General features: G+C 44.2%; 2 protein-coding genes across 2 annotated transcripts in view; both read right to left on the bottom strand.

Annotated features, from left to right (window-relative positions):
• Positions 1-42,346: 42,346 nt before the first annotated feature.
• On the bottom strand, positions 42,347-47,213 carry LOC116056954 (NLR family CARD domain-containing protein 3-like). The gene is made up of 5 exons (XM_035996012.1): positions 47,167-47,213; positions 45,242-47,033; positions 44,978-45,151; positions 44,477-44,650; positions 42,347-42,529 (listed from the first exon to the last, which is right to left on the bottom strand). Exons 1-5 carry the CDS (start codon positions 47,201-47,203, stop codon positions 42,484-42,486), a joined length of 2,223 nt encoding a protein of 740 aa, XP_035851905.1. The 5' UTR covers positions 47,204-47,213; the 3' UTR covers positions 42,347-42,483.
• Positions 47,214-70,892: 23,679 nt separating this feature from the next.
• Positions 70,893-72,089, bottom strand: part of LOC116056953 (NLR family CARD domain-containing protein 3-like) — a 53,087-nt gene continuing 51,890 nt past the window's right edge. Inside the window, exon 12 of the mRNA XM_035996393.1 lies at positions 70,893-70,896. Coding sequence (XP_035852286.1) covers positions 70,893-70,896 — 4 coding nt within the window. The remainder of the gene's footprint in view (positions 70,897-72,089) is intronic.

The raw sequence follows: 72,089 nt of genomic DNA, 5'->3' as shown, positions 1-72,089 counted from the left end.
GCAAAAGTGTTCCCTATTGTCCTTCCCAAATGGCAAAAGTGTTCCCAATTGTCCTTCCCAAATGGAAGAAGTGTTCCCAAATGTCCTATCCTCCTGAGCAGCCATGCTAAGCGCTGGCCGACTGTGAAGCCTGCGAGTGGGCTCAGCTCCGGTCTGGCCTCTCCTCCTTTCCCTGGAAGTCAGTTAGTATATCAGGGGCACGAAAAAAAACCCAAAGTGATACAAGTGTTCAAAGCCCGACCCGGGACATTTGGCCTGATTTTAATAGGGCGGTTGAGTGTTCCCAAGTGTCCTTCCCAAATGGCAAAAGTGTTCCCAAATGTCCTCCCTAAAAATGCCAGAGTCCACACATCCATCAGGGGGTGTGCAAGCCGGGCAGGGTGTCCGACCGCGAGGCCTGATTGCAGGCTAAGCCCCGGTCTGGCCTCCCTTCCTCTCCCTGGAAGTCAGTTAGTATACCAGGGGCACAAAAAAAAAGGATTCAACGCCCGACCCAGGACTAATGGCCTGTTTTTAATAATAATAGGCTTCCCAAAGGGCAAAAGTGTACCCTTTTGTCCTTCCCAAGTTGCAAAAATGTTCCCAAATGTCCTAAATTCCTATCAGTTTCCCTAATTAATTAATTGATTCCCTTATGTTTACCAATTAACGACAGTTTGTCTAAAAATTGACTTAGTATCTACAAATAATGACATAGTTTCTCTAAATAATGACTTAGTTACCCTAAATAATGACTTAGTTACCCTAAATAATGAGTTAGTTTCCCTAAATAATGACTTAGTTTCTCTGAATAAAGTGTTGAAAGCCCAAATCAGGACATTTGGCCTGTTTTTAATAGGGTGGTTGAGTGATTGCAATTGTCCTTCCCAAATGGCAAAAGTGTTCCCTATTGTCCTTCCCAAATGGCAAAAGTGTTCCCAATTGTCCTTCCCGAATGGCAAAAGTGTTCCCAATTGTCCTTCCCGAATGGCAAAAGTGTTCCCAATTGTCCTTCCCAAATGGCAAAAGTGTTCCCTTTTGTCCTTCCCAAGTTGCAAAAATGTTCCCAAATGTCCTAAATTCCTATCAGTTTCCCTAATTAATTAATTGATTCCCTTATGTTTACCAATTAACGATAGTTTGTCTAAACATTAACTTAGTATCTACAAATAATGACTTAGTTTCTCTAAATAATGAGTTAGTTACCCTAAATAATGACTTATTTTCTCTAAATAAAGTGTTGAAAGCAGGACATTTGGCCTGTTTTTAATAGGATAGTTGAGTGTTTGCAATTGCCATTCCCAAATGGCAAAAGTGTTCCCAAATGGCAAAAGTGTTCCCAATTGTCCTTCCCAAATGGCAAAAGTGTTCCCAATTGTCCTTCCCAAATGGCAAAAATGTTCCCAATTGTCCTTCCCAAGTTGCAAAAGTGTTCCCAAATGTCCAACGACAGTGTGTCTAAAAATTGACTTAGTATCTACAAAAAATGACTTAGTTTCTCTAAATAATGACTTAGTTTCTGTAAATAATGAGTTAGTTACCCTAAATAATGACTTAGTTTCTCTAAATAAAGTGTTGAAAGCCCAAAGCAGGACATTTGGCCTGTTTTTAATAGGGCGGTTGAGTGATTGCAATTGCCATTCCCAAATGGCAAAAGTGTTCCCAATTGTTCTTCCCAAATGGCAAAAGTGTTCCCAGTTGTCCTTCCCAAATGGAAGATTTGTTCCCAAGTGTCCCAAATTAGAAATACCCAAAGGTCAGAGGACAATTGGGAACACTTTGTCCATTTGGTAAGGACACTTGGGAACAGTCAAGTCCCCTGTTGAAAACAGGCCAAATGTCCCAATGTTTAAGTAATGTAGGAGCAAGCCCTACCCAGGACATTTTGCATGTTTTTAATAGGGGGTTGACTGTTCCCAAGTGTCCTTCCCAAATGGACAAAGAGTTCCCAATTGTCCTTCCCAAATGGAAGATTTGTTCCCAAGTGTCCCAAATGAAAAAGACCCAAAGGTCAGAAGACATTTGGGAACATTTTTGCCATTTGGGAAGGACATTTGGGATCAGTCAAGTACCCTGTTGAAAACAGGCCAAATGTCCCAATGTGTAGGAGCGAGCCCTACCCAGGACATTTGGCATGTTTTTAATAGGGGGTTGACTGTTCCCAAGTGTCCTTCCCAAATGGACAAACTGTTCCCAGTTGTCCTTCCCAAATGGAAGATTTGTTCCCAAGTGTCCCAAATTTAAAAAGACCCAAAGGTCAGAGGACATTTGGGAACACCATTGTCATTCGGGCAGGGGACACATTGATTGGGAACAGTCAAGTCCACTGTTGAAAACAGGCCAAGTGTTCCCAAGCGGCGGAAAGACCTCCCGATGCTTCGCCGGCAGTCCAGGGGGCAGGGGTGAAGTCTCGCCGGGAAAGGAGACCTCGGCACCCCTGCCCTGTGGCTCCCTCCCTGGCGGGCGGCGCGATTTTGGGAACACTTTTGCCGTTTGGGACGTTTTTGGCCTCCCTCGGGGCCCTGCGGACATTTGGCACGCGACTCAATGGGGGTGACGGTCCTGGCGATTGTCCTTCCCAAATGGCAAAAGTGTTCCCTATTGTCCTTCCCAAATGGCAAAAGTGTTCCCAATTGTCCTTCCCAAATGGCAAAAGTGTTCCCGATTGTCCTTCCCGAATGGCCGAAAGTGTTGCCGATCGTCCTTCCCAAATGTCATAAGTGTTCCCGTTTGTCCTTCGGCACTTCTAAAAGTGTTCCCGTTCGTCCGAGGGACAATTGGGAACATTTCGGGACATTTCGGATGAGCCCGTGTTCCCTTTTGTCCAAAGTGTTCCCGATTGTCCCGCGGGGAGATAAAAAATGCGCCACCTGGTGGCCGAAGTCGGAACAGGTCCCGAAACGGGACAAACGGGAACGTTTTTAAAAAACGATAGGTTTGGCGCCGCCCGGCCGGAGGGGGGCCCGGGGCCGCGGGCCCGGTCCCGGATCGAGGGCCGGGCCGGCGTGGGGGGCCGGGCGCACACTTTCTCCTTTTCACCACACGGGTGTTCATCTCATTGCGGTTCATGCCAGTCTGATTCACTTACAGTGTGGCAAGACATTCTCCCAGACGGGATTGTTTTCTCTCGCACTGGTGCGCATCTTACAGTGTGCCCGGTCGAGGAGTGCTATGTGTGCTGTTTGTGCCGCACAACGTAGTGTCGTCTAAACACAACACTGAAATGAGAGACACAGACATGGTGTTTTTTTTTTTTTTTTTTTTTGTATCATGATTGGGTTTATTACAAGGAGTCATGAACAGGCAAACAGAGTCACACGTGTCACATATACAGTAATCATGGTTGAAGCTCAAAGGTGTGTGTGTGTGTGTGTGTGTGTGTGTGTGTGTGTGTGATGTAAGCGCAAGAGAGTCACAGCACAGCCGTGTGTCAGACCACACACGGGTGCTGCTGATTGTGTTCTTCACTCTTCACTTGGCCTCGCCTTGCTTGAAGCTGGCCAGGGTGCTTGGTCCACTTGCTGGGCATCTGCAAATTGTACGATTCTCGAGGGATAGTCATAAAAGCTTTTCACTTTCGGGTCAACGTAGAAACACAATAAGGCCAACAGGTCCCCGATACTGTGCTGGTGCGTACACTCAACGAAAAAGGGTCTGGTGAGGTGACTTTCTTGAGGTCCTATTAAATCGAATCCGGATATCGATGACACATTTCACATCGACAAGGGCCAAGTTGTTCTTCTCGTGCTCTGTCAGGGTCCTGTTGTTTAGGCGCTGACAGTCGTACCAGGCGGACATTGTGTCGGTTGCTGAGCTTTCTGTCTTGGTCGACCGGGGGACTTGTTCCTGACTTTTGGCACGGGTTGCCTTGCACATGTCCATAAATGTAAATACGTTACGGGTTGTGTAGCATTCGGAAACACGCGCTCTCAGTCCTATCTGTCATGCGGGTCCTAATGCGGTCCATGTGAGCCTTGTGTAAACACAGGCACGCATTAGATAATGCTCGATATTGAATTGTACGGGCTGTAGCTTCTGCAGTCTCGCACAGAGGCTGTCATGTCCGGGAACGCTCTCTGAACATCCTGGACGGGCTCCTGTCTCTCCTTCAGAACGGTCGAAGTCATGACCATGGTCACAACGTACATCACGTAGATTACGATGTTTAACACGGCGATGGCACACTCCATGTTATGCAGCCTCTGCCCGTCGCTAATCAGAGGTCGATACAGTAACTCCATGCATCCCGCTATCACGGCCATGAACAGCTCAATGTTCATCATGATGAGGCACGTCATCACGGTCCCGGTGCTCTTGGGACCCCTGTACGGATCCGACGCGTCATCCATTTTCAGTTTGCTCTTTGCGGCGAAGTAGCTGAGCACTATGCTCACAACCATGGCCACGCATCCCAGTGTGATCAAAGCTATCCCCGCGTGGATGTAAGCGTACTCAAATTGCGGTCTAGCCTGGGCCGAGCTAGGGTCGGCGGACGGGCGTACCGGGTCCCTGGTACCGTGGTCGTTGTCGATGAAGTACAGAACGTTGTTGGGGATGGTCAGGAACCCCACGATGAGAGAGGTGATGACAGCTATTGCAGCTCCCAGCTTACCCTTAAAGCGAACAGCTGCTCCGTTCAATAGGGCTGGCACTTTCTTGGTATTGGCTACCAGAGTCTCGAGACTCATCGCGTTCACTCTCCGTTGCATGTCGCACAGAGGATCCTTGACCCTCTTGTCTGTTCGGTGGTACTTACTCGCCAGCGGTTTCTCTCGCGGTGGCTACACCAGCGAGCCGACAGGCCTAGAACTTTTAATACAATGAAGCTCCGAGACCCCGCGATTGTGTTCCGGGGCTCATGGGGCACCCTGTGCGCAAAGTCTACCGCAGATCACCGTTGGTACAAGGTTCAGGGTATCACCAGAACTCTCGAGTCCATCAAGTTTTGCGGGAAGCGCCCGCAGAGGCACAACATGATAAGCATGGACATGTTCGTCAGGGTTGTCAAGGACCTGAACGCCAACCCGGATATGCGCCGGTGTCAAGGTCGCCGGCGTGCCCAGGCCCGACGCGGTTAGTGTACACGGAGCCTACACGTACCACAATGGCTGTACGCAGTGCACGTCCATACGCGACACTTGGGGTTTCTACACTGAAGTGGACCTGGTGGCCCACGACACCGTAAGGGACAACGTAGTGCTGCTCGAGCTCAAGACCAGGAACAACGACGTGCTGGACAAGGTCACCTTGTGGCGGTACAACACGCAACTGTGGCTGACGTGGCTGATGTTCTCGCTAACGTACCCGAGCATGGCGGAGCGGTCCGCTGTACTGTATCGTTGTTTACTCCATTCTAACCAACCCTCTGTGCTGAGACAGAGTGGAACTGCTGTTTGGCTGCTTATATACACACACGCACACAGGAGGGGTTGACACATCTGAGCTTGGTTTGTTCATCTGACTAAGGCCGGACACTCCCAATACGGATCCATGTCCGTGTAGTGCTCAGTGTCCGACTGGTGCTCTATGTTCAACGAAGGCTCTGTGAAATAAAGACTCTGTGTCTCGATGTGTAACTGTCCAGTGCCGGACACTCCCAATACGGATCCATGTCCGTGTAGCGCTCAGTGTCCGAGTGGTGCTCCGTGTCCGCCGAAGACTCAGTATCCGACTAGCGCCCCGCGGCCGAGTGGTGCTCCATGTCCGACGAAGGCTCAGTTTCCGACTAGCGCCCCGCGGCCGACTGGTGCTCCGTGTTTTTGCTGGCGACGGTACTCGCTTTCATCATTGTCACATGTACCAGTTCAGAAACAAGTCGCGCTTGGACCGACATCCGTTGGGCAGAGTGACACACCGCGCTCGGTGTGATATCCGTTGCTCGGGCGTTGGAAGCAGGACTAACAAATAGGGCTTAGGACAGCCCAGTGTACAAGGGAGTTCACACATTTATAGTTCTCCTCTGTAGTTGACAGTTAGACTGTGAGTCCTAACTGGTCTTTGGGTGGATAAACTGTTCCCAAGCCAAACCAATCTCAAGGCCATTTACTGTCACTGTCACTGTCTCTGTCTCTGACCCAGCGCGCCTATAGACCTCCTGCTCCACCGGTTTGGCCAATATGGGGTTGAGACACAAAGCTATCCATGCGATGCTGGCAAACCCTCACCTAGCGCCGTTCGAATTGATCAACAGCCCTTCTCAGCCACAGGATTGGACTCTGATAGACCATCTCATAGCAATCTACAAAGTCAAGGAGAGTGACTACGCTGAGGATGATCCACAGACGAGCATAGTGCGCATGGCCAGAACGCTGGCGTGTGGCTACATGTCGGAGAATGAGGGCACTCGGTGTGTAGTGCTTGTGAAGGATGGAGCTAAGGCTCAGAAGCCGGCCGTGAGGGCGCTCAGACTCAACTGCACCCCGAAACCTCACATACAGTTCTGTGAGCGCAATCTATGCGCCATAGAATACACAATGATGAAATTTCTGGCCGACATGGGTATGAAAAATAAAGTGTTTCTAGTGACCGGGGCCAAGGGAGAGGGTGAGGGAACCTGTCTGGAAAACCTTGTTTCGTATCACGAGAAGTACTTGGATTACCTGGAGCAGCAGGACGACTGCGGCTCGCTGAACACGATCGAGGAGCTGAAACCTCGCGTGCTCTGCGAGGTGGAGCCCAGCTACGCAGACGGAAAGATAGAAAGACCCGATGGTTTTGAGGGCGTGTTTGTGGCGAGCTTCGCGGACCCCGAAACTTTGCAAGTGTCTTTGTTGCGGAACGCGTGTCAGCGGTGTAGGAGCGTGGAGGCTGACACGCTGCTCGTGGAGTTGGCCAACTGTCTCGTGGGCAGTGTGACCGTGTGCACCGGAGACTCTGATGTGGTGGCCGTGCTTACGGCTAGTGGACGGGAAGGGATTACTATGAGGATGGACAACAAGAGCTACAGCGAGGGTCGAAACATGCACACGTCGAGCTTCGGCAGGCTGTTGTGTGCTATCCCTGACAAACAAGCGGCGGAACCGCTGTTAGAGACGCTCGCTTCAAGCGAGGATAGGTTCCGAGTCCTGTGCGATATCGCCGCCGGGGACGAACACCTGCTACCAGACACGCGACAGCAACACGAGACATTTGAAGCCATTCTGGAGAAGCGCGAGGAAGCTGAGGGGAGAGACGACCTAAAGCTAAACGTAGCTTAGTACCAGCAAGACCAGTCATTCAGTTTCATATTCGAAACACTGTGGCCCGCTTCTGGCCAGGCTCTGACATCAAGCTCCGAATCGGAAAAGCCCACATGTGCCGGTGAGAAGAGGAAGATCTCGTGCCTGCAGGAGCCCGACAAAGTCCCTGAGCTTGAGCTAGATGACGAAGTCTCTGAGCTCGAGCTAGACGACGATGGAGACGTGGCAGACCTGAGCAAGAAAGAGAAAACGGTCTTGTCAGGTCTCAAGTACTTGAGCAAGGCGTACATGAAAGGCCTGGTACCGATGGACAGCTACGGTCGTTTTTTGAGATTGTGCCGAGCAGGCAGGTACTTGTACATGCGCATTAAAGGAGACGTAATCAGAGATGATAAGGTGCGCACGGAAAAACTGGTGTTCATGGCACTGTGTGGGAGCGACTACAACAAGGTGCTACCGGGACTGGGGATCAAGAAATTGATGACCGCAGTGGTGACCAAGTACGGATTCTCTGAGCGTGACGGTGTTGTAGGCTTTAGCCGTGAGGACTCAACGCGGGGTTCCACACTGGACTCGAGGCTTACGGAAATGTAATGCGAGCACGGTCTCGATAATCGTGTGTGTGTGTGTGTACTGTGTGATCTGTATATGTTGTGTGGTGTACAATAAACTCTTGTTAACAATCCTTTACTGTCTCACAGAGTGTTTCTCTATGGTTCAATGATTTGTATTTTTTATGTTTGAACTGGATGGGTTTGTTTTTTTTGTTTTTTTGTTTTTTCTTAAAGCATGAGATACCATACCAGAGACCCAGTCGGGTCTTTACTTAGTGTAACAAATGTAGCTCGGAGTTTACAGTCACTATTGTAGTTCACAAGAACACAAGGAGTTTGTTCAACCGCGTGATTATGGGTGTTGTGTATTGCTTGTGTTCTCAAGCTAATAATAATAATAATAATAATAATAATAATAATAATCATGGTGAGTGTTGGATGTCCTGTTCAGGGTGCCAAGCTGCTAACACACCTAAAATCACATAAAATCTGCTGGTATCTCAAATGTACACAATAATGGCAGGCAGGCCCAAAGGGTACATGATCTTTAGGTATGGTAAGACCTACCAGTTTCTTCCTGAACCTGATGAGATTATATTGCGGGATCGAGCCGTTTGGCGCTTTCGATCTTGGCGCACGTACTTAGACGATGACTGTGAATACAAGAATTGCCTCAGTGAAACAGAAGTCACGAGATTTGAGCTGTTACCGGCATTCCTTGAGGCCAGGGCTATGGGTATCCTGAGCGGACCTAGTGAGGTCGAGACTATGCTGGACAAACAGCTAATCGCATTGCGTTACAACTCGCCCCCCATCGCACCGAGGAACATCGGGGTCGCGGCGGCTGGCGCTCTCTTGGAATTGACGAAAACCCTGCGAGTGAACAACATGCCCAAGGATGAACGTACGATTTTTCCTTGCCTATTTACCTCAAGGGTCGACTGTTTCGAGTGCAGCAACAAGCCCTTCACCAACTACTACCGGCACGGTGACGTTTCTCTCACAGATGAACTCGTGCAATGGTGTATGCACTCCTTCACGTTGTTGGGTACACGTAGGGGTACAGATCAGATTATTGGCATATTATCAAAGATGTTTATCAATATTAATAAAGTTATGAATATGGTTATTAATAACTTTATCAAATCAACAAACAATCAAAACGGGGCACCACCCTGAAACTTCAGGGGCCAATATTGAACTGTGGAATAGTCTCATTTGTCAGTGGAAGGGTGAAATCCGAGCACTGACCTGTGTTTAACCAGCAATTAATACAATAATACACAAATAATCACAAACAACTGCTAATTAAAGTATAGTAGAATTTATTAACTTCAAAATTATCAATGGCCAATCAATAATCCTTTGATTAATTAAAACCAATATACGTTTCTTCTAAGTACAACAAAACAAAGCAAAAACAAAACAGCATGTGGGGAGACCCTCTGTGTGTGTGTGTGTGTGTGTGTGTGGGTGTGAGAGAGTGAGTGTGAAAGAGTAGGGGGTGACGAGGTGTAGTCTAGCCAAAGACTACAAAAATGGCTACTCTTGTGAGCTGCACAAAACTGTTTCACCCCAAGAGGGCGGTATTGATAGGCTAGGCCTAAGATTAGCCGTTAGCTCATTCAGGCTAAGCTATGTGCTACCAACAATAGGCTAGCTGCTAAGCTAACGTGTCTGCACACGTGTGGTTGACAAGAGGGAGACACAGGAGCGCAGAACTGTGGAGCGGTCTGCAGTTTATGTGAATCGCTGGTTGGCCAGCTGTTCACCTTAGCGCGTGTGTGTAACTAGCTATGTGTTCATATATGTGTGTGTGAGAGAAAGGTTTGAGAAGTAGGAAAGAAAGATATATATATATACTTGGATCTAACAGTACCTAAAACTCCTCAGCAGTGGAAGAAGCAGAAAGTAGCATTTACAGCCTGAACAAGCTAGCTACATATTCAACACAACATATCAACAATGCACCGTGATCAGAATACATTCACAGAATAGATTTGACTCAGCGGTCACAATCCTAGATTAATACATTACATGCGCAGCAGTAGCGCTGTATTAATCAGATCACATTAATGGTAACACAAAGTAGCAGCAATAGCAAATTACTCATTAATAAAACACACTATGTATCTCTGCCCAGACGTAAGCCTTCTTACTGTGTGTTCAGTCCGTTTGTCCGTAGGTTTCCACGAAAGAAAGAAGCTCTCCTTCCAAAAAGAGCAGAAGGAAGAGAGCTAGAGTCGACTTGAGAAGAAAAACGTGTCCGATTTCCTTCTAGAGAACGTGTTGTTCTCTCTGCAGTTTTGAAACACGATGTGTGTTACAGGATCCAGTGGTGTTCTTCCAGAACACCGAGAGATAAATCCACTTTCTGGCGAAAGTGGAAGTTTTGGCACAAGCTTGCGTGCTTCCTGCAGCAACGGGGTTGCTATGAAAGACGAAGATTTTTGGTGTCTAAGCCAGTTTTATAGTCTCAGGCCCCATGCTGTGTTTGGGGTCCACTGGTCCAATGGGAATGCAGGACCTCCTGGTGTTTCGGCCATTTTGTGCAGTAACACCTAGGTGCGACTTTTAGGCTGCAAGGTCTGAATGCAGGCTGTTGTTAGAAAATGGGTGATGAACCATCTTTCCTGAGGAGACCTGGATCGGAATTTTAGTAGGCCTTCTTTGTCTCAGGCCCATTGTCTCTGAGCACATGTTGGCTGGACATCCTTTGTTTGACAAGATAATGTTTAACTCACTCCTGGACGGTCCCAACAACGTGGACCTTGATGTTGTCCACGACCAAGGCGGCGTGTCAAAATACGAAACCTCAACACTGACAAGTACATAAGCATATAGGCATACTGTCCAGTTGTGACCAATCTTTCGACAAAATGATTCGTGACATTCCTATAGAGTAACACAAAACACTGACACGAACCAATACACAGTAGGGAAACACAGTTTTTCTTGTACACATACATTGTAAACAGCAAATCACAATCTTTCAGTCACAGCAACAGAGCCCATCGTCTTCACTTTACATACTAGTGTATGTGTAAGCAGCGGACAATCTGGTAACAGCCAGTGTGTGTCTTTGTCTACACCGCGCGGTGTCTGCACGACTGCTTTCGAAACTCAGGTTCCTAGTATTGCCCCGGCGCAACATGGTCACGATGTACATAGTGGGACTTGTGATACAGTGCATGTTACCTATAGCTATGCAGACATTGAGCACTACATCCTTGACCTCATCGCACTGGCCATGTGATCTGTAATATATGGTGCTCACGATCCAGGGTATCCAGCAGCACACGAAGAACGTTACCGTGAGCACGGGTAACACCTGAGCCCTTTTCAGCTTACCCCCAAACACATTCTTGTTGACATGCTGTCTCACACTGTACACAATCATTCCGTTACAGTACATAAAAATGGCTATGGGTAACATGAAACAAATGCTCATTCTGATCCAGAATGTCAGGTGCCACAAATGAGGATGCATGCTGTTGGAACACCTCATCGTGTTCTCGGAAGTGGGTTTTACGGTGTAGTAGCATATATCCACGAGAGCAGAGAGTGTGGCAACACAGGCACACCCTAGAGTCACGATTCTCCTTCTGCTTGGTCTTGTGTGGCTCATGAGTGGTGGCCTCTTGTGTACCACTCTCATGTACCTCTCGAAGTTGATATAGACCATGAGAAGTATTCCGTACTGGAGACAGAACTGTAAGGGGGCAGATGGACAACATTGGTGACTTGCACACGTGTGTGTATCGAGAAGTGGACAACTTTGGTGAATTGCACACATTTGTGTATCGAGAACTCAAGAGTGGTACGTAGCGTTAACACGCCATTCATCAGTTTGCACACCAAATAGCCAAACACCCAGCCCCTCATGAGAATTGTCTGAGTAACCCACACTGGGAGAGTCAGCAAGGTGGCTATGTCGCAGACTCCCAGATGTGCAAAGTAAACATCGGTATCACGCAGGGTCTTTCTTTGCACAGCCCAGTCCTTTGAACAGGTGCGGTAGAGCGTGACGATCATGTACAGGTTGACAATCAAGCCCACGGCAATAACAAACGCGTGGAGTACGGGTATGTAGAAAGTGCGGCTGTCTTCGTATAGATGGTAACAATGCATTTGCAATGACTTTGAGTGGTTTGCTGTTACATTGAAGAGTGTAACATCAGGCAATGAGGCATTGTGTGGTGAATCCATTCTATAGCGATCTCTATGTAAGCAAGACAAATGTCAACTTTGGAAGCTCCCTCAAGCCTTTTAAAGTTAAGTTCACGGTGACAGGAACTGTTGAACCTAGGGTGCATATCCAAGCGCTGCAAAGTCATCAGACCGACGGATGTGGTGGTCTTGGGTGTGGAAGTGTTGAGAGTTTGTATCACCCCTCTCTCACACTATTCTCAGGAGCTGTTCACCCTAGCGCCTGTAACACGGCCAAGCAGAGACCAGCATCCAAGCAGTGGCTCGGAAGCCAAGCAGAGACCAGCGTCCAAGCAGGGGCTCGGAATCCAAGCACAGACCAGCGTCCAAGCAGTGGCTCGGAATCCAAGCAGAGACCAGCTTCCAAGCAGTGGCTCGGAATCCAAGCAGAGACCTGCGTCCAAGCAATGGCTCGGTATCCAAGCAGAGACCAGCGTCCAAGCAGTGGCTCCGTATCCAAGCAGTGGCTCGGTGGCCAAGCAGTGGCTCGGTGGCCAAGCAGAGACCAGCGTCCAAGCAGTGGCTCCGTATCCAAGCAGTGGCTTGGTGTCCAAGCAGGGGCTCGGCATCCAAGCATAGACCAGTGTCCAAGCATAGGCTCGGTATCCAAGCAGTGGCTTGGTGTCCAAGCAGTGGCTCGGATTCCAAGCAGAGACCAGCGTCCAAGCATTGGCTCAGTGTCTGAGCGCAGGCAGAGCAACTGGTAAAGCGTGCTATAGCAACCAATGTGGCATGATATTAACAAAGCTCAGCACAAACGGTACAATACATTCTCTCGTACATCCAAACCTAAAAGTGCCAGCATGGAGAACCTGGACCCAAATGTCCAGAAGTTCCTTGATGATAACGGCTATATGCATGAGAGTAACAAGTTTCTGGGGATGTCCTTCCTTGTATTTACTGCAGTACCAGCGAATGCTCTACGCGCCATGGGTCTCACTGATGGATTCATATATGACCGTAAACTACTGTCAGATAGTTTGACAGAAAAATTGAATGGTGTCGCACAAAGGCATAGAGCAGAGAGGTTGTCACAAGATAACCAACGTGTAGAGCACCAAGACAGCGTTGCTAATGTCGGGGTCAGAAGTCCAGACTATGCGTATCACACTCGAGCGGTACCCGCTGAGACGATATCTACCACATATCAACGCAAACTCCGGGAGACTCCCGGCGGTCACTCCATGAGAGTTAACTATGTGTGGGTCCGGAGTCACGAATCCCGGCGCGCTAGGAGGCCATGTCACCGCCAACGGGAGCAGGGCTCCGAGGGGACATGGGGAATGTTAGTTCGGAGCAATGTCAGTGCGGATAAGAGCCGGAGCGGGTCCGCAGCGGCCCACGAGAGTCAGAAGTGCAGTGTCTATGAGTATTAGAAAGCCACACTCGTTCATCCGAGCAGAGGTTTCTACTTGCCTCAATAGCTTATGTCTTCACCAAAGGGATCTGGAGTTAGATAAAAGGGAGTCACATCCTGACTGAAACTAGACCTGACTAAGACTTTGACTTTAGCACATCTCTGAGTTCAGCCCAGACTCCACTCGACGAACCTAGCCCCCTACAATCGTTTTAATACAACCAGAGGTACCACACCGCTCGCACTACATTCCGCAAAGTGCAGCAGGATGGAGCCAACTCAGTCAAGTTGCCCTCACACCAGAACTGCAACCACTGGGATCACTACAACTTGTACATATTCATGTGCCCGAGGAGGTGCCGTGCTACTCAGAAGAATGTCATTGTACAGGACAGACCTCGGCGTTTTAAAGGAAAACGACGAGTTGTACAATGAAGACGCTGACGATCGAGACACGGACACTGAGGACCCTGTGTCTTCTTCAGTCGGAGACGCAGACGAGTCTTCTTCCGAGGGAGACAGGGACGGTCCTTGTTGGTCAGACCAAGATTACGATCCCGCTCTTCATTATTACAATGAAGATGAAGTTGCATATCGGCGGAGCAATGGCCTAGAATTCCAAGCAGAATTCGATGGAGGTTTTTGGTATAGACCGGGTGGTGGATGGTTCGTCGGCTGCGATCAACGACCCAACGGAGTCGTGTTTGAAGATGATGTGTGCAATGATTGAATTTGTGAACCTTTTGCTTCTTGTGTATGATGTGTGGCTTATGTGACTCAATGTGTTTTTTTTTTGTTTGTTTTTTTACTTTGTCAACCCTGTGCTTACACATGACCCATATGCTTATGAAACCCTGAATGTGTACTAGCTACGTGATGTGTGTCTGTAACACAGTTATTCAATAAAAAAAAACAAAAAACAGACACTCTCTATGGTGTACCTTCTTTATTGTGAGATCAAGTCACACACACACACATTCAAAAAATACCCTGCTTTCTGGTCTACAGCAGGTGACATCAACATCATCAACGGCAAACCATGGCTCAAATGAGTTGTGTTTTGTAGAGGACGTGTGCCATGATGGTTTTGACTTTGTCAACCCTGTGCTTATACATGAGCCATTATTATTGTTATATATTGCTTATGAAGCCCCAAATGTGTACCTACGTGATGTGTGTCTGTAACACTCAATAAAACAACCAAAAGCAGAGACTCACTCATGATGTACCTTCTTTTTATTATTATATCAAGTCACACAAGAACACACATGCTGCTACATGTTACAATAAACCTCACCACCGATTCTGATAGACCTTTCCCGGCCGTGTATCTCGTCTCTCGTGTGACATAGAAGCAAGAATGCAGAGAGCATGTCGTCTCTGGTGTACTCTCCGTTTACAGACTTCTTGCCCCCTGTGGTCACCGTACTACCTTTAGCAGACTCTGTGATAGTGACCATTGACAGTTCTTCTCTCAATTTCCCGAGTAGAACTTTTCCTTGCTGCACGTGGGTCTCATCGGCGAGCCTAGCCTCAGGTAACGATATCACATCGCGTGTCTCCAATACGCTCGCAGTGATATCTGTGGCCAAATTGACTCCCCTTTGCGAGCGCCTGTACATGAACACTTCCTTGTTGGAGCCCATCTTGTTACTTGAGCCCTGCACCCTGTGAGGTTCCCATGCTCGATTCAAGTATGCGAGTTGTCTTCATGGCCTCGGATAGCACAGCCCACCCCAGGGACATAACCGAGTCACAGTAATACAGTGTTTCTCTATTGATGGCCGAGACCGTACTGAGAACCATAGCGACTTTGGTCCTGGCGCCTACGTGCTTCCCTAGCATGTACTTGTTGTTGATATGCGACCACTTGCTGTAGAACTGGACCTTGAACCCGGAGCGTGCTAGCGAGTGATCGATTAGATTTTTTACATCGACCAGGGCATTGACGTAGGTGTTTTGTTCAAATACGATGACCACAGGGACTTCTTTCCACATGACTCTGGGCATGAGAAGCTTCAGCAGTCTGACATGAGCACTTAGCAGCGCAGCGTAAACTCGACTAACGTGATCCAAATCGCGTATCTCCAGCTCCTCCAGGGCCATAACCTGTGGTAAGCGGGTTGTGGGGTAGGGAGGTGTCAAAGAAAGACAGAAAGAAAGACAGAAAGAAAGAAAGACAGAAAGAAAGAAAGAAAGAAAGAAAGAAAGAAAGATGTAAAATTAGACTGTTAGCCAGGAGGATTTGAATACACAAGAAGTCACCATCGCCGACCATGTTCTGTCCCAGTTGTCAGGCAGCTCGAGAGGAAGTTGACACGTTGATGAGAATACCATGGGAGTACCTCATATCACAGTACGAGTTCATGATAGTGTTCACTATGTTCCATCGTAACATACTCTTCTACTCTAACATGGATCACGGCCAGCTCAGAAGTCTTTACAGCCAGCTCGTGTCCTTCTCGCCCGTTAGGATACTCATGATCGACACCTTAGTGGCCGTTTACAACAAACGAGGACCTGGTAAAAATGCGTGTGATTCACTCCACGTTCCCATCGAGTTGTCCAGGGTTATAACACTTGCTATTGGAAACTGCGTCCCAGAGCAATTCGTGCGCAGCTGCATATCACGCTGCCAGTGGAAGGGGTACGGCGATATGGTGCTAGCAGCGTTCGCCTCAGCCGAGACCATTCGCAGCGGAGCCCTAAAGTACATGGCCGTCATCAAGGAGAGCGTGCGGACAAGAGGATCTATTCACACCATAATTTCGCTAGCGGTAACAGGCTGGATGGTGAAACTATCGAACTCAGAGTGCATGTGCGGCATCTGGACCCAGGCCCTGGACCTGATCTCGTGCTTCGTATCCGACGCGGAGACCACGTTGACGATACAGGACGAGGCTCGGATAAGCGCATACATTTGCACCCTGTTAGATCTAAGAGCGCTCATCGACGGACCGCAGCGTAGCGAAAACTACAGACCTTTAAATTACGGATACACGTTTGGTGACCTTCTGATCTCGGGCTTAGATTCGCCCGACAACGGGACAACTCACCACTAGATTGCCACCAGCCAGCTCCACGGCACAGCACACTCCGGCGCAGGACCTAGAGCCTCCTCCGAACGTGGGATCGAGACACAGGTAGGCTCTGACCACGGACGCACGTCTCATGTGGTCCAAGGTGAAGCTGTTGTTCGACAGGAACTTGTTTATGACCGAGGACTCGAAGGGAGTGGTGATGTCGGTCTTGGTGTCGCTGGACGACGTGCTGCTGCTCCCTGTGACTTCATTCTCGAATCCCTTTGGGGTGACCATGTTCATCAGCTCCTTCAGATGGTTGTCTACGGATATGTGTTGAGGACAGTACACTCCGAGACACGCGCACGACAGTACCGGTTCCCTCTCATGATGCCTACACTTGAAGCTCTGTGAGACTACGTGGTAAGCCGGCTCCCCGTTTTCTCCGCAGATGTCGGCAACTTTGTTCAGCCACCGGGTGTTGTTGACGTGACTCGTGATGTGCACTTGCTTTCGCCCTCTGAACGCAATGTTCGGCAGCACGGCCAGTAGCACCTTTTTCACGAAGCCCACTTCGTCCACGAGGATGAGGTCGGCGCTCTGTCCTCTGCTAGCCTGTGAAGACACGAGATGTGGACATGGGGAGGGGTTAGGATCTCACTCATATTGACACTGGTTATTGCAAAGGTTCACATTTGAAATGAGAAGAAAATGGATCGAGACATGAAAGAGAAGAGGAAAATAAAAACGACGGCGGAGCAAGGACAGCAACCGGGGCCGAGTCTCAGCGGGCCCAGCATGTATCATTCCCACGCAGAGTTAATAGAGGAGCCGCAATGGGTGAGCTTCTGCGTCGAAGCGGAATGTTCTTTCATAGACCACAACCGGGGCTACGTGTGCCCAACACACTGCAGCAGGCATGTGTGCGCGGCTTCCAGTTGCTCTCTGATACAAACCATGGCCACGCGGACCCGGTACCAAGCGCACTCATCCGAGTCGTCGTGCCCCGTCGCAGCGCTGCTCGTATTTCAGAGGCATCATTTGTAGTTCACAGGAACCTACTACATGCCGGCTAAAGGGGACCCCATCGAAATGGGCTACGGTGCGATGGAATACGGACCGGGTACTCATGTCTGCAACACGGCATTGACCGCAAACCACATCATACTGAAAGCCTGCTTGCCTGTTATGATCGCACTGTTCTCCACGGTGCTAACTGACGAATTCACTGAACAATACAAGACGGTCGACAAGAGTCGCGTGTTGAGCAACTCGTCGAACGGTCCACCTCTCTCCTGGCCGGGCAAGATATTCGAGCTGGCCGAGGAGATACAGTTCGCCGGCAAGCACAGGCTGCGTTGCTCCAGAGACATGTCCTCCGTCGTGAAGGATGCTGTGTTGAAGAGCGTCGTGGCCACATCGACGTTGTTCAACTCGCGTAATGACAAGCTCACCCGGTTCATGAGGAAAGTGACGTGCAAGTACAACGATAGACACAGCAGGAGAGCTGACTTCTACACCATGGTGGTCATGCTGACACTGTGTCTCTTCCCATATTTAAAACATCGTGTACTCTGTGACCTATTTAACAACAGGACTTTAGTGATCATGTGCTTTGACAAGACTCGTACCAGGCACAACCAGTGGTCTACGCTCTCAACGCATGTCCACCTGCACGTGAACCAGCCCGAGTTTGTGAAGGGGGTGCTATCCAACAGCGATCTCGGAAGCTCCTTGCCCATTTTGGTCACAGTCACCTTGGACAAATACATTGCGGACGCCAGCTACTCTGAGAACATGCTTTGGGCCGTGCCTCCCAGTCAGATGCCCCGAGACCAGAGCGAGCAACCAAAGGAACCTCGGGAGGTCCGAAGACAGCCCGCGTGTCAACCGGGGTCATGGTTTCACCGAACAAAGACGAGCGTGCCACTCACGGGCAAGAGGAAGACGCCTTGCTACGTGGGGTACTACGAAACAGAAGAGCCGAGACTCCAGGGGAAAGTGATGCGTCTCGAGCACTCGTAGCCTGGACCAGGACCGCACGCGCTTTGCGTCCATTGACTATGATGTGTCGTTTTCAATTGTCATACATACATTATTGTGGCTATTGTGGCTTATTGTGTGTTCTGTGTGACTGTACAATAAAATATCACTCTCATGACACAAATGTTCTCTGGTTGATTAATTCGTATGAGCACACAAAAAAAGAAAGAAAGAGAAGAAAGGGACTGATTCATGTTTGGTCAAAGTACGTTATTCAGACACTTGTACTGTGCGTACATACATATCAGAACACGATGAATTATGAATGATGAATAACAAGCAGGAACCATGATGATCAGTTCGCGGGGGGTACAGGTGATCCTGACGGTTGTTGTCCTGGTCGCCTGGGTGTTTTGTCAGAGCTTTTGGTCTTCTGCTTTTGCATGCAAAGACCTGTCTTGGGAAAGACAGGTCTTGCAGACAGGTCTTTCCCACTTGATCGCGCCCTTAGATTTACGCCGCTGCTTCTGCTGCTGCTGCTGCTGCTGTGGCTTAGAACACTTAGAGCTCGCTGTATTCCAATTCCGCCTCCTCGCCACGTACTCGCTGAGTATTTTCTCGAACCTGATAGCAGAGTTCTTCGATTGCTCAGAGCGGTGTTTTTCCATAGCCTCGCATTTCCACTGTAGATTGACCATGCCCGTTATAGGAGCGTTGCCATGTCCACGGGCGAGTCTCCCATCCGTACATAGCCATGATTCAGCTGTCGAAGCGTGCAATATGCCGTGATGTGCGAGAATAACCATATGAGGGAAGCTATCTTTCTGTTATAGGCGGTAGGTTGAACGGTCTTTTTCAGCTGTAGCTCAACCCCCTCGGCCAGAGGCAAAGCGATCTGGGAATCCCTTATGCTCTTCACTAGACTCGACGCGATCTCTATAGGAAAGCCCGAAGCTATCAGGTGCTTGAATAAAACGATTCTCTCGGCCGTCAAGTTGTACCTAGGCTTGTATCTTCGCACGGGACCTATCATTGCCATGCACACGTACGAGAGCAGCTTGTCGTTGGTACCCGTCGACGCTGTGGACCTCAGGTTCATTCGCAGTTTTTCGAGTTTGAGCTGAGCACGGAGCCTGTCGCGGGTAAACTCGGGGTACTGTTCCGATAGGACTTGGGCTCTCTCGCGGCTCCTGTTCAGAGAGCCGTACAATTGATGAAGGTACCGCAACGGGTAGGCACTCAGATACCTGGGGGCCTCTAGCTCCCCGAGCGTGTGCCTATGCGAGTTGAGTTCGTGGAATATTTCTTTACCCAACGTTTTCTGTTTGGTTATCTCATCCCGACTCTTGAGTGACTCCAACTGCTCGAGAAACCTCATGGGTTTCAGACAGTTACCCGCGTTGCCACTGTCCTCGGCCTCGTCGGCGATGAACACGCTACCGCAGGGTCTGGCTCTCACCATTTCCCCGTGGTCATCCATGTGGAGATTGCCTGTCTTGTCCGAAGCCGGACCGTTGTCTTTCTGCGCGCACATAAACTCTTCGTGCCTCAGCGTGAAATGGTAGCACAACATCCTCCGCCTCACGTCTTTCCATGTGTCTGCGGTTATCTCTGCTTCGAATAAACACTCGGGACACTCCTTGGTGTCCATAGCCAGCTTTGACAGGTCGATCACTCTCGGTCTGTGGCCTCGGAAAGACTCGCTCTCAGAGCCTCTAGCGCTCCCGGGACTGCAGCGTCTGCGATTTCCCTCTGCCCTTGCCACTCTGCTAGACACACCATGAGTCCTATCCATCTGGGGTCCTGTGAGCACGTCGGGTGTTTCACGTCACTTCTCTTGCAAACAGAGGGCCACAGTCTCGTTAGTTGCGCAAATGCAGATATGCCACTGCAGCGTCCGAGGATCCGCGCACAAACACCGGTCTCAGTCCACAGCCATAGACGTTGTGCGGCTTGTAGTACTTGACGAGCCTGCCGGAGTCCTCCAATGTCGCTCTGGTCCTGTACTCCGGGTTGTGCAAGGGTTCAAAGAACACATGTCCTTCGCACCTAGGGAGACTGGGGACTAGTTCAATCTCGAGACGAGAATTGAGTAAGATGAAACTTGAACGCTCCCTCTCACGCCACTCGCAGTTCACAGTGGTGTGTTCCCCGGGCTGCGCTACACTGCTTCCTTGACTGTGTTGTGCGCGGTCATCTTTGCCACCTTCTCCGTCTCCGGCTTCTTCGTCTTCATCTTCTCTGTCGTAGTCTTCCCCTTCCGAGTACTCATCGAGCTCAGGCGACTCTGGTCTGTCCTCGTCAGACCCGACAATGTCCGCAGCAGTCTGTCTGACGAAAGACTCCTTGTAGTCAATCAGGTGCCAAAACCTGTCTCTTCTAGGTATAAGTTTCCCGTCGGCGCACCTCTGCCATTGCAGCTGCTCGCCGTACCACTTACCAGAGGTGCAAACTAGCACCTCGACCAAGTTCGTGTTCCCAGACTCCCATCTGTACTTTAACTCAGAGACCGAATTCCCTCGGGTATGCGTTGCAGCTTGCAAAACTCCCTCAGTGATAGCTCGCAGTGAACGTGCACCTGGGCGCACTCGCCAGCATGCTCGCAATATTTTCAAGTTAACCAGGCCCAGCGTCCGCAGACCGACCGTGAGCCACTTGAAACTTGACGAACGACATCCTCCGCGCCCAAATAGGACCACGTGTTCCGTTCTTGCGCCGAACCCGGCTATCCTGCCGGTGACTCTGGATATGTTTTCTAGCACTCGCTCCTCTTCGTCCGTCTCGTCCGCATAACCCCCGCAATCAGAGCTGCTACTACCCTGAGTCTCTTGCTTTCCCGCGTACCCGTTCACATCCTCACCGGTGCCATTGCTTTCCTCGTCGTCGCCACTCTCAACGTCCTCCCACTCATCGTCTTCAGTCGTGTAGATGTGGCCTGCCTCCACCTTCAGCCCTCGAATGTCGAACTCCTTGAGTCCTACAGTTCGTCGTCAGTGAGCTGGAGTCGTCCCCATTTCAGGCAAATGTAGACGTAGAAGATGTACTTATCACACATGCGAATGAGAGCTCTCGGGCTACATCTATTTGACCTCAGAGCGAGGAGAGCTCCGTGTCTCTGGCGAAAGCTCACATTCGAGGCCATGCTCGCCACCTCGCTCTGGAAGAGAGGAGACGATGCGTTTGATGGCTCTCTCTGCTCATTACGAAACGCCATGACGCGCGCGGCATCCGACATATTCTCAAAATATGAGCAACGCGTCAAGGATCAGGAGTGCGCGCGGGTCTCAGCTCCCCGACGAGAAAGCAACGTTGAATCAATGGAACTGGGGCACGGGGCTGATGGCAGCAAGACAGACCTGCGATACCGCGAGACCTGTATGAGTTCCGAGGATTCCTGTGATGAGGAGTTACCTAAGAACCCAATTAGATTCATACGTGTCGAAGGCAGCGACAGCGACGAGAGTATGTCAATAGCTGGGTTAAGCCTGTGCGATCGTGACAACGAAGAGACTGTGGATACTCTCGAGTCCCAACTGGCACAGTGGTGGAGAGTTACAAAGTGTGCCACCGATGACCTCTTATTGGAAAGAGAAAGGAGACCAGCGGAGGCGCGTTTGGGGCGCTCGACCAGCTCTGAGCCTAGATGTTTGCGATGCGAGGCCTACGACGCTCACTGTAAGGCTGCGGCCGAGACCTTCAGACGGGTCCTGGCCAGCTACACCAAGACCGTCTCTGAGCTCATGATAGGCTTCAGGAAGGTCCTAGAGCGGTACCCAGAGCTAAGGGTCGACTCGAGCGACAGCCATCTCCACTACATGGTGCAGGCTGCACTTGGGCGCAACAACCTGGTGCAGGAGATGGTTCGCCTGGCTGCAGCGAGACAGACTCAAAAGGCGTTTAGAAGCGCGCCCGGTGACCACGACGAGGCCGCGGTCGACCACGCCATAGTTTCGGTCCACGAAGCTCTAAACGCGTGCTACACTGACGGCAAGGCGCTCAGGATGATCCTCGACCGCTACGCCGATCTGTACGTTCGCTACATAGAGGTGTGGCGGGAATGTGTTCCAAGGTGTCGAGGGACATCACGGTGATGGAGTTTGTGAACCTGACTCAGGACAGGCCAGGTGTGAGACACGGGGAGCCTTGGTCAGAGGCGAGAGCCTACATAGCTCGCATGTTAGCCAAGCTGGGTAGTATCACCCCTAGGTCTGCAGGAGAAGCCTGTGGCCGTGCTCTGAAAAACATAGACCTCAACCTCTCCTCGGTGCCTAAGGCTTTTGACAAACACAAAGGGGTCATCGAGGCCGAGTTAGAGTACATACGAGACTGCCTGGATAAGAGTTCGCAGAAGTGGCGTTTGGATTCCCACATGATTGAGCTGCACTTCGACATCCGCAGCGACCTTATGGTCGCTAACTGTGCTGGGGGAGCTCTCCGTGAAGACTCTGCTGCACGAAAGGTCTATGCTCGTGTCGGAAGCTGACCAGAAACCAGGGCTCTCTGGAGCTGCAGGTGGCTCAGACTCAGTCCAAGCTCAGAGACTCCAAAGCTCAGCGCCGGCACGCGGAGATGAACGCGCTGCAGTGAGCACACTTTGCTGGCAATTGGTTTGGAGCGTTGTGTTGTGTATGTACTAATATCGTGTAGCGCCTGCAGTTTGACACAGCATGGACTCAGCTTGTGATTGTCTGGTGTACAAAAGCTACACCACAGAAGAGCACAGGGATGAGAAAAACGTTGAAACCGCTTGTCCGGTCTGTGCCGAGTACCAGGTTCAGGACAAGCCAATACGATGCATCGAGACTACACCCACCGTGTTGTTTCAAGGCGCGTGGAACTCTGGGCGCATGGTACCTTACGTGGAGATTCTCCAAGAGCAGCCAGAGCTAACCGCGGTCCAGGAATCCAAGCCTATATTCTATGTAAAAGACGGACACCTCATAGCCCTATCAGGTGCGATATACTTGCAGGACGTGTCACCTAACGGACCATGGCTCTCCGACAGGGCCCAGTGTCAGAGCTCGGTATTGAGATTGAGACACGCGGGTCTGATGTGTATACATCTACCGGAACTAAACAGAATAGTCCTTGAACAAAAAAACGACGACGGGCTATTGTATCTGACACAACAGTGGCTCAGGGAGAAAGAAAACATGAACCAGTGCATAGAGTTATTTGGACCCTTTGTCTGCGACGCCATGCTCGCGCCGATTCTCCACGAACTACTTCATTCAGACTGGATCGAAGAACGCAAGGAACTCAGCGAAACGAACAATGAGCTGAAGCTAGGCTGGGCACACGAATTTTACGATTGGAAGTCTGTCCCCAAGAACAGGACACGTTCCATGGTGTTTGCTCACCGCGGTACGTGTCAAAGCCAAGCCAAACGCAATGTACACGGTTGCCTACTCGTAACGGCAATAATGGACAAGATGAAACGTTGCGGTTACAGCCCTTGGTCCGCTGTGCAGGCAGTGCGCTGCGCTGAGACTCGCATTGTAAAGCTTCAGTGTACAGACTGTAAGCGTAGACTCCTGACATCCTGCGTGTTTCTCATGGAGTGTGCTGCCGTTGAGGCTTCTCGCCAGCGCGACTGGCTGGTGCGAAACGAAGCTGTGATTCAGCTGTGCTGGCTCCTGTATCAAATCCACAAGCCTGCGGGGTCTGATGTCGAAAAGTTGATAGACGCGTGGACCGGGTCGATCATGGCACACTTGGTGAAGTTCCAGGAGTGTCAGGCTATGAGAGCCTCGTTTGACCTAGATGCTCTCGTTATCATGTTTTCCATTGATCACATTCCGTTCGTTTCGCTTACACCCAATCGCCCCGTAAAAGTTGAGCGTGAAGCTGATCTAAATCCCGAACCCGAGTTGGTAAAGGTCATCACTGAAAACCTAGGATTCTCGCCTAAGCGCGGGGCTGTTGCATACCCGATTAAGCATGACCTCAACGTATCGACCGCTGCGGATGTCCGAAACAACGCGCCCGGCGCGATGGAGGCCAGGGCTCAAGAGGTGAGCGTGATAACACAAGCTCTTGTGTCGTGCTTCCCCAGGGTGGCTGCTTCGGCTCTGGACGATCTCACGCTGAAGGCGCCTAACACGCGCGAGTTCTCGGGTAGAATATGGCCCGTGTTTGTCAACTCCACCAGGACATGTTACCAGCTGTTCAAAGCCCTGGCTCTCCCTGTGTCGCCCAGTCCCGTGTACACACTTGAGCTGCTAGCGAGAGCGTGGAGAGGTGTGACGCGCCAAGTCTTGGAACGTTTCACACCAATGGGCGCCGAACTCACTCTCATAAGCCAATCTGAAAGGCGTTTGATGATCGACGTATTAGGAAAAGGCGTTCTACCATGCTTCGCGGTACAGGGTGACAGCGTGCCTGACCGTGTTGTGAGCTTCACGATAGCTTTGACGTTCGCAGCTTGTGGCCTACGCGTGGTTGGGGTCCACAGCGAACACGGCGACGATGACCGTGACACCGCCCAGCACACGGTCACCTCGGCAGGCCTGGTGTACTTTGCAGCGTGGTACGTACTCGTCTACGCGGGAACGTTGCACGTGCAGCCCCTGTTGAAGACTCGATTGGCCCTCACCGGTTCGGATGCTGACAAACACCTGTGCAAGGTCATCAAGGCATACCTGCAGGCCGAAAATGTCGAGACTAAAGGTCTGACAGATCGTCTTATGACGTACCAGCAGTGACTGACCGTGGACGAAGTCTCGTTGATGCTCAAGGCGCACGGCAAGCTCCCCGTAATGATCACAGAACGCTCATTTCCCATTTTTAACCCAGAGCGTAGTCATTTTCTTATCAGACACGGCCATTTTGAACCCGTGTTGAGTACAAGCTTGTGACATTGTGATAATGTGCATATGTGAATCCTGTATGAATAAAAACAAACTGAGATACACACTTGAAGCGTCTTTAATGTCCATAAACAGATGCAATCAAAGTAAATGCTACACTAACAAGGAACGTTCACAGAGGCAATGTCAGATACACAGTTTACGTATTTACAAGAAGAAAAAAAAAAAATCCAAAGCCATAGGCTCGTTATGGGACACTAGAAAGGTAAACGAGAGTCACAGAGGTAATAAAAAGGATGTATTAGAAACACACCGTCTTCCTAGCCCCACAAGAACCGAAAGTGGTGATTGCTGTATGAATAAAAAAAAAAAAACAACAAACTGAGATACACACTTGAAGCGTCTTTAATGTCCATAAACAGATGCAATCAAAGTAAATGCTGTAATAACAAGGAACGTTCACACAGGCAATGTCAGATACACAGTTTACGTATTTTATGTATTTAGGTACTAAAAAGAATGTATTAGAAACACACCGTCTTCCTAGCCCCACAAGAGCCGAAAGTGACATTGATACTATCTTCACTAAAGAGGATTGTACAAGCTGTGGAGTGACATGCTTTGGGTAGGAATGTGAATGTGAATGTCTCCACTCATGTACTGATCGAGACTCCCATCGAGAGGGTTGTACCAGCTGTGGACGGACACGCTTTGGGTAGGAATGTGAATGTCTCGATTGCCATGTACATCTACTCCACCACTGCACTGAACGAGATTCCCAGTAGCCATTCCATGTGTCTGGGGCACAGACCCCAGGGTTTGTTTACGATAACTGAAGCTGCCCGAATTTGGTTTTCTCTTCTCTCTCTCTGCTTTAGGTTGGTAGCGGATCACCTGAGCCAGGGTTGGCAGCTCTGTATGTATGTGGAACGGCCTGTAGGGCTTGAGGAGGAAGGTCTTGGTTTCCAGCATGATGTGTATGTACCGGTCAGAGCCTAGTATGGTCTTCAGGTCACTCTCCACCGAAATCTGTACCTCAGTGAATTTGCACAGGTTGTACACATTGTAGAGTGCTTCTTCAGTGTCAGCTACCCGAGTCGTGATTAAAGGGGTCACCACTGCGTGTGGCAAACACCTAAGTAAACCCAGCTGGTCAAGTGTCCTGATTATGGCACCTAAGCCGCTCTGCGGGGACTCAACATCGCTCCACATATGCATTGTGTCGACCAGGCATCCGACAAAGTCAACTCTGAAGCCACTGTCCCATCTCCAAATCCTTGCCGGCTGTAGCCACTTCATAGCGAACCCCAGAACCCTGAGCGCTACGATCTGCGCTCGTAGAAGGCACTGTAGGACATGGTAGGCTAGGATGACTTTCTCGCGATCCGCAAACCCCATTCTGTGCAAACAGCTCAAGTTCCAGTCTCCTGCGGCCTCGCTTACAAATATACCTACGCCAGTCCTGTTCATAGGCGCCTGCATAAGGTGCAGCGCGAACGTCCTGGGTACGAACGGGTGCACTTGGAGACAGGTGTGCATGTCCAAGATGTCTTCTATAATCATGACATTGTCGTAAATAACCCATTGCACCAACAACCCAGGTACATTCGTCATGGTGTTGACGAGGCCCATATGCCTCGGGTCTCGAACTTTAATCAAAAGGAGCGTGTTTGAGTCGCTCCTTTTCCTAGCCGGCACCTTGTCGATTATCAACTCGAGATTCGAGATAACCTACGCCTGTCGAATCGAGATTGTAGCACATCTGGGTCAGTCACTTCCACAGCCAGGTTGACTTGCTGAGGAACCAGAGGCTCGGGCTGCTGCCCCTGCAGGAACCCAAATCCACTGGGGTTGTTCGTGTCGTCTGCTGCCGCTATGATCCTGTTGAGATTCTCATGATCGTTGATGAAGCCATTTAAAGCATCAAACAGCATAACCCTCGTAGATGGGCAAATGTACATGGCGTCGTCATTGTCTTCAGTTCCCTCGTGAAACACCGCACTAGTCTGCGTCCTGGGAGTGTTTGAAGCCTGAGAAGTCTCTGTGTTATCGAGGAGCACATCTCCCAAGCTCATCGGTGTTGGAAACCATCCCGAGCTCTCAATGTTCGCTATCAGTGGAGCAATTGCATAGGTATTCTCAGTGAAGTGTAAGTTCGTGGCATATCTCTGAGGCTCAATATTACTATCAAAATAGATCTGGCTACCACAACCGGCGTGCGACTCGTGGTCTCTCTCTGAGACCGATTCAGTGTGACTCTCTGAGACCGTGGAGAAACCTGACGAGGAGCAACTGAGGTCATTGCCCACTTGTCTGCATAGCTTCTGCAACTCTCTGACAGCATTATCAGTTGTATCGTGGGGCTTCTTGTCTGCCATGTCAGGAACTGGCCTATCTTTGGAGCGTTTGTCCTTGTGTACACGTCTACCGCTCCTCGAGCCCGTGTTGCTGTCTGTTGCCGTCGAACTGTTGCGCCCTGTGTGGTAGATGACAAAGCGCTCACCAGTCTCTGGCAGACCTCAGGGTTAAATGTAGTGAATCCCGCCTTGTCACGAATCCCGCACGCCTCACCTTCCTTTAGCAACTCTATAACGCTGACACTTAAGGGTTGCTTAAATCCCAGATCCAAAAGCTTACCCTCAAGAGCTTTGTGTGTTCTTGAGTCCTTACCCAACCACACGTCCGGCACGTCAACCTTGCTCATGTCCCTAGGGCCGGCTATATCTGGTCTCAGTGTTGCCCATTTCTCGTCGCTAACCAGCCCGGCCCTGCAAAACGTCCAAGTGTCTAGCAAGACCTGGTCTCGCTGGGTTAGACTCTCCACTGAGCCCGCTCCCGGGTATGGTTCGTTACAGTTCCACCAGTCCTCGAGCTTCTCCTGTTTTACGACGGCAGAGCAACTTCCCTCGGGTGCATGCAATATACACATTGCCAGAGTAGCGCACGCTTTGCGGAAACACGTTTTGTCCTGCTCAGAATTGCTTGACCTGTACATCCTGGACAGTGAGACAAACGGTAAAAGCGATAGCACGTCTCCGGTCTCACAGTGTACAAAGAACGCTGTGACGAGGTTGTGCATTGCATACAAGTGTCTGGGAGGTCTCATGTTTGCCAGGCACGTGTCTCTGAGAGAGCCCATCACCCCTAGAAAGACCTTGCTGACATGAGCAGCGAGCTGGTCCTGGTTCAGGGGTTTGTCTCGCACACGCATCATCCAAGAGCCCAAGGTCTGCCATCGACAATCCAGAGTCGTCACCACGTGCATCATCACAGCTTTCTCCTTATTCTCCTTGTTTGCATCCTCAAACACCAGACAATCGAGTCTGGGTGCCAGCATTTTGCTGCAGGCCACGTGTTCCCAATCCATTCTCGGGGCTGCGAGCCTCCGGTCTCCGCACGTGGCTTGTCTTTCTTCGTAAGCCCTGACAGCGGACTGTAGAATATCTTCGACGTGCAACCGTGGCAGCATCACCCTCAACGAGAACATAGACACCTGTCCCCTGGACAGGTGTCTACAGGTGTCTGTGAAAAGAAGCGAAAAAATGCACCGGTGAGAGCTGTCCGGAAAGCGATGAATCTCTACAGGAGAGTTTCCACAGTCACTTATAGAGACGTTGGGACCGGGAACAGCAAACGCCTGAAATCGTGCAGTGCAAAGTGTTTCGTGTGCCTGGTCACCTTGGTCAAAAGCAGCAAAGACAAGCAGAGGGCAGGCATTAAACTGCGTTGTCAGTGTAACGTTCGCGTGTGTGCTACCTGCTTCAAAAACCACCTGGAATGGCACGTGAGTGAGCCTCACAAAGTGCCCAACCCTCTCGGGCTTCATCTGCACAGTCTGCGCGTGCTTCAAAGGCGTGAAGGAGAAACTATGCTGCGCGTGGATGTGCACTGGGTGTTCCTCTGAACTCCGAAACCAGGGCTCTCAATGTTTGAAATGCTCAGCGAGCCTGAATCTGTGTTCCAAGCGTGACACCCGCACCTTGTATAGGCTGCACGACGCCGATGACGACGACACGCGTAGGGACACAGCGAACACTAGCTGCCCTCGTGTGTCAACGGGAACTCTTGTAAGGGTTTGCTGGTGAACCCGCTAGACAATCCCAAGCCCCTACCCTCACTGATCTCCCCTTCGTCATACGGCGGCTTCGTCTCGAGCAGAACAGAAACCGGAAAGGCTCAGCAGATTGACCCGTGTCGATGTATCCTCTGCCTCCTGTTCAACCAGTCCGCTGCCATTGCACAGATGTACAGCGCTGAGAGTCTACGACTGGAACCTCATCCCACTGGACCCGTGTATTACTTCAATATTAAACTCTCTCCTGATGTTGGCGTGCCCGAGGTTTGCATCGATAGGTATCAAGGCAACGTTGTTGACTTTCAAGGTGCGGTGGGCAGCTACAAACCAACTTTCTACTACAATTGGAGAGACTTGTTAAAGGTGTTACGCAGAGACAATGCTGGAAAGATAGCGGTTTTACCTTCACAATGATCCCGCAGTGTGCTGTAATACGACGGGGAACCTGCTGATTCGGTCCTCGATCCAAGCACGTCTGTGGTTTAGACCACCAGTCTGAGTTCAAGCGGTTGACGATCCAACAATCGGTTGATAGTCTGACGAGTGGGTATCACTTCCCTGCAACTCTGGCTTTATTAACACATCTACTCTTCCCAGACAGACATACCCAAACAAGCATCCACTAGCTCACCACCTCAAACCTGGCCCCACACAGAGTACCTTACCATGGAGAAAATTCTTACCCGAAAAAGAGTCAGCTACATACAGGCCAGTGACTTGGCCAGAGTGACGCACGTCGCAGATGCGCTTTTCCACCATGACATGTTGACAACGGAAGAGCTCGAGTGCATACAGTCTATAAGAGGCACTCAGGACAAGGCCAGGGCGGTGATCGATTATGCAAGGAAGAAGGGATCCCTGGTTAGTAAGAAGTTGATGGAAGCCTGGGAAAACTACCAAGTCGTCACTGGAACCTCGGCAGCACCTGCGGTCTCTGACTACACACTCGAGATCTTGGACGAGCTCGCCAATCAGGATATTGAGAAGCTGTTCCATGCTTACCATGCGAGTCTATGGACACCAGCCTATCAAAAAATGCAGCTGATGTCAGGAGGAAGGTGTGGCATACACTTGAAGACCTAACCAAAGACTCTTTAGAAAGGTTCATATGGTCGCTACATCTTCCAAGCTACAAGTCTGAATGTATCACGAATGTGAGCGACCTCGTTGAGGTACTCACAGAGCATGTGGACCGTGACACGGTCACGTACGTGGAAACCATCTATGCAGCTCTGCGTAAGATCAAGAGACACGACTTAGCACAAACCTTGGCTACGTACATATCTAGCCTTAGCATCTGAACTTCAGTGTGCCCTAAACAGGTTAAGAGACTTACTGTACCCATTACACAGTACTGTATGAATAAAAAATGAATGCTTGTCAACGTGTGTTTGTATTGATTTCATGTGAATTGTGCGAACGGTTCAGTGGCTTGGGATAGACAGCTCTGAACGAAAAGCTAAGTGTTGGAGAACCGTGGCCTTCATGTTAAAATGGTATCAGAGACACCAAAGGACAATAACAAGCATGGTAACGATCGCTCTCTAAAACAAAACAAAAAAGAAAAGCTATATGAAGCTATTGGACAACTTTATTCTTCGCTGTATAGGGCTAGTATGCGTATCACGCACAGGCTTTGGAATTGGTGGCCGACACTCGACCAGAGTCATAACCTACGCCTGTCGAATAGATCCTGTGACAATTAATGCAAACGGACAAACTTTTTTTTTTTTCACCGTATGGGGCATGTTTACCGTAGGTGTAGCGCACACAGGCTTTGGAATTGGTGGCCGACACTCGACCAGAGTCATAACCTACGTCTGTCGAATAGATCCTGTGAAAATTAATGCAAACGGAAAAACTTTTTTTTTTTTCACCGTATGGGGCATGTTTACCGTAGGTGTAGCGCACACAGGCTTTGGAATTGGTGGCCGACACTCGACCAGAGTCATAACCTATGCCTGTCGAATAGATCCTGTGAAAATTAAAGCTATCGGACAAACTTTTTTTTATACCTGACCGTGCCTTTAATATGTATATATTACAGTTTTTTTCGATTGCTGTCGTTTGACAGTGGGCACAACTGGAGTCACATGTGCAAAACTCTAACTACAGTCTGCACAGCAGCAGTTCATGTGGACCAAACGCTAGTTCGTTTTCATTGCTTGAACACAGTTTTCAAAACTCTACACACTTTTCCCATGACTTTAACCACAACGTGCACACGTGGATCTACACCACTTTGTTCAAATGCTAACCTGCTGTCAAAACTGTTAACCACGCATTCAAAACAGAATAGATTTTAGTCTGGTGCCTATCAAACACTGCTGATTGCAATTTTAGCTGAAAGCCTAAGCAGATGTCTTGTTTTAGACTAGTTAGTGAACATATATGGTATTTATACAGAGAAAGCTCAGAAAGCCTTTTTTTGTATACAAACACCAAATAAGAAGTAAACAATTGTACACTGTACCGTTTGAAAATAACAGGTAAAAGAGCAAAGATGCCAACATGTCCAGGTAAGATGTCTGAGGTTTTATATACACAGCTATAAAAAAAAAAATGAAAAACACTATATATTTACAATAGTAAAACTGCGTTCGTACTGTTTTTCAGAAAGTAATGGAGGTGAAAGCAATGGAAACACCACATTCGTTTGTATTTAGAGATGATGCAGACATCCAATGTGATGAAGAAAACTTTCCACATGACGCTGGAGAGAGGCAGGATTAGACACTACGCTTTGTTACTGATACGTATGTACCTTTAGTTTTTTTTTTTTCAGTAATTCCATAAATTACTAGAGACAAAATACTATATCGAAGAAAACTGCTGATTTTCATTCCTTCTTATTTACCTTACTTAAAAATTGGTATATATTTTCCTTAAATAAACTATTGAGTAGTGTCAAGTCACTGAAATTGTTCAAACTGTAAAGATGAAAAGTTGTTTGTAATTTCTGTATTGGTGTTTGATGCTAGTGTTTTTACTCTCAGTGTGTTCTGAGTGACAGTGTTTGGCTGCACTGAGCCTGTTTTGAGACGTGTGTTAAGAGTTGTGTTGCTTTAAATGAGTTTTGCAGGTGATGTGAACTGTTTAACTCAGGTGACTGTTGGTAATGCAGACTGTGGCTTGAGTTTTGCACATGTGACTCCAGTTGTGCCCACTGTTGTTTAGCAATAGAAAAAAACTGCAAAAAAAATCTGTTGTATGTCTCATAGGGGCTTTCATGTTAAAAACAGTATCGGAGACACCAAAGGACAATAACAGGCATGGTAATGCTCCTTCTCTAAAAACAAAACATGAAGCATGTGTGTGTGTGTGTGTGTGTGTGTGTGTGTGTGTGTGTGTGTGTGTGTGTGTGTGTGTGTTGTGTGTGTGTGTGTGTGTGTGTGTGTGTGTCTAGATATATATTTTTATTGATGCCAACAAATCGTAATTACCGGTATTGCAGCAGCAAAAATATCAGACACATACAGAGCATACATTAAATAATAGACACAATATACATGAAATAATAATAATAATAGAATACTACACAAGCAATAGTTTTGAAATCTATACAATGTGAAAATAAAATTTACAACTGTTGGATGTAGATACACCTATTGTGCAAGGTTGTGCAAGGTGCATTCAGTGCAGTTGCGATGTATATGAGTCTTATCTCACACTCAGAGATGAAGTGTTGAAAAGTCTAATCGTCTGTGGTATGAATGATTTCCTGTAGCGGTCCATGTGAAATCGAAGCTGTCAGAGCCTCTTAGAGAAGACGCTCCTATGGTCGGGGTTATCAATGATAGATAACAGTTTGTTCAGTGACCTCCTCTCCACCACAGCTTCAAACGTCTCCTGTTTGCAGCCAATATCAGAGCCTGATCAGTTTGTTCAGTCTGTCCCCACTAGATGGCGGAAGAGAACAGAGTGCTGGCCACAACAGACTGGTAGAACATCTCCAACATTGTGCTGCACACGTTGAAGGATCTCAGCGTCCTCAGGACATAAAGTCTGATCATCCCCTTCTTGTAAACAGCAGTGCTGTTGATCTTTCAGTTCAGCCTGTTGTCGATGTTGACACCCACGTATCTGCACTCCTTAATCACGTCCATCCCTCTGTGTGTGTGTGTGTGTGTGTGTGTGTGTGTGTGTGTGTGTGTGTGTGTGTGTGTGTGTGTGTGCTGCTTTCACACACACACACACACACGCTTTCACTCCATAGGCAGACTGCCGGTCAGAAAAAAAAAAAAAACGCAGGTGTTGTCTGTCACAAATTGAGGAGTGTGTGTGTGTGTGTGTGTGTGTGTGTGTGTGTGTGTGTGTAAAAAAAAAGCAAGGGTTATTTCACCCTTCCTCAGGCAGTTATTTACCTTTCACAAATTATACTTTGTTGAAAACCTCTGAATAGACAAAGAAAAAACACGCAAACTAGCTCAAAAAATAAAAGGTACAAAGCGATAACACACCTAAACAGTATAAATCAATATTACATATATGAAGTATATATACATACATATCCAAATAGTAGGTTGAAAACATCTGAATAGAATTAAAAAAAACACAAACTAGCTCATTGCTGACAGTAACAATTCCATAACCATCATGTATAAATCAATATCGCATATATATATATATATATATATATATATATATATATATATATATATATATATATATATATGAATGAAATATGTTGAGATTGTGATTCACATGAATGATAAAACAACAAACATTTTTTTCCTACATTGCAGCATCCGAGATATCAAGTTGCAGTCAAACAAGGCACTCATGCAACAGATGGGCCTTTATGCTAGACATTCAGGGGATCATCCTTTGTTGCAAGACTTTGCTAAATTCCTGATGAATGACCTATCAGTTCGAAATTATAAACAGGAGGTAAGGACAATCCTAAACATTTTGCAAATGCAACAATTATTTTAACAAAATACACCAGATCCCAAGGTAATTTAACATGCTTTCTTTGCTTTTCAGGTAGACAATGTGGCTCGATATCTCTACTACTTTGACCGCCGTGGACCAACCCTTGATTTCGTCAAGGACAGGGCAAAGCTCCGGGAATATATTCAAAAACTCACAGAGGCAAAGTTGAGCAAGCAGACCCAGAAAAATTATTTAAAAAGTTTGAGAAGGTTAGCAGCATTTCCTTTTGGGTATTTGTTGAAATGCTATTAACACTTGTGTTGGAGTGTAGTTGTAACAACATGTAAATGCTTAAATACTTGTGCTACTTCCCACAGATTCCTGATTTACCACACCTACACAGCCAACATGATAAACGACAACCCAACCTTGTACGATATCTCCGTAAACTTCCTTAAGTTCCTTGATGTTGTGCAGAGAAACTGTTCCCGGAGTGTCAGCAAGGAAATTGTCAAGAAGAGGTTAGCAAAATTGTTTAACTGGATTACACTGCAGATATGTGACCAACGGGTCAATTAAGGTTATTAATTAATTATATATTTGTTTGACTTTTCTTATATCTGACTTTTGTTATGTCTTAGGTATGACACTCTGATGATGCCTATGCTTTCGCCAAAGGACTGCTTGGCCGTGCTGACAGCCGCCAAAGGGGATTTCATGAATATCATGGGAAAGCTACTTGCTGACAAAGACCTCACCTTGGTCCTCTATTATCTAGAGGCTGTTGTAATCCTGAGACACCTACAGCGACCGGGGGTGGTGGAGAACATGAACGTGAGTATTATCGTGGTGTGTTCAACGTCACTGTTATATATGGACAGTGTTTCATTGTTGTTACATTGACCTTACTAAGCTATGCTTGTTTTGTGCAGGTGATTGAGTGGATCAAAAGAAAGAGAGATCCCTGTGGTGACACCATCATAGCAGTCATGGAACACAAAACTGCAGCCCAGCAAGTGGCAGGTTTTGCCCTTTCACAGGAAGAGGAGTTGGTAAGTTCATCAGTTACTGTGAAAACCTGTGCAGAACCTTTTAAATATTAGAAATTAATATTTATTTCTATTCATTACTCTGCCAACAGTGGTTTCACGAGTACTACACACGGGTGCGTCCAGTTTTCCTATGGAACCAGCAAGAGGATGAGACAAAAAACAGGTTTTTCCTCTCGACCAAAGGCAAGCCCATCTTCAATGCATCCAATGACCTCTACCGGCTGCACAAGAAGTATGCAATCCCTCATGACTTCCCTTTCAATGTGTACTTCTTTTAATAATGTGTCAGGTTTCTGGTAACATGTTTATGGATGTCATAGTAATATCCTATTTACAATTGCATTTTAGGTACAAAATTCCATCGGTGACCAGTCAGACAGCCCGCAGGGTGTTCGAGACAGCCACGAAAACATGTTCAGAGCAGGAAAAGGCAATGGTTGCCAAATATCTGTCTCATTCAACTGCCACTGCCGATAAGCATTATCGCATGTTGCAGCCTGATATGGTGTGTCAAGCTAAAAAGTTGATAGCTACGTTGGCAGGTGATTCCGGCAGGTAAGAATGTTACACATTTGTTTACACAATTAAAATGATCATCAATTTGTAAAACGTATCAAGATGTATGCTGTATGTTTCAGATATTTATATTTATATATTTTTTGCAGTAACGAGTCAGGAGATGAAGGGACAAGTGCTGGTGGTGCCACCCGTGTTGCCACCCGTGGTGCCACCTTCGTTCAAAGCACCTCCAACGTGCAAATGGAAGTCCTGTCCGCCTATGACAAAATGCTGATCGTGCACCCTGTCGAAGTGGATGCGGAAGTGCCCAGTAAGACTGAGAGAGACAAGTTTTCTCCAAGACATGCCAGGCAGCTCTATGAACGTTGGCTCAAGGCACAAATGAAACTCCGTGTCAACCTTGTTCTCTGTAAGTTTTTTTTCACATTTGATGACCATTATCAAGTGACAATACTAAATACATGAGTCCAACAGATTCTTTATTTTACTAACAAAATACTTTCTTCCTGACAGCACACTTCAACAGGCGTCAGCCATCTGAACAGCGGATCATCGCTTACATAAACAAACAGGGATGGGAAAGCAATGTGCCCAACGGTGCCAAGCTCTTCAATGAGTGGAAACCCTCAGGAAAAGAGGACCATGTGATGGACTCGCAACAAATTCAGAAGCTTGTCAAGTCCCAGAAGTGGAAGGGACTTCACATAACTGACATTGAAGGGAAAGGCAAGGGTGTCCTTGCCACCCGCACATTTCAGCCCGGCGAGGTGATTTGTGACTACCATGGGTCCATTGTCACTGCCAAAAAGGGGAAAGAAATACACCAGGAAACAAGTGAGGAAGAAACTGGATATGTTTTTTTCTACACTAACAAGAAAGGGAAGCCCATGGCCATCGATGCACATTCGTCTAGCTGCGACTGCCACCCTGGAAAGCAGACCTTTGGAAGGATGATAAATCACTCGAGGACATTTAACCTCAGACCCAGGTTGTTTACCCTGCAAAAAGATGAGGAGGAAAAAGATGTCATTCTTTTGATTGCAACCAAGGCCATTAAAGTGAACGAAGAACTTTCGTTTGACTATGGCGTGGACTGCAGGTCTTTTGGAGGAGAGGGTTCCGGCATAAGTTGGCTCTGATTTCTCTGTCTCTGCAAAACACCACTACATCAATTGTGTTTCTCTGTCTCTGCCAAAACACCTGCATTCATTTCCAGACACTAATTCACTTGAGATTAGGTCCCATAACGGGCACTACATCAATTGTGTTTCTCTGTCTGCCAAAACACCTGCATTCATTCATTGATGAAGAGGAAAAAAGTGAAGAAGAGGATTAGGGGGGGGTTCAGTTTTCAATGTTATATCATTTGTCATCTTTTTTTTAAATAAAGCTCAACTTTTTAAAATCTATTAGTCTGTTTTTCTCTTTTCATTTTTTTTTCATTTCTAAATGATGTCAAATATTATTTTCAATACTAACAAATGTATTTCACTGTTCTATGTCCTGCTGCCTTCGTCCAATCTGATCATCATCTCTGACCTTGTGATCCTCATGGCTGAGAAAGGTAATCATCTTGTTTGCCCACTGCCATAAATATGATTTAAGCATCTGAGGCTAATACTAAGAGGTGCCCTCTGTGTTTCATATAGTTTAAGACAAGTTTTGAATTACAGCTGGAACATTGGTTTCCACTGTAAAAACTCTGTCACTTAGATATCTGTGACATTAATTCATATGCAAAAAGGGTCATTACAGGCTGCAGAATAATAAACTTCAGACAAAGGCACACATTTACTGCATGGGGGACACACAAACAAAAGAGACACAATCACAGATACAAAGTATGTTTGCCTTATATGATGTGTTATTTAAATTTTTTCATAACATAACTGATAATCTGACTTTCTATTTGACCTACAAAATTCAGATCTAATTTTTTTGAGAAGTTTTAAAGATTACATTAGTGATTAAACAATTTGTACACAGCAACTTATAGTGCATTGTAGTATGCATGAACCAAATCAGACTTCATGTAATGAAGAAATGTATGCTTGGGCTGACACTGTCAAACCCTGCATCTCAGCTACCTGAGAAAGACATTGATATGCAAATAGGGTCACCATAGGCAGATAATCCACACATACACCCAGACACATAATCAGGTTTTTCTATTTTATGAACAATGTATTTTAATGGCTGAGGACGCTGTATCCAGCACCTACTTGGAAAAGGTAATTATGTAGTTTGATACAGTCCATTTGCCACTTTGTAATATATCTGTTTTTGGAGTCTCAGAGGGTAAAACAATTATGTTTTCTTTTGTTTCATGCTACCTGCAACTTTCCCAACTCATCAATGGATGGGAAACATCCTCTGTTCAACTGGCCTGCTTCTACAACCACCCTAATCTTTATCAACCTGAATCCTCATGGCTGAGAAATCTGTAAGCAGCACCTGTTGGTTCAGGCAACCCAGCAGAAACTTTAGTTCAGTGGCAAAGCTCAGACGTCAAGGCTGTTTTCCAGACATACCTATACATTTCTAAATGATGTCAAATATTATTTTCAATACTAACAAAAATGTATTTCACTGTTCAATGTCCTGCTGCCTTCGTCCAATCTGATCTCCATGTCTGACCTTGTGATCCTCATGGCTGAGATCAATCTGTAAAACGTATCAAGTTGTATTTTGTGTTAAATTTGAATTTCAGAAGTTATGATGCTTTCTGAAAGAAAGAGAAAAACAGACTAATAGATTATAAAAAAGTTGAGCTTTATTTAAAAAAAAGATGACAAATAATATAACATTGAAAACTGAAACCCCCCCTAATCCTCTTCTTCACTGTCTTCCTCTTCATCAATGAATGGAAGGGTTGGGTAATATTCCTCCCACGTCTTCCAACCGGTCCCTCTTTTCCTCTCATTTTTCTTTTTTATCTTTTCCTTCTTCTTCTTTTTTCCCTCATCCTGAAACATGAAAGACACATTGTTAAGAATGACTTTTAAAGTCTGCATAGACCAAATCAAACTTCATCATTAGTCTCACCAAGTTTGGGGAAGGTGGAGGTGGAGGAGGAGGCGGAGGAGGGGGTGGTGGGGGTGGGTGATACATATTTTTGCCTGCACAGCAATGCACTGCAAAATTAACATAGGAACAATATCAATTCAGATTTTCAATAATGTGAAGAAGAAAAGATGCACGGACCACCTGACATAAATGATTAATGAATGTCTGAATGTGAACTGAAAAACTCAGCCTTAATAGTCACCTGCCTTTGATAAATGAATACAAGAAAACTCACAATGAAATAAACACTTACTTCTTTCTTTTGTTTTTCTATTTTTGTCTCTGAAACAAAAAAAGAGGTTGTCAGAGGTCAAATGTCTTTGACTTAAAATGATTAAAACTGCTGGTAATAGAATACATTGGCTTTGTAAACTATATGACATGTCATTCCATGCCCATTAATGTGGTTAGTTAAATGTAGATTCATTTGGAATGACAAGTATACAAGAAGTTCCATTACATAAATATTTTAATGAATCTAAGAAGCATCAGCACTGGAGCAGAATATCTTAGCTTCAGATTTCAAATAACATTCAACTAAAAATGTATTGACATGTCCTATAGTTTGAAAACACTGCAACATCTCTTTTTGGTATAATGTGTCACCTATTCTGTTCTGTTTCTTTAAAGTTATTTAGTTTAAAGAAACTGTTTATTCATCACAAGCAAAAAACGTTATGAATAACAAAGGCAGATTAACCAGAACCTGTGACTGTGTTGCTGATAGGTTGCTGACAGGAGGTTTAAAAGACTACATTAGTGATTAATTATATATGCAGCAACTTGTAGTTTATGTGTTACTATTTTAAAAGCCCAGAAATTCAAACCAAAACTTACAATGTATTTGTGCTGTGGTCACAGCCCTGTCCTTGTGCTGACTAATGCTCAATATGACCCTCTGCCTCTCAGCTACCTGCTAAAGTCATTGATATGCAAATAGGGTCACCACAGGCAGAGAGTAAACACATACACACAGACACACACACATTGCACCAATGGGGTAGAGGGTATTCTAACAAAGACAGACACCCACTTGGTGCATGTCAGAAGGGCATATCCTCTCAACAGACATTACATTAATAACTAAGACTAAGTAGAAGCAATACAAGAAACTTACCACAACAAAAATCTTTCGGAACTGACTGAAGTATTGACTAAATTAAAACCTTCTATAGAAACAATCAAAAGCAAAGGGAAACTTACCAAGATAAACATACACAACTTAATGTATTTAACTGTAACACTGTTTGAGGAAACACAGGTATTGTTTATGTCAAGTTTTGAATGACAGCTGGACAAATGTACTGTCTGAAATTGTGCTGACCTCTTGACATTTGAAGTGAGTTTAGGGTACCTGAAATTAAACCCATAGACTCCAGATTCCTCCAGCTGTTCAGCAATATTACAGGCATGTGTGTGAAAAGTTTGGGATCTCTGGGACCATGTTCTGAGAAGTTCTGATGCTTTTCATACTGCACAATTAAACACTGTTTGGGGACCTCTTGACCTAAAGAAGCCATGTCGACCTCTAGACATTTGAAGAGGATTTAGGGTACCTTCCCATGCACCCAGAGGCCCCATATTCACAGGAGCTATTCAACAATACTGCAGGATTGTGTGTAGAAAGTTTTGGCTGTGTGTGACAATCTCTTCACACGATATGATGCTTCTCACACCGAAATAAGGTTTGACCTTTCAGCTGAGGTGCTGCTGAGGTCATGTAAACCTTGCAAACTCAAGTAAAGAAAGGCATAAATAACAGAGGAAGGTCTGTGGGACAGTTAGCTAAGAAACCTACAATCATTGTCATATTTACAGTTACATCAACTGAGGCATTTTAATATGCTTCCAGAATTCCCAAGAAATAATTTCAAGTCTTCATTGCAACAACATTTTTGGAGTTAAATTGGTTCCAGCTCTGTATCACAATGAAAAGATGACAAGATCCAGTGAAATTCTGGAGGTGAGCCCTGAAGTTCCAGACCCAGCCATAGAGGCCGTAACTGGGGCTTTGGATGGAGCATGAGGGACATGGAGCATGGGCCACTTACAGGGGCCTGTAGGTGAGTCTTTAAAATGGGATGTGTGATCAAAATTTGAGGAAACACAGGTATTGTGGATGTCAAGTTTTGAATGACAGCTGGACAAATGTACTGTCAGAAATTCACTGTCAAACCATATGCCATTGAGCATCTGTGAAAGTGATTGATATGCAAATAGTGTCATTACAGGCAGAGATTCAACACATACACGCAGTCACACACAGACCAGTGGGGGAGAGGTCTTAAACAGCTAAAGAAATTGTGCTGACCTCTTGACATTTGAAGTGAGTTTAGGGTACCTGAAATTAAACCCATAGACTCCAGATTCATGGGAGCTGTTCAGCAATATCACCGGCATGTGTGTGAAAAGTTTGGGATCTCTGGGACCATGTTCTGAGAAGTTCTGATGCTTTTCATACTGCACAATTAAACACAGTTTGGGGACCTCTTGACCTAAAGAAGCCATGTCGACCTCTAGACATATGAAGAGGATTTAGGGTACCTTCCCATGAACCCAGAGGCTCCAAATTTACAGGAGCTATTCACCAATACTGCTTAATTGTGTGTGGAAAGTTTGGGCTGTGTGTGACAATCTTTTCACACGATATGATGCTTCTCACACCGAAATAAGGTTTGACCTTTCAGCTGAGGTGCAGCTGAGGTCATGTAAACCTTGCAAACTCAAGTAAAGAAAGGTATAAATAACAGAGGAATACAGGGAGTGTGTGGGGCCTGGAGGTCGAGACCCAGGCCTGGAGGGACTTAGTGGGGCTCTCTCTCTCTCTCTCTCTCTCTCTCTCTCTCTCACACACACACACACACATACACGTCTATGTTACCAACAGGGGACTATCAGGCTACACCGACCAAGTGTGGACTTCTTTTTCTGGTCATTTAAAAAATACAAAAATAGAAAAGAACATTTACTTTTAAGATCTTTTTTATAATATTACTGAAAATAGGATTTTTTATGTTTTTTTAAAAAATTGCCAAGAGGGGACTTGTGGGTTAAGCGATGTCTGTATGTTAAAAAGGGGACCTCCATTTACTGAAGTGAAACTGTCTGTACCTATTCTTTCAATGATTGTTTGTTTACAGCAACTACTTAGTTTATTTCAAAGATTGATGATTCAACTTTATTCAAACATTTCTCTGTTATACAAATATTAAGAAATAATCAGGCCACTTAAATAGAGAATAAACATTGTTTTACCTGCAAATCAGAAGTGCCTTGACTGCATGCACTTATATCAAGGACTGAATTACTAGCAACAGCATTGGTTTTATCAGGTTCCTTTATATATAATATACTTTTAAAGTTACATTTTAAAGATTAGCATACAATTCAAGTTCATTTTTACTTTTCCTTTAGTTATTGAGAAATATATCAGTGTGCCTTCCGCTTCATGCAAATTCTCAGTTCCAGTGTTGCAATCCTGAATCATTAGACAAATGTCATTTCATCTTGTCTGTTCACCAATAAAAATAAACGTTATGTGACTAATATTGCAGGTAAAAAAGTTAAGTGTTGTTTCCCCATGACACAATTTATATGTGCTTCTTCCATCACAAATGTCACCTTCCTGTTGTTGTCAGACAGTTTGAGTTTTCTGTCACTGTGTTTTGTGTCCAGTGTGAGTTCACAGGAATCTGACGAGAGAGGAGACACAACACAGCTGCAGTTATTAACCAATCAGCACTTGATGATGACATCAGAGGGTTGAATGAGTGATGTCACAGATTGATGAATGAATTAAAAACACACTTACACTTCCTCACCTGGTTCAACCATCTGACTCCAGCAGCTCACCCTGAAAAGAAATAAAACAGAGAGAGCTGATGGTGACATGCACAGAGATGTGAATAACCTGATTTCTCTGTGTGCCATGTAGACACACACAACACACACACACACACACACACACACACACCACACACCATACACACACACACACACACACACACACACACACACACACACACACTTCTGATTCTGACAATCTCTTGGCCAGCAGAGAAGGCCTGCTGGCCCTGACGGTCCACCTCTGATCTACAGATTGAGTCATAACAATAATATTCTGATTAATAGTGGATGGCTTGTGGGTGAAATAACGTATAAATAATGAGGAAAATGTAACTGAACATAGCAGAGAGCAGAACAGACTATGTGCGCATTTACACATAGTTATCATTAGATTAGTGTCTCATAGAAAAATGACATCATCATTTACAGAGACCCAACAAGTGGACCTTTCTCTGTAGAGAAACATCAACATTACATCACTCTTACACACACATATATTGTGTTTGCACCGCAGCGACTAGGAAAGAGCATTTTGAGAGACTTTTTGAACTTAGAAAAGACTTAGAGAAATAATTGGTCCAGACGTCAGTGTACGTCTCTGATCGATCACGAGTTAGGGCCCTATGAAATCCGTTTGATTGTTTTTCAAATTGTTTTGCCATTTTGGATTTTTTGGATTTGCTTTTCTTTTCACTTCTAAGCAGTATTGACCTTTAAAAACTCAGTGACAAACTCACAATTCAGCTAATATGCTGTATTAGCCTACCTAAATAAAAGCAAATTGGATGCTCCCCTATAACGACGTTGAGGACACGGCGATCTCGGTTGTCAGAGGTTTCGTCGACAACAACCAAGATTTTCTTTCCACGGATCTCTTGCAGCACTTTTTGCATGTGCTGGTCAAAGACCCGCGGCAGGTGGGTCTGCCTGAGGGTGCTGGCGTTTTCTGGGAGTGCGCCTCCCTGCTTTAAATGTTTAACAAGAAACGGACGTATCCTCTTCATTTTCTCTAGTGGTATGTCAGCTTCAGCACACATTGCAACAAAATCTTCCACAAACTCATGCCTTGCATCTATTGATTTAGTCGTTGTCTCAATGGTAACCTGGAGGGATTTGCCCGCTGTGGATTTAGCTTTGTTGTTGAGATGAGCTTTTGCTTTCAAATGGTCGTTACATGTGTTTTTGCAGGTCCAGTCAATTGTATGTTGACAAAAACTTACAAAAGAGTTGTTGTCCAGACTCATAGTAGTCGTTGGGGTATTGTTCAGCCCGGTATTTAGCAGTCAATTGAGAGGTCTTAATTTTTTTTGCCACCGTTGGCTTATCAGGAGCCACTTGCTTCGTCATTTTTTTCCCCCATGCAACAAACTCAACATGAACGTGAGGAAGTATGGTTACTAGGCAACATGTTTAACAATGCCATTTGGCCACGGTTCAGGTAGAGACCTTTCTACACTTAAAAACTTTAAACTGAAAAATGATAAGGAAGTAAAACAAACTGTTTATTTAATATGTCAAATTCCGTGCGATTCTGTGTGTATAAGAGAATTCCGTTTTCATGTGATTCCGTCCGCGTTTTCCGCATCACGGAAATCATAGGACCCTACATGAGCCATGCAACTGACATTTTAAACCTCTAGCTAACTAGTCTGCCGAAAAAGTAGATTAATGCTTCATCCACACACTCTTGTTAGTGTAGAAAGCACATTGCTTTGTGCTAAGCTAGGCTAAACCTGTCCTGGACCTTTCTCTGTCGAGTTGAAACTGATTTGATCCCGGGAAAGAGGGGAAAAAGGATGTTTCTTAAAACCACGGACAGTTCCTTTAACATACAGATATCTGTCAAAACTACATCAAGTATTAACAAAAGGGAGTTATCATTTTAGTTCTTGGAGATGTTCTCCTCTAAAACTTCCTACACAAATATCTCATTTTTGTTCATCAGTGTTTGTACCTGAGAGTGTCCAGTCTCCAGAGAGGATCCTCCAGTCCCGCTGACAGTAGCTTCACTCCCGAGTCTCCTGGATGATTGTAGCTCAGGTCCAACTCTCTCAGATGGGAGGGGTTGGAGCTCAGAGCTGAGACCAGAGAAGAACAGCCTTCCTCTGAGATCAGACAGCCTGACAGACTGCAAACACACAGAACAACACACAGGAACCCTCTGTCAACACGTGGAGCCATGTGTTTGATTGTTGTCCAGGTACAGTTTGGTCCAGATAAAGAATACATCTTTAATATCATCTGTGGTATTTAATTATTCAACAACAAAAGCAAATGCTGAAAAATCCTCATGGAAAGTAACTCTGAGTCTAGAAATTAATAATTATATAATTAATAACTACTGCCTACTAAGTTTATCGTATCAACAGACACAAAGGTACATGTTAACTGTATACCAACTAAAGTTAATCAGAGTTTAAATGGTCATCAGTTGAATGGGTTAATAAATCCTAACCCGAGAGTCTCCAGTGTGCAGTGTGGACTCTTCAGTCCAACAGAGATCTGCTTCCCTCCTGAATCCTGCAGGTTGTTGTTACTCAGGTCCAGCTCTCTCAGACTAGAGGACTGGGAGCTGAGAACTGAGGACAGAGCTTCACAGCTTCTCTCTGACAGGTTACAGCCACTCAGTCTGGAGAGACAACAGGAAGGAAACAAGTTATTTATTTGAAGTCCTGTTAAAAGATATCAGCATATTTATTGATGAATAAATCCCACTTACAGAGCTTTGTTGGAGGCTTTGACCACTGGCAGCAGCCTCAGAAGAGCCTCCTCTGAAGCAGAGTATTTCTTCAGGTCAAACACGTCCAGATCTTTCTCTGATGACAGTAAGATGAAGACCAGAGCTGACCACTGAGCAGGAGACAGTTCATCTGTGGAGAGACTTCCTGATCTCAGGGCTCGTTGGATCTCCTCCACTAGAGAATGATCATTCAGTTCATTCAGACAGTGGAACAGATTAATGCTTCTCTCTGGAGACAGATTCTCACTGATGTTCTTCTTGATGTACTCAACTGTTTCCTGATTGGTATGTGAGCTACTTCCTGTCTGTGTTAGCAGACCTCGCAGAAGATTCTGATTTTTCTGCAGTGAAAGACCCAGGAGGAAGTGGAGGAACAAGTCCAGGTGTCCATTTAGACTCTTTAAGGCCTTGTCCACAGCACTCTGGTAGAAACATGATGATTTGTCTCTTACCACATCAGACCACAGGCAGGTTGCTTCTGACAGCAGGTTGACTCCAGAGTTGGTGAATGTCAGATGGACATGAAGAGCAGCCAGAAACTCCTGAACACTCAGATGGATGAAGCTGAACACCTTGTCCTGGTACAGTCCTCTCTCCTCTTTAAAGATCTGTGTGAACACTCCTGAGTACACTGAGGCTGCTGTGATGTCAATGCCACACTCTGTCAGGTCTGATTCATAGAAGATCAGGTTGCCTTTCTGCAGCTGCTCAAAAGCCAGTTTTCCCAGAGACTCGATCATCTTCCTGTTGTCTGGACTCCAGTGTGGATCTGTCTCAGCTCCTCCATCATACTTGATGTTCTTCACTTTGGACTGAACCACCAGGAAGTGGATGTACATCTCTGTCAGGGTCTTGGGAAGCTCTCCTCCCTCTCTGGTCTTCAGTATGTCCTCCAGAACTGTAGCAGTGATCCAGCAGAAGACTGGGATGTGACACATGATGTGGAGGCTTCGTGATGTCTTGATGTGGGAGATGATTCTGCTGGCCTGCTCCTCATCTCTGAATCTCTTCATGAAGTACTCCTCCTTCTGTGGGTCAGTGAACCCTCTGATCTCTGTCACCATGTCAACACACCCAGAAGGGATCTGATTGGCTGCTGCAGGTCGTGTGGTTATCCAGAGGCGGGCAGAGGGAAGCAGATTCCCCCTGATGAGGTTTGTCAGCAGCACGTCCACTGAGGTGGACTTTGTAACATCAGTCAGGATTTTAGTGTTGAGGAAGTCCAGAGGAAGTCGACACTCATCCAGACCATCAAAGATGAACACAACCGGGAACTCTTCAAACCTGCAGATTCCTGCTTCTTTGGTTTCACTAAAGAAGTAATCAACAAGTTCCACCAAGCTGTACTTTCTCTCTTTCAGCACATTCAGCTCTCTGAAGGTGAATGGAAATGTGAACTGGATGTCCTGGTTGGCTTTGCCTTCAGCCCAGTCCAGAGTGAACTTCTGTGTTAAGACTGTTTTCCCGATGCCAGCCACTCCCTTTGTCATCACTGTTCTGATTGGTTCATCTCTTCCAGGTGGGGCTTTAAAGATGTCTTCATGTCTGATTGTTGTTTCTGGTCTGTCTGGTTTCCTGGATGCTGTTTCAATCTGTCTGACCTCATGTTCATGATTGACCTCTGCAGTCCCTCCCTCTGTGAGGTAGATCTCTGTGAACATCTGATTCAGAAGGGTTGGGTTTCCTGCTTTAGCAATCCCCTCAAACACACACTGCAACTTCTTCTGCTGGTTAGATTTGAGTTTACGCTTACAAACTCCTACTGGACTTCCTGAATGAATACATTAAAAAAAGCTCATTAAGTAATTTTGTAAAGATATTTGGAACATATTTTGGTCTCCGGAGACATTAGTAAATGACTTAAATTAGTCCAGCAAGTTAAATCTTTAGAGAAATCCTCTTACTGCTCTGCAGACGGTCAGCCAGCTTGTCCTGCTTCATTCTCCTCAGGAAGTGCAGTGTGATCTTCAGAAATGCCTCTCTGCTTCTCCTCTGCTCTTCATCCTCATTCTTCCTCTGACTCTCTGAGCATTCTGGGTAATCTGGACTCAGAACCTTCTGGATGTTCTTCAGCTCGTTCTTCACAAAAGTGAGGATGTTCTCCTCCAGCAGCTGGAACAGAAGATTATATTATATGAGCAAACATCAGATACTTGTTAGACAGACTGACAATCCACTGGCCTGAAACGTGCAGCATGGAGATGATTGTGAAAAGAATAGATGTAAAAGTAATTGTTGTACATGTACTGACCATAAAGATGGAGTCCAGGTGTGTTTGATGCTGCTGGGCAGACTGAACACTTGGGACCACTGAGCTCTCCTGGTCCACTCTGTGGAGGAATCAGGAAGAATTAGCTCACATCATGTCTGTCCACACAGAGACAAACACAAGGTAAAGGTCCTGTGACCTAAAGTGTTGATTACAACATTGAATCAGATGGTTTCCCCTGACATTAAAGTGTTGGTGGTACTGCTGATCCCACTGTGAATCAACAGAAACAACTAAGAAGTAAACAAGGGCTACAACATTGTTGACCTAAAGGACTCCTGAAGCAGCAGACTGGTATCATGAGGCCAGGAGGTCTGCAGCTTCTGTGGTCATGGAAAGAAACTAGGGGTGCACGATTCAGATTGTCACGATTCAATATCGATTTTTAGGCTCAAGATTCGATTAAAAATTGGGTTGACTCAAAAACGATTCTCGATTAAAAAAATGATTCACAGTATATAAATATAGTTACTTTTCCTATGTGAATGCAGAGATGTTTTTTTTATTAAAAAATATGAATCGATTTTTGGAATTCTATGAATCGATTTTGAATTGGTAGAGCTTGAATCGCAATATGAATGTGAATTGATTTTTTTGCACACCCCTAAAACAAACATTCGTAGGTAGAAGAAGTTTGGGGAGTCTGTTGGCCTCAAAACGATTTTGACAAACCATCAGCCGACTCAGGAGGGGGAAGCAGAGCTTAGATGGCCTGTTTGTAGTTGGGGAGAACTGCTGACCTGGACTGAGGATACTGTTGGATGGTGGTTCCCTTTAATTTTCTTCCCCTTATTGACTTCTGATCTGACATTCAACTGGCAAACCCGCATCCAACATTTGGAAAGAATTTTGCGTTGTGACCAATTTGGGTCAGGAGACTTGGGGGGGAAAAAATCTGGTCATGAACCCACTCACTGAAACTAGGCCTTAAGTGTCCAGACTCAAATGGCAGGAGTCTTCTTATGACAAATAGTGTCCTGACCCAGGTGACACAAACAGTTACCAGGGTAACCCAGGATCGCTGGTTCTCCAGGGGGGATGTGCAGATGAAGTTACCCTGGAAGGGACACTCTGAGGCACATACATCCCAACCATCCCCCTGGTATTCCCAAACCAAATTGACATCTACAGACAGGTCTTACTGGACAGCTTTCAGACGTGAGAATATAAATATATGTGAAGAAGAAAGGTGCTGAAAATAAATTTCAAAACTTCTCTTGATACATAAAAGTTGAAACACGAATCAGCAATATTATAATATTATTAACAGCTTACCTCTTTTCAGCAGAGGGTTGTTGACCTTTAAAGTTAATAAAGCGTTGTTTTGACCGGTCACTCTTGAAGGACACACAGCTGGGTCCAGGTTCAGCAGAGTCTGGTCTTTGATGGATCCTGTTACACAGAGAGTAAGACCAACAGGGATGGAAATTCACTTTTTAGTATTCAGACACAAAAACTGCTGGAGATACAAGCAGCAACTAAAATATGATTAACACAAAGAAGTTTAACAAACTATACAAAAGATTGGGTTAAAAAGCTAAAACACCAGAGAATATATTGGACCAAACCAGAAACAATATTTACCTAAAGTCAAGAGTTAAAGACTGGTTTAACTGGACAACTTTCAGATGTGAGAGTATAAATGGATGTGAAGAAGAAAGATGCTGAAAATAAACTCCAAAACTTCTCTGGATACAGTTAAAAAGTTAAAACATGAATCAGTAATATTATAATATTAACAGCTTACCTCTTTTCAGCAGAGGGTTGCTCTCCTTTAAAGTTAATAAAGCGTTGTTTTGACCGGTCACTCTTGAAGGACACACAGCTGGGTTCAGGTTCAGCACAGTCTGGTCTTGTGGGAAAATGGGAAGATTTTGCCTTAAATCAGGAAAAGAATGCCTACTTCAAATACTTTGTCTGGTGGGGACGTTTCAGTGATGATGTTTGTTTATTTTGGTCTGGGTAAGAAGCAGAGTCTAAAGAGTTCCATGCTTTTTTGAATAGCATTAATCCCAACATTAAACTATCTTTGGAATATAGTAAAGATTGTATTAATTTCCTTGACCTAACTATCTTTAAAGACGATCATGGTGCCTACACACTTCAGTATTTAGAAAACCTACTGACAGGAACACCATTCTGCTTGCTAAAAGCTTCCACCCTAAGTGGCTGAAGGAAAATGTTCCTTATGGGCAATTCCCAGACTGATCTCATGAAGTGGCGTATGTATGACAGGCCAATTCGTATGCCATTATTGGCGTGTTATCAAGACGCATACTCGCTTTTTAATGTGTTTATCAATGCCGTTTGGCCTCCATTGACCTACATTACCTTGCGATTGTGTGTGAATTTACGCCGTAGGGAGTAGTATGAAAAGGTGAAAAATCGCTCTCATTTGTGTAAAGCTGTCCGATAACTGAGCTGTGGTCGTCAGCGGCTGATTGAAGGCTCAGGACATCAGCAAAAAACGAGGTGAAACTTTGTCGTTCGGAAGAGGAGAACGAGCGACAACGGGAACCACTGGACGCTGTTTTCAGCTCTCAACTTCAGTTGCACAGAGCAGTTAGCCGCGAAGCTAGCGGCTGGCTGCGGAGCTAGAGGCTGACCGGGCGCCCATCCCTAACACCAGGCCCGGGATCCACCACGAGCGGCTGGTTACCACCAGGCCCAGGATCCAAGGGCAGCCAGCAGACACCAGGCCGGGGATTCAGGAGCAGTAAGCTAACATCAGTCCTAAGCAGCTCAGTGTTCCGACTGGGATTAAGGTATCAAAATGGCCACAAAGAAAAGACACATTAAAAAAGACATAGAAGAGCTTAAAAACAGCCATGAACATGATGGGTGAAGAACTGGCGACCATAGCGTACTATAATCAATCTTATGAATGAAATCTCTGAACTAAAAAAGTCGAATGAGGAACAGCAGCTCAAGATTAACTCCTTGGAAGCTCGTGTATCAGACTTGGAGCAGTACACTCGGATGAATGATGTCTTGATAACTGGATTGAAGATTAAGCCTCGGTCTTACGAAGGGGGGATGTGCGGGTAGAGAGCACAGACCATGATGATTCAACTGAGGCTCAGGTAACAGCCTTCCTTCATGACAAAAACATATCCATAAACAGACACAATACTGAGGCACGTCACATTATTCCATCAAGGAACCAGAAAGACAATCACGTTGTCATTGTACGCTTTCCTAACAGGAAGCATAAAATTGACCTGCTCAGACAGCGCCGCAAATTGAAGGGCACAAATGTTTATATCAATGAGCATCTAACCAAAACAAATGCAGATATTGCAAGAAAGGCAAGGTTCTTGAAGAAACAAGGGAAGATTCAAGCTACCTGGTCCTCCAACTGCAAGGTGTTTGTTAAAATGAATGGCCCACCAGAGCAGGCTAAAGTTATGTGTATCAGAAGCATTGAGCAACTCGACAACTTTGGAAGTACCTAGATCAAATTCCTATGAGTTGGTTCATGTAGCTTTTATATTATTATATTTTTCCATTGTTAAAGCTTTAGCTTTTTGTTATGTCTAACAATATGAATAGTTTTCATTTTTCTAGTTGTTATGACAATAACCAAAGTACGCCTGATTTTGAACAGAACATTGGTCCAGAAAATAACTTTTATGTTAACATAAATAACAACTGTAGCTATTACATAGAACAACAGTTTAATAATAATACAAAAATTGATTACGGCATATCTATCATTCATTTTTACAGCAGAAGTCTGTATTCAAACTTCCAGAATATAAAGGAATATTTAGGACAGTTCAAGAAACCCTTTAATATTATAACCATATCAGAAACATGGATTAATGTTAATTAATGGATGTTAATAATGTTAATTAATGGATTAAACAAACAAAACAAATTGGTGAAGGCAGTATGTAACAACAACTACTTAACCTTTTTATTTATTCAGGGAAGGTTCACTGAGAGGCAGCCTCTCTTTTGCAGGAACGCCCTGATCACATTCACACAGTTACACATTCATACCTGGAAGCTGCCCAGTACTACCACAGTCTGATCTGCTGGCCACTGAGCAGCTCCACTGGAGCGGTTTTGGGTTAAATGCCTTGCTCAAGGGCACCTGGGTGGTAATGAGGGAGGGACAAGCGCTGTTCTTTCACTTTCCCCACCCAGATTTTATCCTGTCGGTCTGGGGATTGAACCGACGACCTCCCGGTCACAAGCTCGCATCTCTAACCTTTAGGCCACCACTGCAAAAGACAGTTAATTTAGTGTCCATTCATTGTCAGCCACAGTCTGTCACAAAAAATAAGACAGCTAATAACTTTAAACACTGACATTTGCACTATTAAACACTAGGTCCCTGGCAGGCCAATCATTTTTTTAAGCACAACTTTGATTTTATGTTTTTATCTGAAACCTGGTTGGACAATAATAACAGTGCTACTGTACTCATTGAGTCAGCTGTATTGACTTTGACTGTGTGGTTATTGCTGGTGATTTTAACATTCATGTTGACAACCCCTGTTGGAGCTATTCGTTGTTTTGTTATTATTGGAGTTATTTGTTGTTTTGTTATATTTAATAGTTAAATATTTATTTATTTAATTTCAGTGTTTTGCCTTAATCATACAGCTACATAAGCTTGTTGATATCATTAGTATTTTATTTTGGTTATCTTAAGTATCTGTTAGTGCTTTTGTTTAGAAAGTACCAACCCAGGATAGAGGGACCAAAAGAACTATGTTGTGGTTTTGAGAACTATGGACTGACCTAGCATGTGACAGGGCCAACACACAATAAGTGGCACACTCTGGACTTGATTATCTCCAAGGGTCTGAACATTTCCAATGTTGTGGTGACTGATATTGCTCTATCTGATCATTCCTGTCTTTTCTTTAGTGGCACTATCTCTGTACAAAAAGGTGTTCAAACAAAGATAATCAAAAAACGGTGCATCACTGAGAATACCACTGAATCATTCATTCAGCTTTCCTCCTCCACACCCGCCCTTTCTGGGGTCTCAGTCACTGAGCTTGTAGATAAATTCAATTGTAAAATTACAAATGTTATTGATGCCATTGCACCCATTTAGGTAAAAACTGTCTCTGATAACAAGTGTCGGAAAGCTGAACGCAGGTGGCGAAAAACTAATCTCCAGGTCCATTATTACACCTATAAAGAGAGACTTTGCATTTATAATTTAGAACTGAGGAATGCAAGGCGGTCCTTCTTCTCTGACATTATTGCTAGAAAGAATAATAATTCACGTGCTTTGTTTGCTACTGTCGATAGGTTAATAAACCCTCCAGTACCAGTAGCATCTGGATTTTTATCCACCAATGCCTGTAATGAATTTGCCATTTTCTTCACAGATAAAATTCAGAAAATTAGACAAACAGTCAGTGCCTCCATATCAACATAACACTTTCAACAAGTTGCTTGGCTTCGGATCTTCTACAGATTGTAAACATGTCTCTTCTCTCAGGTATCTTCCCACAGGCCCTGAAAACTGCAGTCATTAAGCGACTCTTAAAAAAGAACAATCTAGACACGTCACTATTGAGCAACTATAGGCCGATATCAAACCTTCCATTTTTAAGTAAAATCATTGAAAAAGTGTTTTTTCAACAACTCACCCTTTTCTTGTCAGTAAACAACAGTTTAGATGCCTTTCAGTCGGGTTTTTGACCACACCACAGCACTGAGACAGCTCTTGTTAAAGTATTTAATGTAGGGCTGCAACTAACGATTATTTTAATAATCGATTAATCTGTCGATTATTTTTTCGATTAATCGATGAATTGGATAAAAAAACAAAAAAGCATTAATTTACATCAATTCAATACATACTTACATACATGTTGTTTTAGTTAATAGTTGTGTAAAGGTAAGTAACCCAAAGAGCAGATACAGACCGCACACACACACACACACACACACACACACACACACACACACACACACACACACACACACACACACACACACACACACACAATAACTGATATGGGACAAAGCACAGATTATATACATGACAACAGATTGAAAAAATAATGGGCCAAAAAAGGCGAGTGAACGTAAACGTGTCTTTAGTCCTGCTTTACTACTGTTATTAACGAGCTAACGCTAGCTTACGTTCCTCACTTCAAAACGGAACAACAGTAGGATTGTTTAGTGACTTTACCCTGCTGTTGAACTCCCTTCCTCCTCATCAAGGACTCCAACATGTTTACGTTTTAGGTGCTGAATCATCACCGTGGTGACCGTGCCATGCCATGTCGCTTTTGCTTATCTTGCAATTAACACGTTTTCAATTTATTTAGTGTGAAATGCCCACACCTTGGATGACTTAGGTCGTACTGATTTCTCTGCCTCCGCCATGTGTTTCAGAACAACGTTACGGGTCTCTCCGGTCTCTCTCCGTATTTCCTCTAACCCCGCTCTGCTCTTTTCTTTTCTTTCGCTCCGCGCCGCTCCGCACGGCACTCAACTCAATTGCTTTTATCTCCGCGACTGAGTGGCGTGTCGCGCGACACAACGAATCGATAATGAAATTTGTTGCAAACTTTTTTAATAATCGAATTTTATCGATTTTATCGATTCGTTGTTGCAGCACTAATTTAATGACATCCACTCAAATACAGATAGTGGCAAAACTTCAGTCTTGGTGTTACTTGACCTTAGTGCTGCATTTGACACAGTCGACCATGACATATTACTAGACCGATTGAAAAACTGGGTTGGCCTTTCTGGCTCAGTTCTAAACTGGTTTGAATCCTATCTAAAGAATAGAGACTACTTTGTGTCTATACGCAATTATGTATCTGAGCATACAAAAATGATGTGTGGAGTTCCCCAAGGCTCAGTTCTGGGACCTCTTCTGTTCAACATCTACATGTTTCCACTGACTCAGATTATGGAAAACAACAAGATAAGTCACCATAGCTATGCGGACGACACATAACTTTATATAACTTTATCGCCAGGAGACTATAGTCCAATACAAAAACTGACTAAATGCATTGAACAAATCAAATCAAAGTTTTTGGAGCAAAAGAGGAACAACTGAAAGTCAGTGCTCAGCTTCAAACGGCAATGTTAAAAATAACAGACAAAGCCAGAAATCTTGGTGTAGTCATCGACTCAGACCTGAATTTTGACAGCCACATTAAGACAATAACAAAATCAGCCTATTACCATTTTAAGAATATATCAAGGATTAAAGGACTTATGTCTCAGCAGGATTTGGAAAAAATTGCCCATGCTTTTATCTTCAGTAGACTTGACTACTGTAACGGAGTCTTTACAGGTCTCCCTAAAAAAATCACTCAGACAGCTGCAGCTGATTCAGAACGCTGCTGCTCGAGTCCTCACTAAGACCAAGAAAGTGGATCACATCACTCCAGTTCTGAAGTCTCTACACTGGCTTCCTGTGCCTCAAAGAGTTGATTTCAAAATACTTCTGCTGGTTTATAAATCCGTAAATGGCTTAGGGCCAAAATACATTTCTGATCTGTTATTGGACTATGAACCACCAAGATATCTCAGGTCATCTGGAACAGGTCTGCTTGTTGTCCCCAGAGTCAGAACTAAACGGGAGGAAGCAGCATTCAGTTTTTATGCTCCACATATTTGGAACAAACTACCAGAAAAGTGCAGGTCTGCCGCAACTCTCAGCACTTCTAAATCAAGGCTTAAGACCTTTCTTTTTGATGTTGCCTTTTCTTAATTCTTATACTGTACTATGAATTTTATTTGTGTATTCTATCTCTTATCAATTTTTATACTGAACTGTGAATTTTATTCTTGTATTCTATCTCATATTAAATCTGTAATCGTTAATATTTTAACATTTTTTATTTTTTATTTTTGCTCTTTGCTTTTTAATGTTTGATGTTTTATGTAAAACACTTTGAGTTGCTTTGTGCTGAAATGTGCTATATAAATAAAATTGCCTTGCCTTGGTATAACTCCCAAACTCGCAAACTAAAACAAATCTCACAAAAACTTAGTAAATGGCGACCCACTAAACTGGAAGAATCTCATTTAAATTGGCAAGACAGTCTGAAAACCTATAGGAAGGCCCTCAGAAATGCCAGATTAGACTATTACTCATCATTTAAAGAAGAAAATAAGAACAACCCAAGGTTTCTTTTCAGCACTGTAGCCAGGCTGACAGAGAGTCACAGCTCTACTGAGCCATCTACTCCTCTAGCTCTGAGTAGTGACGACTTTATGAGCTTCTTTAATGATAAAATTATAACAATTAGAGATAAAATTAATCACCTTTTGCCCCCAACTTCTAACGGTTCACCTTTAAACGCAGGACTGTTAGAAAGAACGACAGGACCTGACATATACTTAGACTGCTTTTATCCTATAAACCTTCAACAATTGATGCTAAAGGTTTCTTCAGCAAAGCCATCTACCTGTCTCTTGGACCCCATCCCAACGAGGCTATTTAAAGAAACGTTACCCATGGTTAACACTTCATTACTAGATATGATCAATATGTCTTTAGTAATAGGTTATGTAACGCAGTCATTTAAAGTAGCTGTGATAAAACCTCTTCTGATAAAACCTAACCTCGATAATGAAGTCTTAGCCAACTATAGACCTCTATCTAACCTTCCCTTTCTCTCCAAGATCCTTGAGAAGGTTGTTGCTAATCAGTTATGTGACTTTCTACATAGCAATAGTTTATTTGAGGACTTTCAGTCAGGACTCAAAATGCATCATAGCACAGAGACGGCACTGGTGAAAATTACTAACGACCTTCTAACTGCTTCAGACAAAGGACTTGTCTCCGTACTTGTCTTATTAGATCTTAGTGCTGCATTCAACACTATCGACCATACCATCCTCTTACAGAGACTGGAACATTTAGTTGGCATTAAAGGAATCGCACTAAGCTGGTTTAAGTCCTACTTATCTGATCAATCTCAATTTGTTAATGTTAACGAAGATTCCTCCAGGTACGCTAAAGTTAGCCATGGCGTTCCATAAGGTTCAGTGCTTGGACCAATTCTATTCTCCTTATATATGCTTCCTCTAGGCAATATTATTAGGAAAACACTCAATTAACTTTCATTGTTATGCGGATGACACCCAATTATGCTTATCAATTAAGCCAGACGAAACCAGTCAGTTAGCCAAACTTCAAGCATGCATCAAAGATATATAAAAATATATATAAAATCATGGATGACCTACAATTTTCTGATGTTAAACTCAGACAAAACGAAGTCTTTGAAGTTATTGGGCTGGGCCCTAAACACCTCAGAACCTCATTATCCAAAGATATAGCTACCCTGGATGGTATTGCCTTGGCCTCCAACACTACTGTCAGAAATCTAGGATTTATTTTTTATCAGGATCTATCCTTTAACGCCCACTTTAAACAAACCTCAAGAACAGCCTTTTTTCACCTTCGTAACATTGCGAAAATTAGGAACATCCTGTCTCAAAACAATGCTGAAAAGCTAGTCCAGGCATTTGTTACTTCCAGGCTGGACTATTGTATTTCCTTACTATCAGGATGCTCAAATAAGTCCCTTAGGACTCTCCAGCTGATCCAGAATGCTGCAGCACGTGTTCTGACAAGAACTAAGAAAAGAGATCATATTTCTCCTGTATTAGCTTCTCTGCATTGGCTTCCTGTAAAATTCAGGATTGAATTTAAAATCCTTCTTTTAACCTACAAAGCTGTAAATGATCAAGCACCATCATATCTTAAAGAGCTCATAGTACTTTATTGTCCCACTAGAGCACTGCGCTCCCAGAATGCAGAGCTACTTGTGGCTCCTAGAGTCTCTAAAAGTAGAACGGGAGCCAGAGCTCTGCGGTGCCCTGCTGTGTCCTGCTGCTCCCTGCTACGTCCAGCTATGCTCTATGCTCCAGCTATGCCATGCTACATCCTGTAACGCCCTGCAGTGCCCTGTTATGACATGAACTACTACGACTACTATTTGTAGTCACTGTTCCATTATGTTTATTGTGACTGTTATTGCCACTGTTCATCACACCCCCAACCAGCACCGTCAGACACCGCCTACCAAGAGTCTGGGTCTGTCCCATGTTTCTTCCTGGAAATAGTATATTAGCTTCTGTTATTATGAGTAATGAAAGCTCAAAGCCGTGCCAGGTATCGGGGCCCATTGTGCACTTTGAATTGCCCTGTTGCTGAAATGTGCTATACTGCTGCCTTGCCTTCCTAAAAGGGAGTTTTTCCTTGCCACTGTCGCACTGAATGCTTGCTCTTGGGGGAATTACTAGAATTGTTGGGTCTTTGTAAATTATAGAGTGTGGTCTAGACCTACTCTATCTGTAAAGTGTCTCAAGATAACTCTTGTTATGAGTTGATATTATAAATAAAATTGAATTTAATTCAATATCTCTGCTTTCTCAATTCTCAAAAATACTTGAAAAACTATTTGTCAAAAGGCTAGATAATTTCATTGACAGAAACAATTTTCTAATAGACAGTCAGCATGGATTCAGATCCAGTAGATCAACGTCTATAGCACTTATTGAGTTAGTTGAAAGATTAACAAATTGTATTGAAAATAAAAACTTTGCAGTGGGGATTTTCATAGATCTGATACTGTTGATCACAAAATCCTGTTAAAAGAATTGGAAAGGTATGGCATAAGAGGTGTGGCCTTTAACTGGATAAAAAACTATATTGAAAACAGGAGTCAGTTTGTTCAAATGGGTAATCACTGGTCAGGGAGTCTTAATATTTCTTGTGGCGTTCCACAGGAGTCAGTTTTAGGCCTGAAATTGTTTATCCTTTACTTAATGAACTAATTTACTGTTTTTGCAGATGACACAAATATTTTGGTTACGGGGAAAACTTGCAGCAGACGCAGGAAATTGTCACTAATGAAATTAATAAATTAAAACTGGTTTGATTCAAATAAGTTATTTTTAAACTTGAACAAAACTACATTCATGATATTCGGAAATCACACTATAAATACAGATGTTAAAATAGTAATTGATAATGAAACAATTGAAAGAGTCTATGAAAATAAATTTCTGGGTGTTGTTCTTGACCATAAACTCTGCTGGAAGCCACACATTAAATATCTGTGCATGAAGATGGCCAGGAGTATTGGTATATTGAGCAAAACTAGATACATCTTGAACAAAAATACATTACATACTCTGTACTGTACACTTATTGTACCATATATGTTATATTGTGTGGAAATTTGGGGAAATACCTACAAAAGCAACTTAAAAAAAAATTTGCGCATTGCAAAAATGAGCAATTAGGATAATAAATCACATTGGGTATTATGAGCATACCAATCATCTGTTTTTTAATTCACATTTGCTGAAATGTATGGACATTGTTACATTCAAAACTGCAGAATTTATGTTTAAAGTTAAAGAAAATAATTTACCTTGTAACATATGCGCAATGTTTAATGAAAGAGACGGGTGATATCATCTAAGAGGTCATTGTATGTTCAAACGGACTGAACAATGACATCAAACAGAGCCATAATATCATTCAGTTCAAAAATAGATTAAAGACATCATTACTTGACCAATACAGAAATGAATATACTTAAACATGGGATTGGAATTTGTAATTTAAAGGTATTGTTGTATATTATTGTATTGTTGTAAGTTATTGTAAGAGCTAAAGATTGTATGCTGTATTTGCATATCTATTTACTTTGTATAAGATGATTTTGTGAAATAAGGGGCAGGACCAAATAAGCTATTTGCTTCCGCCTGCTCCTTCTCGAACTAATCCCTTTTATATTTTTATTTAATTTTTGTTTTTTGTTTTGTTGTTGTTAAATTCTGATTGTTTGTGTTTTATTTTATGGTTTTAAAATTATTTTTGTCTTGCCACATTGTTGATTGTTCGAGTTAAATAAATGAAATGAAATGAAATAAAGCCAACCTCATTGTTCTTTTCCTAAACCCAACCGGTTTATCTTTTCCTAAACTCAACCATAGCTTTTTTTCTCGTGATAACATATTGCTGTCGCAACACCAAAAAGTCAAGAGTTGAAGACTGGACAACTTTCAGATTTGAGAATATAAATGGATGTGAAGAATAAAGATGCTGAAAATAAACTCAAAAACTTCTCTGGATACATGAAAGTTAAAACATGAATCAGTAATATTAAAATATTAACAGCTTACCTCTTTTCAGCAGAGGGTTGATCTCCTTTAAAGTTAATAAAGCGTTGTTTTGACCGGTCACTCTTGAAGGACACACAGCTGGGTTCAGGTTCAGGATCACGTTCAGGTTCAGGAGACTCTGGTTTCTGCTGGGTCCTGATAGAAAAACACATTTATTAAAGTCTCCTTGCATAAAATATAATATTAATATAAATATGTATGTAGTCCTAATTATTAGTGCTGGGCGGTATGACCAAAAATTTGTATCACGGTATGTTTTAAGATTCTGGAGGTTTCACGTTATATCACGGTATTTATAAACACAGCCGTAAATTTGCGTGGAATGTAGAGTGGTCGGCATTTCACAGTCACAAAATCCACCAGCAGTGAGCAGTTACTTGGATACAAGCAGCTCATTTTTGCACCAGTCCGTGTTGACACAGCCCACCTCCACTGGTTTACCCGGCGACAGAGCAGCCGGCCTGGTAGCTGGACACTTGCAGAGCAGGATGGATGGAACAGGTGGCCGGCTAGCGTTAGCTTTCCACCGGCACACTCGTTCAACGTTCCCTGCTGATGATGTCCCTTTACCGGCCAGAGGCATCGAGTATAGCTGATATATAGCTGGTCTCTATAGCCGACGGGCGGAGCTCGCGTAGTGTGTCGAGTATTCCGTCTGTAATAAAGCGTCCTGCATATTCTCCGATCTGTACCAATGTATCCCGGTGGTACACATGTGCTGACCACTAAGTCAGCAATTGTGGCAATATTGTCCAACAATTGTCCAAATGTGTATTTTTGAGTTGGATTATCTCCATAATTCTACAGTAGATGTGGGCATATGGGGCATCATTGGAAACGTTATGATCTATAGTATGTGAATCAGGTGAGAAATTCAACGGACAACCATATTTTGCCATTAGGGGGCAGTGCAAAGTCAGCAAATGTTGCAATATAATTGTCAAAATGTCTATTTTTGAGCTGGATTTTCTCCATAATTCCACAGTAGACATGGACATATCGGGCATCATTGTCCATATATATATATATATATATATGGACAATGATGCCCGATATATATATATATATATATATTTTTTTTTAACCTCTCCTTCCTATCACAGTGAGTCTGTCCAATCAGTAGGGTCTGTCCTCTGTTAGATAGGCCCTTCCTTTTCCGGTAGAAGTTAATGCCATTGTGCTTTATGATTTATTGTTGCGTTTTTCTAATTGCTGTTGTGATTTGCACTTCTGGGCCACTGTATTCTTATCAGCAAAATGTATTTAAGTTCTAGGCTATACAGTGAAGTAAAATGTTACCTTTCAGTAGTTTATCACGATATTTCTGGATTAATGTTAGCCTACTGTTACATTAATGTTTATCTTGCATCAACTGTTTGCTTTTTTATGCCAGTGTCACGTTTCAAATCTACCTGCAGTCGGTTAGGTTTATAGTTAGGTAGGATGTTTTATGTTAAATCATATTATCATTAAAAAAGTCAATACATTTCAGTGTTTAATATATTGGGATTAGGGCTGTCAAAATAACGCGTTAATTTCGATTAATTAATCTGAGAACAAATAACACGTTAAAAAAAATAACGCTGATTAATCCATTCCATATTGACTAGCAACGCGGATTTCGGCGCCACTGATATGTCTGCGCTGCTCTCGGATGCTCTGAAACAGACGTTACAGGCAAAAGAAACACTGCTGCATGTGATGCTAGTTAACACTATACTCAACAGCAGCTAACGTTAGCCTACCGCTAGCTAGTTAACACTATACTCAACAACAGCTAACGTTAGCCTACCGCTAGCTAGTTAACACTATACTCGACAGCAGCTAACGTTAGCCTACCGCTAGCTAGTTAACACTATACTCAACAGCAGCTAACGTTAGTCTACCGCTAGCTAGTTAACACTATACTCAACAGCAGCTAACGTTAGCCTACCGCTAGCTAGTTAACACTATACTCAACAACAGCTAACGTTAGCCTACCGCTAGCTAGTTAACACTATACTCGACAGCAGCTAACGTTAGCCTACCGCTAGCTAGTTAACACTATACTCGACAGCAGCTAACGTTAGCCTACCGCTAGCTAGTAGCTGGATTAAACATGGTTAAAATGCTGACAGCTAACGCTAAAAGGTGTAAAGTGTGACTGTATTTCACTGTAGAGGATTCCGACACCAGAATGTAACAATGTGCAGCTGCCGTTGTCGGAACTACACAGACGGTGCGTTCAATGAAACTGGTAATTTACAGCCTTGTGGTGCATTCAAAGTTGTTGTTAAATTCCCTTTTCCCATTTGGTGGTTATTTTTCTCATTCAACAGCAATTTACTAGTGAAATAAGTTATTGTTATAGTTATTACATTATTATTAAATCATTTAATTTTGACCATATGGCCTTAGCAATAAACAAGCCTTCTTTAATGTTGCCAACTGTTGTTTAGTACCCTTCTTTTTTTTCTTTTAAGGCACCGGGCAAAAATTATGTATGCGATTAATTTAGATTAATTAATCACAGAGTATGTAATTAATTAGATTCATTTTTTTAATCGATTGGCAGCCCTAATTGGGATATATATTAATATATTCAGCCCTGCACTACATCAGGTTAGTCACCTTGAGTCCCTTCCTAGCTGTGCCATCAAATGTTTCATCTTGCCATGCTAACATGTAACACTTTATTAATCTAATTTCCTCCTGATGTTCTTCCTGATGTTCTTTTTCATGTCTATAGTTCCAAGTAGCATGTGATTCCAGGCAGCAGTTTGCTCCTGTGGTTGGGCTTCAGCTGGGCCACTAAGGACAGTATCTTCACCTCAGCAGCTCTGTGAGTATAGCAAACCACAAAGTTCAGCGTGCTTCATTTTTTAGTCAGCAAGCTTTTGGCGTTTTTCCATTACATGGTACCTGCTTGACTCGCCTCGACTCTACTCTACTCGCCTCGACTCACTGTGCGTCCGTTTTCCGTTGCAGATTTTAGTCCTGCCTCAGCGTTGCTGGTCGTCTTGCCGGCTTGACGCACACACCAGAGCACAAGTATAACATCAGGCCACTTGAGCTTGTTTTACAGTTCTGTGGAGGCTCCACCAGAGCTTTCACCGTAGCCTGTGTAATATGTGGCCTGATGTATACATTTGTCAGCTGGTGTGTGCGTCGAGCCAGCATGTGTGTGTGTACGTAGGATGCGGTGAAAGCTCTGCTGGAGCCTCCGCAGAACTGAAACAAGCGGCGCCGCAGTAAACTGCCGTGACCTAACATACACACACACAGAACGTGGAAGGTGTGTTGATGCCAGAAGACACATTTAGTTTCTAAAGAAGCTGGAGGCAGCAAAAAAAACACAGCTGGCTAAACTGTTTATAAATAGCGGGTTTGTTCAGGACACCCCCGTCTGTCTCTTTCACGTCACCTTTTCGGCTCGCCTCAGCTCGCTGGGAACCTCGACTGAGGAGGTACTAAATAAAGTACCTGTTAGCAGGTACCAGGGACTTTTTTTCATAATGGAAAACCAAAAAAGGCGAGTAGAGTCGAGGCGAGTAGAGAAGATACCATGTGATGGGGAAACGCCATTTGACTCTCTCTCCTCCATAATTTAGGAATCCCACAGATTGTAGATCCAGCTGTTATTGTTTAAAAAAATAAAACATTAACTCTTTTTATGCACATTGTGTTGTGTTTTTTATACTATGACATGCTTCTCCTTTATCTCCTTGCTTACAGTTTTGTGATACCCCATAAGATATTAAACAGTAACATCTGTAGCATTGCTATACTGTGGCTATACACAGCCCTAACGCTGTGGTGTTTTAAAATTGGGTACCATATGCCCCTTTTTAACTTTGAGCACCTGCCCCTTCAGAGATCTCGGCACGGCCCTGAATTATTTTGCAAAAATATTCTCATTTCAGTCATCAACAACAATAATTCCTTTCCACAAAAAACACTTTATTTGAAGCAGTGTGCATGAGACTGACATGACACAAAACAACCCACAACTCACCTCAATCTTCTTCTTAACATTTCAATTTCACCTTCCATTGCAATTCGCTCCTTCTGCCATTCCAGTCTCTCCATCAATCCTCTCTCCTCCATTTCTATTCGATTAGAGGTTGCCTTGTTTTTTTAAAGTAGTGGTGTCTCCATGGACCGGACACTCTTCATAGACACACAGCTGGGTCCAGGTTCAGGTTCAGGTCCAGGTTCAGCAGGGTCTGGTCTCTGATGGGTCCTGTTAGAAAGACAGGAAGACCACTTTTTAATCTCCAGAAACAGAAGCTGCTGGTGAAACTAGAAGCTATCAAGCAGAAAATAAAGTCTGAATCTCTTCACTGAATGAGTTCTGCTCTCTGCTCATCCTGCTCTGTCATTCGTTATCTTTCTGGGAGAACAGGGACATTGGAAAGACTCCAGGACTAATGTCATCTTTCTGTCCTCTAATGGAGACAAGACTCCATTATGACAATCAATCTCACCTTTCTGTCCTGTGTATCCTCCTCCACACATCACTACAACAGTAACAGAGGCATTTAGGTCTCTACATTTTATTCTGAAAGGTTCCAGAGGAAACAGTAGAGTTCTGTTGTGTCTGACTTTACGCTGGTGGAGACGACGGTTTGTTTTCTGACAGCAGGAGAAAGGCTCGGACCCCCCCCCATCTTCAAACTCAGCCTTCATTTAGATCTCAACTACACAGCTGTAAAGTTTTCTGACTGCAGCCTCACGGTTGGGACAGACAGACGTAGAAACACCTGGCAAAGGATTTAAAACCTCCTCTGTAGTAGTTTATGTTACAACATGTAGATTTCATAATAAGAGCTTTGTTTCTGTGGCCAGGTTGGATCAGTGGGTAGAGCTGGCACACATTTACTGGAGAGGTGTATTCCTCAACGCAGAGGTCCAGGGTTCGAATCCGACCTGTGACGATTTCCTGCATGTCTTCCCCTTCTCTCTACTCTCTTTCTCACCTTCCTGTCCTGTCAATTAAAGGCAGAAAAGCCCAAAAAACAATCTAAAAAAAAAAGAGCTTTGTGTCTTCTCTCTGTGTAACTGTGGTTATTGTCAGGGTGCATTTATTCTTCCTTTGTCCCGTGGATTAAACACGAGGAACTTTCCACACCTCTATGGAGGTTAACGTGCTTTTTACTGATTGGCCACGGGAAGTAAACACGTCATTTTATGCAACTAAATGACGGTTAAACACAAAAAGACAAAAAAAGAAACTTGTTTTTACCGCCATTAGAAATGAGTTCAAACACTTTTATTATGTTAAACTTTCTCTGAAACTAAACGGAATTTAAACAGTGCCAGATGATGTTTAAATAGTTTAAATTAAATTATATTTTAAACCCCCCCACCCCCGTGGTACAGACGGAGAAATGAAGAGCTTCTCTTCTTTAGTGTTTCTGCTGCTAAACGCCGCTGGAAATGTCCGATGTGTTTATCATAAGAAATAAAGGATCTATAAACAGAAATAAAGGATCTATAAACAGAAATAAAGGATCTATGTAAGACAGTAACACGGCCAGATACCCACACAACATGGCGGCGGATCTTTGTGAATAAGACGCCAGTTTTTATTAATCACTAGTCCAGTTGTGATGGTTTCTCTGCAGCTTTCTGCTCTTACTAAACTAAACTAAACTAACCACAGACTTGAGTTGACGATTCAAACCAGACAGATGAGTTATATTATTACCTTCAGACGGAGAGAAAAAAAACTGCGTCACATCAGCCTCTGGAAAGTGAAAGTAAACTTTAAACAGGAAACAAGAGGAACCGCCCAGAGAGGGTCAGCATTATCACATCTAGGAAATAATAAACAGAACTTCTGACAGTTAACATGTATTAACACATGTAATAGAGTTGTTTTCAAATTTAAAGTAGGCTATGTGGCGTGTTGAGAGTACACACGGACTCCAGGGTGTTTAAAGAGGTTTGTCCTGAATTCATTTAAAAACTATGACACCGTTTACTCCAACATTCATTCAGACTGCACTAGTTGGAACAATATACAATACTTAATATTATAATATGTTAACTCCACGTTATCAATATTAACAATTAAAAATTAAAGTTAACAATATTTCCGTGGGCTGCTCTTCAGTGGAAAGTTTATATTCACTATACCAACGGATCATCTCGCGCCTTTATACTCACATAACACATAGGCCTACACTAAATGAAAATAAAATGTCAATAAAAAGTGTTTATTGGTAATAAGTATTACAAAATAAATACATAAAATGTAATCAAATGTAATTTTAAAAGTGGGGTGAATGTGTAAGATAAAAACATAGAAATGAAACTAATAAAAGCTGTAAACATGTTTTAATGTGTGAATATGTTTGGTGGAGCTCTGCTTGTAGTTCCTGCTGATGTCACCAGAGGGCGCCATGACGTCACTCACCAGCTCAGAGAAGCTGTTTCTGAATGTAGGTCAGTGGTCTATTTGTTCTAAATAGTTCAACTGTTACCGTGTGGTCCTGTGGATTTTTTTGTGTGGATTAAGACGAGGAGATGTAGAAGAGCGTCGAGCTACGGCTTCATTCTGTGGAAACCTACAACATTTTGTAACATAAATTTGTGCATACTAATATATCTGAATGCAGGAATTTAGACGTGTAGAAGTTTTTTCTCGCCACTGTCGCACCAAATGATTGCTGAGAGTGGGGTCTACACCTACTCTATTTGTAGAGTGTCCTGATTAGGATTGGACACTACTAATACCATGTTATTGAATTTGAACACAAAGTTGGATCATAAAGAAGTGACACTAGTTCCTGTTGGAGGAGTGCCAGCTCGTAGTGATGCAGTTCCATATTAGTTTATTTAGTTAGAGAATAAAAGAGCTGAGTCTTGTTGTCTCCACATCAGTCCTGTCAGTGAATACAACGACCGACACTAACTGCTGCACACAGCTTTCTGATCTTCAACACAAGAGTCGTCCACACTTTCTCAGGAATAAGAAGAAAAGTAGAAACATTATATTTAACATTACAGAGCCAGAAACTAACCCTGAAGAGACCAAAGACTAACCTGTTGTTAAAGTATCAAACAGCAACTTACAGTTTCTTCAAACAGTTAACAAAGTAGAGTGTCACGCTCCGCCTGGACACTAATCTACAATGCTAGAATATGATGCGTACGTACCTCTCTCTGTCTCTGGGCTAAAATATAAATTACCTAAGACAATAGAATTACGCGCGTGAAAGGTGGCAGTGACAGGATGTAAGCAGTAGGGCCGAGATCATCGATGTAAGCCTGCAACAGCGATGGATACATTTTTAAAAAGGAAAAATGCAGATTCTGATCTGGGCACTGGACTAAATTTTAACCCAGATGAAGAACCTAGTACGAGTGGTGGTCAAAAGAAAGCAAAAAACGGTGAGCTCGAGGCAATACAACAAAAGTTATCTTTCGTTAGGATTTACTTTCACCGGGGATCCAACTGCCCCGACTCCGTTATGCTTGGTGTGTGGGGAAAAGCTATCCAACGGTGCCATGGTCCCAAGCAAGCTTAAACGCCATCTCCAAAGAAACACCCGTCACTTCTAAACAAGAACATGGACTATTTTGTCGGCCTGCGTGAACACACTGAGAAACAGGTAACATTAATGAGAAAAACCACAAAGGTGTCAGAGAGCTCTCAAAGCTGGCTATTGAGTAGCTGAACTAGTAGCTAAATCAAAAAAAGCCACACACTGTGGCAGAGACATTAATATTACCTGCCTGCAAAGCCATTGTGAACGAGATGCTCGGCCCTGACGCAGTTAAAGAAGTAGCCAGAGTCCCTCTCTCAGATTACACGATTGCCAGATGTATTTCTGACATGTCTGCAGACATAGACTGTGTTGTTTTGGAAAAGATACGCATCAGTGGGAAATTTGCATTGCAACTTGATGAGTCTACGGACATTAGTGGACATGCTCAACTCTTGGCCAATGTGCATTTTGTGGCTAGAGACGCCATCAGAAAAAACTTTCTATTTTGCAAGTCATTGCCAGAAAAAACAACAGGAGAGGAAATGTTTTGGGTCACAACAGAATATCTTGAACAAGGAGGACTTAAGTGGGAAAACTGCACGAGTGTCTGCACTGATGGAGCAGCAGCCATGGTCGGGCTCTTCAAAGACTTCGTTAGCAGAGTGAAAGAGAGACACACAGATGTTATTGTTACGCACTGTTTTTTGCACTGCGAGCCACTTGTTGCCAAAGCTTTACCAGAAGACCTAGCTCCTGTGTTGGATGATTTCGGGTGCATGGTAAACTTCGTAAAGACCAGACCTCTGAAAAGCTGCATATTTGCATCTTTATGTGAGGAAATGGGAGCGGAGCATAAAGCCTTATTGCTCCACACGGAGGTCCAATAGTTGTCGTGCGGCAAAGTGTTGGCCCGTGTGTATGAGCTGCGGGAGGAACTTAAAGTGTTTTTGACTGATGAGAGGTGCGATGATGCAAAGCTGCTTGCATCTGATGAGTGGTGTGCAAGGCTGGCATACATGGCAGATATATTTCAGCATCTGAATGAACTGAACACACGAATGCAAGGCCAAAATGAAAACCTGCTCACAAGCACAGATAAAATAAATGGATTCTGTTCAAAGGTGCACCTCTGGCAACAACATCTGGAAAATTGCCAAGCTTGACATGTTCCCACTCACCCAGAAATGACAAGGAGATGTCAACACTGCTGCACTGGGTGAGAAAATAGGTAAACATTTGAAAACTCTTGAGGAGAAGTTGTCATTTTATTTCCCCTCAACCTCCACTGAATGCCTTGACTGGGTTAGGGACCCATATAGCTCAGCAGCAGTTTTTGGAAAGGACATGACTTTGCAGGAGCAGGAGGGACTAACTGAACTGAGACAAGACCGTGGTTTAAAGCTAAGCTTTGCTGATCTACCTTTGGACAGTTTTTGGTTGACTTCTGCCAAGTAGTTCCCCATTCTGGCAAACAGAGCTATTTCAGCATTGATCCCATTTTATACAACATATCTTTGTGAGCTGAGCTTCTCAAGCATGACTGCTATAAAAACTAAAAAAAGAGAGTGACTGAGAGCGGTTGAGGAAGAGCTTTGTGTGTGCCTTTCTTCAGTTCCTGCCAGTATATCAGCTTTGTGTTAATCTAAACAGGCTCAGATTTCACACTAATGGCGTTTTTCCATTACATGGTACCTGCTCGACTCGCCTCGACTCTACTCGCCTCGATTCGACTCGACACACTGTGCGTCCGTTTTCCATTGCAGATTTTAGTACCGCCTCAGCGTGGCTGGTCGTCATGCCGTATCGATGCACACACCAGCGCACAAGTATAAACATCAGGCCACTTGAGTTTGTTTTACAGTTCTGTGGAGGCTCCACGCAGAGCTTTCGCCGTAGCCTGTAAAAGTGGCCTGATGGTTATACTTGTGCGCTGGTGTGTGCGTGGAGCCGGCCATGTGTGTGTGTAGTTAGGCTACGGTGAAAGCTCTGCCGGAGCCTCCGCAGAACTGTAAACAAGCGGCGCCGCAGTAAACTACTGTGACCTAACGTACACACACACAGAACGTGGAAGGTGTGTTGTTGCCAGAAGACACATTTAGTTTCTAAAGAAGCTGGAGGCAGCACAAAAAAAAACAGCTGGCTAAACTGTTTAAAAATAGCGGGTTTGTTCAGGACACCCCCGTCTGTCGCTTTCACGTCACCTTTTCGGCTCGCCTCAGCTCGCTGGGAACCTCGACTGAGGTGGTACTAAAAAAGTACCTGTTAGCAGGTACCAGGGACTTTTTTTCATAATGGAAAACCAAAAAAGGCGAGTAGAGTCGAGGCGAGTCGAGCTGGTACCATGTAATGAAAAAGCGCCATAAGTGAGTATAAACAAATTGAGAGAATACATTTTTATATATACTGTATTAGGCTACAATTGCGTCATTTTGTAACATTTTTGGTTGGTGGTGTGCCGTAAAAAAAATGTGCCGTGGCTCAAAAAAGGTTGAAAAACACTGACCTAACAACACAAGAATCGTCCACACTTTCTCAGGAAATAAGAAGTGAAGTAGAAACATTATATTTAACATTACAGAGCCAGAAACTAACCCTCCCTCCCTCGGCTAAAATATAAATTAGTAACTTATTAACTTCCACTGCTCGCTTCTCAGGCAAAGTGTACAACAGTCCGTTTGTGTAAATAATTAACCTAACTCCTTGAATTTTTTTTCTATTGTTTTTTACAGAGGCCGAGTTTCCTTCTCTACATATGATATTCTTTGCTTCCTCGTACACATGGACGTAGACAAGAAAGACACTTTCACTGGAGAGAACACATTGTGTGCTAAGAATGTCAAATTAAATGCACATGGAAGAGGAACATAGATGGTCCTTTGTTAAAGAATACTAAAAGAAATAAATCAACTAAAATAATTAAAGGTGTATTGGTCTCTGACCAGTCTGCTGTTGTTAGAACCACTAACACGTGTACAGAAATTTATATATTATCCTTCATCACTGACTTTAATTAAAAAACTTTTACAACTTCATCAGCCATTTCTAATTATCTCAACAACTGCCGTAATATATTCACCAATCTTCTAACAACAAGCAGTCTTCATATAGCAATATAACAGTAACAAAAAATAATGGTCAGAACTTTAAATAATAACAGTGCTTTAATGAACAGCAACATGCACCTGTTGTATTTTAATGCAGGTTAATAATAATAAGGTAAAAGCACTGCTGAGTGAACAGAAAAGGCTCCAGGATTAATAAATCCTGGCTGTTAGCCTGGGGCCTGTACTACGAATCGAAGGGTAGTTTTATTTCGAACATTATTCTATCAATACAGACATTTACATCGATAGTCTGGCGTTATAATTTATTTGCCTCGGGTGTACTGTGGAGTGGGTAAGACTGTTTTTAATGGCAGGCTAGCAGATACTGTTGACTTGCGCTAGCCTAGCACCAGCGAACTCTGCAACTGGAAGGACTAGATGAAAAGTGTTGAAAACTGTCTCCACTGATAAATAACACACTGGCTAACTTGGAAATTAGGTCCTATGTCCAAAATTCTGAACCACCCCTTTAATAGAAAAATGTATTTGACGCATCGTGATGCATCGAGATATCGAATCGAAGATATGATAATCGTAATCGAATCGGGAGATCAGTGAAGATTCACACCTCTAGCAGGTGCTCTGCCTGTTTATCACCACCAGTTTACAGACACGTCTCAGCTGATTGGCTATCACCTGGGACACAGCCAATAAACAAGAGACAACACATCTCAAAGCCGTTTCACAGCGTTCAGAGGAAACATGTTGTTCAACCAGGAAACCGTGGCAACACGGTGCTCATGATTTATGTTAAAACATACATGAGATCAGCTCCTAAACTTCATGTCAGGAAAATAACATCACCAATTAATCTGTATGAACAAAAGTTAAAACTAATACGGCTGGTTTGATTCTTTCATGACACACAGGGACCGATTCAATCTGTATTGTGATTCAATAGTAGGGATGCAACGATTATAGATTTTGTTGGTACGATTATACCAACAAATCCATATGAATCCATCTTTCAAAAAGTTACGTATCTGGATAAATAAAGTAAGTAAACATTGAACAGACAGATTTCTGAATGGAGTTTCATACCTTGTGTGTTTCACGACAGTGCAGCTGCATTTTTTAATACTGCTGCGTGCTGCTGCTCACAGTAAGAAGCTCGGTAGCTCTAGCACAATTTATATCGTATATATATATATATATAGTAAGTGGGTAATTCTACAGTTGTAGTAATAATAATAATAATAATCGTGACAATACTTGATTTATGAGGCACTTTTCAGAACAAAATGCAACTAAGAGCGCTAACAGCAAACCCCTGTGTGTGTGTTACAGTTTTTTTTTCCAATTGCTAACACACTAAAATGACATGCATAGCACAATTATTTAAACTGACACAGAGAGCAAAACCTCTTCTCAAGTCTCCAAAAGTCTAAACACATTTTCTGCTTTACACACATTTAGCAATTCAAAATGTCACTTTTTAAATGCACTGAACACGGTTCTCTGCATAAGACAACAATCTGACATAAAGTCACAAGTTTGTCATTTCAAAACACTGCCATTCAAAATGACACTACATGAGCTGATTGGCCAATATATACACACCTGGCCAATCACCTCAACGGTTCATTGTTACCACTTCAATCAGGAAGTAATTTTTTCTGCAATTTTCTTTTTCAGTTTACTGTTTTTTGTGAGCATATTTTTGTTCAGTCCAATGTAAATATATCTGCTGTACATATGTTGCACTGACTTGTTTGGTGAAAAATAAAATAAATAAATGTTTCAACAGCTTGTGTGTGTGTGTGTGTGTGTGTGTGTTTTCTACAATTTGAACTATTTTAGTATTATGACAAAGCATACTAAAGATGAGA

The sequence above is a fragment of the Sander lucioperca genome, chromosome 20 (assembly GCF_008315115.2).
Source record: "Sander lucioperca isolate FBNREF2018 chromosome 20, SLUC_FBN_1.2, whole genome shotgun sequence".
NCBI classification, from domain to species: Eukaryota; Metazoa; Chordata; class Actinopteri; order Perciformes; family Percidae; genus Sander; species Sander lucioperca.
The sequence above is the reverse complement of the archived record's forward strand: the minus strand, read 5'-3'. Positions and strand labels throughout refer to the sequence as shown.

Coding starts and splice junctions, on each gene's coding strand:
- LOC116056954 (XM_035996012.1), bottom strand. CDS start 47,203: ATGAAGCAGGACAAGCTGGCTGACCGTCTGCAGAGCA. Junction 47,034..47,166: donor GGCTGACCGTCTGCAGAGCA/GTAAGAGGATTT, acceptor GTATTCATTCAG/GAAGTCCAGTAGGAGTTTGT. Junction 45,152..45,241: donor AAAGCCTCCAACAAAGCTCT/GTAAGTGGGATT, acceptor TTGTCTCTCCAG/ACTGAGTGGCTGTAACCTGT.